General features: G+C 35.7%; 3 protein-coding genes across 3 annotated transcripts; all 3 read right to left on the bottom strand.

Annotated features, from left to right (window-relative positions):
* Positions 1-7,451: 7,451 nt before the first annotated feature.
* LOC145692576 (uncharacterized) lies at positions 7,452-7,961 on the bottom strand. Its single transcript, XM_081767887.1, has one exon. The coding sequence runs from the start codon at positions 7,959-7,961 to the stop codon at positions 7,452-7,454; it is 510 nt and encodes a 169-aa protein (XP_081624013.1).
* Positions 7,962-8,240: 279 nt separating this feature from the next.
* Positions 8,241-9,041, bottom strand: LOC145692575 (protein CFDP2-like). Its single transcript, XM_081767886.1, has one exon. The coding sequence runs from the start codon at positions 9,039-9,041 to the stop codon at positions 8,241-8,243; it is 801 nt and encodes a 266-aa protein (XP_081624012.1).
* Positions 9,042-11,151: 2,110 nt separating this feature from the next.
* Positions 11,152-36,825, bottom strand: kune (claudin). Its single transcript, XM_081769812.1, has 4 exons — positions 36,591-36,825; positions 31,928-32,050; positions 19,555-19,707; positions 11,152-17,063 (listed from the first exon to the last, which is right to left on the bottom strand). Exons 1-4 carry the CDS (start codon positions 36,724-36,726, stop codon positions 16,828-16,830), a joined length of 648 nt encoding a protein of 215 aa, XP_081625938.1. The 5' UTR covers positions 36,727-36,825; the 3' UTR covers positions 11,152-16,827.
* Positions 36,826-55,010: the final 18,185 nt, after the last annotated feature.

The raw sequence follows: 55,010 nt of genomic DNA, 5'->3' as shown, positions 1-55,010 counted from the left end.
TGGTGTGATAACCATAATGTTTCGTCATGGACCCCCCTTCCTATTACGAAATCCTGGCTACGTGCCTGCTGGGAGGACGCCGTACATATTTTTGGAGGTGGGGAGGAAGCGTCCTCTCGCGTTCCCCCTCACTTTTACCCCTGAAAAGATGCACTAAATGAACATTTTTTTAAAACAAATATGACAGCTCTTCTAAATTTTAAAACAGGGTAGACACGTTTTCTTTATGTTTAATTTCTTGGATTTAAAATCAAAATATAGGTATTTTTAGGTATTATAGAATATTATAAGCATTATTATTATTATTATTATTATTATTATTATTATTATTATTATTATTTTATCAGCCCCACAAAGTCAATAACGAGCAGCCTTGCGGCAGTGGTAGCGTTACGGTTCCGCATTCGGGAGGTCCGAGGTTCGATCCTCGAGGCTAGCCATTGTGACAGGTTATTTCACGATTTCCCTTAGGGAAATGCTTGGATGGTACGTTCTTTACGGGCCGTGATTTCCTCTTCTAATTAGCCTACTTCTTCCTTTCCTTCCTCTGTTCCTTTTCCGTGTTGTGTGCACGCCGAGGGACGTCATCCCTTAATCACGTGAAGGGCTCACTTGCTGAAGGGCCCCAAAAAATTAAATCCTATCCCATCCACAAAGTCAATGGTCTAGTTACTAGTTGGCGAACCTTAGCAACGATTTTTCAGGGCACAATTATTTACAGTGTTGAAATTTTGGTTCACGTGATATTTTGTGTTTGGATTCTTTTATATTTGTCTTTGGATTTATATTGCTTTACCAGCACAACAGAAAGCAAAATGAACACTGGTTAAATTCTCGAAAGGAGCACTCAGTTTACACATTAACGATCGTTTGAATCCCCTAAGTACCCTAATCACATAACGTTCACTTAGGCCATGTAGGAGAAAGTGCTGAAACCTGTAAATCAGTCTGACATTAAAATAAAAGAGTTAACTTTGCGTTACTAAATCGTTCGCTGTTTATGTAGGGATGCAAGGAAATACATATGTTACGCATGTGTTCCTTACTTTATTTTTACTTTATTTCTTACTTTATGTCTAACCGAAAAAGAACCCTTCTTGACACATGGTTAACATCATCAACAAAGAAAGTATCGAAAAATACAAGTCTTCGTGGTGTTTATGAAAAACTTCATCAACAACCAGCACCGGCATTGGTGCAGAAAGTTCCCAACAAAATACATCTCAGAATTCTCTGCAATGTGCCTGACTTAAAGTACCAGATTCCACGAGCACCTCCAAGCAGAAAATTGAGCGAAGCATCAGACAAATTGCGACAAATTTCCTCAGCACTCGCGTACAGGACTTGCCTAAAGAACTTGACGAGAGATCTTGTGTAACCGATCAAGGGAAAAAGTTCGAAATTCCTGTTTTAGAAAATAAAACTCAGCCGACTAATGATTTTAATTTTTCACGAACTGCACGCCGATCTGTCGCGAGGAATGGTTTCATTCATTCCCTGATTACATTATGATAGTCAGAAATTATGTTTAGTGTTTTGATTGTATAAGGCATATCATTTGACAGGTAAAAAGGTGATGCAAGGAGCTGAATTGACTTTTCTCGCCATAGGGTTCAAGAACTGGAAAAAGGCCACAGACAAATTCAGAGCACTTTAGGAAAATGGACTCTATTGTCCGAAAAATGTCCGTATGGGCATTTCCAACACAGTTAAAAATATGTATATAAAATGATAAAAATTGTAGTTACAAACAGGCATTTTTGTAAGTAGTACAATTTTTACTATTTTATATGTTTTAACTGTGATTTAAATGGTTGAAAATGTTTGCACCATACCAAAATCTAGCACAAAACTGGCATTGGATTTATTCATCTTAAAGATGTAAACCAAGATGCTTCTCGTAGATGGAAATTTTACCCTCAAGAAACTGTTTATAGCTGCATTATATTATTATTATTATTATTATTATTATTATTATTATTATTATTATTATTATTATTATTATTATTATTATCCACCATGTTACATTACGAACATATATTCGTATTATCTTACCTATGTCACATTCCCGCGTCTATTTTGAAGACTAGTTCAAAATCAGTTTGTCCCCCAGCTGAAAAATACTTCCGACGCCACTGATCGTAACATTTGGGATTACAAATGAAACACTGCGGGAGGAGCTTAAACTGGGTTAGCCTCCAGCCTACCCTATATAGTAGCATCAGTTAACGCACTGAAAATTTCCAAGATGGGAAGATATCAGATTTCAAAATGTGTTACTTATTCCTTCATGTCATTCAAGGAGGAAACCCAAAGACTTGGATCGGGAGTAGAGAAGTTTTACTCTACTTGATAACATTTACATTATTCTCGACACAATGTGCATTAAGGTGCTCTGTGTTATACAGTTAAACATCGTAGAATGAAAAAAAAAATATATATTTCTTTCATATATTGTCAAATGGCGAGAGTTAGCAGCAAAGCCTAGCTACTCAAAATATGCATTCCTCTGAATTACAGTATTATTAGTGTAAATAGTACGAATGCTAGAAGTAACAAGAGCTGTATGATACTAATGTGATAACCGTAGTGAGGTTGGCTATATTGAAGGTAAACTGTAGTTCTTTCTTTCTTGCAGCGGCAACAGTGGAACATGATTAGAAAGAAAAGATTATGGTAGGAACTTGGTAACCTTTAGATCTAGTCCTTCGAGGAAAAAGTTGGTTTTGCTTTCTGGTAATCTATACTTCAAGTTTGAGTATTGAATTCGCGTAGTTTGGAAGTCTATCGTAGATATGCACTATGAAATGAAACTCGCTTATTTAGACATAGTATTCCTCCGACAACAAATTGATGAGTCAAATTTTTATACTGAAAGTAATATCATATGAAACTTTGTACTTAAGTTATAATTGTTCAGAATATCGCAGAATTTGTTATCACGATAAACAATACGTTAGTAAAGAATAGATTGTTGTATTGGCTAATAAGTTACTGTTATATACAGTGCCGGTCCTAGGCAATTTGCCGCCCCTTGCAATGGCATTATTTGCCGTGGCTCTTAAAAGACACGACTTTAAGTATGCTACCCCATCATGAACAACGGAGGGAAAGAGCACTCGCACTCAAAAAGGCCTAAACACTACAAATACAATCTCGTAGTTTTATTTCACAGAGTAAAAGTTATTCAGAATCGGATTTTTGAAACATATGAGGAATTAGAGCTAACTCGTTCTCAAAATGATAGTGTATTTATAGATAGTTATGATGTAGACGCAATCACTTTGAGTATGAAAGAAATATTGAGGCTGGTATCAACACGGATAGGTAGTTTGATTATGATTATGAGTTGATTTTAGTTTAGCGTTCTTTCAGCAGCGAGGTTATATGAGACGTGGATCTACTGATAAACGTGGAATCCGAACCATATGAGCTCCCACCGGGAAGGCAAAATTAACTAAAGAACTTGAAATCTTGAAGGGCAGTTCTATTATGGACGGTACATTTCATTGCATAGTCTCCTGGTTAGCTTATAATAGCAGACCATGACTAATACTGAAAATGTATTGAGGTAGAAAACTATAAATGATGTTAATAAATAAATAAGTAATCTTGAAAGTGAGAAAGAGGATAAAATAGAAATATTAGAAAATCAAACTGAGTTGTTAAAAACTGAAGTAGAAAATATGCAAAAAGAAGCTAATAAGGATGTGATGATTGACAAAGAGAAAGAAGTGGATTAATGAAGTGTAAGCCGTAAATGAATCTGTTCAAAAGGAGATAGAAAGTAAAGATTAAGAAATTTCCATAATAAAAATAAACAATCAAAAATTAAAAAGTAGGGATATCGGGCTTGAACAAGAAAGAATTGGTATCAAAGAAGTATTACAGAGAAAGTTAAAGAAAATGAAATAGAGAAATCGTTGTTGTAATTGAAAGATCAATTTTTTTACAAAAAAAATAAAGAATTAGAATATAAAATTAATGATCAAAAATAGTTAAGGATAAAGATTATAATAGCGTGGCAATGCTGAAAGAAGTAACCTTATCTCTAGATATAAAAAAAATGTAGGAAATGATAATTTATGTGAAGGTGTTTGTAATAATGGTCTAATTTTAATACAACAACTAGAATAGGTTGCGTTTGATGATAGAGATATATTTGAACAGGAAAACTTTACTTTAGAGTCAGATAATTCATTGGGCAAATCAGGCAGGAGCAGGTTAACAATGATTAAGCGAGAGTTAAGCGATAAACTAAAGCAACCTATTACTTTCCAAGAAGTTAGGAAACGAAATGTTAAATCACTAATGACTTACTCATGTAAAACACTCGTATAATTATAGTAGAATCGCAAATTGCAATTTCTGTATTTCAACACAATATTTTACACAAGAATTTCTTAAAAGTATATAGCCCTCTCTGTGTAAGCGTTGCATTTCAATTATTTTTCTAATTTCATTCAGAGACCTCCCACTCTTTACTGCCAGCTATTTCAAACTACATCCTCCAAAAGTTTCTAGAAATAGAACTTTTCCAGTCTTTTTGTTAGTTTTGTCACTACGCAATTTCACTACCACGAAAATACCTGCCCGTAAATCTTCTTCACTTAGTTCAATATCTGAAGGACCGGAACGACAATCAACTTTCATCGCCTGAGTTCTCCTTATAATCTGAGAGGACACTGACAAGGCACAAGAGTAACATTTCTGGCGGGAAAAGTAAAGAAAACAAGAAGTCTTGGTTAACCCTAGCATTACCTAGGTATTTTTTGTAACGCGGACTACAAGGAGGGAAGTATTTTGCGCCCACCTGTTAAGATTAAAAATATCTCGCAAAAGAAACAAATTAGAAATTCTCACAAAAATCTACAGAGACTGAAGTGAACAGTACACAGGATGAGACTAATACCTATTTATTATGCTGCCATCTAGGAGTAACATTTCTAAATGTCAGTCACATCTCCTACCAACAGGGAAGATACTTTGTGCCCACCAACTTAAAATAGCAAATTTATGAGATGCACTAACGTGAAACTCTCAAAATGAACAGTACACGGAATAAGACTAAGCGCCAACTTCAGAAAAGGCGGGATACTACTATTTATTATACTGCCATGTAGAAATGACACTACTAAATGTTAGTCGCATGTGCTACCAACGGGGAGGATGAGTACTTTGAGCTCACCAACTTAAAATAGCAAATTTTATGAGACACGCTAACGTTCAGTTTGAGCCACCGTAAGGTATACGCTTTAGCTAAACATGTTGAGCAATAACATATTTTCTCACAATTTTAAAGAAATGATTAAAAGAGTAATTACAAAAAATATACTGAGGTGGGTACCCCCCGTTGGTAGTCCAAGGGTTAATGTTTAATAGTTCTTCCTACAATAAGGAAGATTTTGTCATTGCTGTAGAACACGTCAAGTGATGCCAAACCTTCTATTGGGTGCAAATTCTAACAGGCTTCGTTTAAGTTTCAACTTGCATGCTTGAATTCTTTCCCTTGCAACCAGACAGCACCAAACATTTTTCATTACTACAGTAGCATATGCTGTAAAAGAATCTGCGTCTTTATACCTTTATAGCATTCCAAATTGACCTATTAGCAGCACTGTCACCTACGTCAACTGATCCTTTGCCGTGAGATGCTGCGAAGAAAGACAAAAGTTTCTGTAATGCCTAGATCTTCTTTCGAAAAATACAAGTTTGATAACGAGTAATGATCTTTCCTTTGGTATCAGAAAATATTCAAAGAGAAACCTACTGAGTTGTATATATTGAGATAACGCATTTTCTTCACATTTCCTTCTCAATAAGGAAATAAATATTGTATCAGGAAACCTTACTTGCACAAGGTACCAGTTTTGAATTTAAAAGTACCTTGTGCAGTCTCTTATGTGTGTACCTCTGCTACTCTTGTGGCAGATTTATTTGTACTGTACGCTGAGATCAAGAAAGCAATTTAATTCACTCATTAAATTCGGTCTTAAAAATATGAACTGCTCGGTCTTCAAGGAAACTGAAGAACTACATACTGAGTTTGTGTAGATATTCCTAATTAAAAGAAGTGAATACTTAAGAAATCGTTTTATATTCTTCAAAAACATTTTAAATGTACTTCGTATAAGTAAGGTCTTCTTGCTAACTGAAAGAATTTAACGTGGTATCTAACCTCCTTTACCTTGCCAACTGGCGCTACAAGCTCTTTGTGAGCCTTGGCCTTCCTAACAATGTGCCTCCATGCTTTTCTATCCTTGGCGATCTCCCACCATCTCTTCACTTTTAATCGTTTTAGGTCTTCCGTTACGTCGTCTATCCACCTTGTTATTGGTTTTCCTTTCCTTTTTACAGACTATATTTTCTCTTTCATTATTTTTCTTTGTATTCTCGATTCTCGCATTCTCTGTACGTGGCCTAGCCATCTTATTCGTTGAGATTTAATAAACTTTACAATATCTTTATTTTTAATATATTGTTTACTTCTTCATTGCTCCTTATTCTCCATATATCGTCTTCTTTCACTGGGCCGTATATCTTGCGTATTATTCTTCTTTCGAATCTTCGTAGAGCTTCTTCTTCTGCCTTGTTCATGACAAATATTTCAGCTCTGTACGTTATGATTGGCCTGATTAGTTTTGTAGATTGTATGTAACCTTGGTTTTCCTGTTTATGAGTTTGCTTCTGATTAGTTGCATATTTGTGTAGTAAACCTTGTTTCCCATGTGTATCCTTTCTCTTATCGTTCCTTCCTTTTCGTTTTGTTTGTTGATTGAAATACCTAAATATTTGAACAAGCTCACTCTTCCGAATTCTTTCCCATGTATAACTATGCTTTTCTTCTTAAATTTCTCTGATTTCCTAGTGACAATCATATATTTTGTTTTGTTGACGTTTATTTCTAATCCAAGTATATTTGCTTCTTCTTCTAATATTTGATATGTTTCCGTCAGATTTTTTTTTCTATTTTAGCCACTATTGCAATATCATCTGCGTATGCGCATATCTGGGCGCTTTTGGTGAAAATTGGGCCTCTTTTGTCTACTTCGTGTACAGCTGCGTGCAGTGCTATAATAAAGAGTGTGGCGGATTGCTTGACTCCTTTGTAATACTGAAATTCTCGACTTACAGCATTTCCTATTCTTACTTTAACGCTTGTTTGGTGCATTATCATTTGTGTTAAATTAATCAGGTTATTGGGAATGTCCATTTGCTGCATCACCTTAATGATTTATTCACACTGTCAAAGGCTCTGCGATAGTCAACAAATAGAATTATAAGGTCGAGTCCGTATTCGTAATGTTTTTCTATAATTTGCTGTAGAACGAATAGCTGATCAGTCTTGCCTCTTCCAGGTCTAAATCCACACTGGTATTCTCCGATTATTGTTTCTGTGTACTTTTTCATTCTTTTGTTAATAATGGTCGTTAATATTTTGTACACCGTGTTCAGTAACATATCGGCCTGTAATTGCTGCATTCTGTGCGGTCTCCTTTCTTGTGTATTGGGCAGATAATTCCTCCTTGCCAATCCTTAGGCATTCGTTCTTCTTCCCAGATGGGCTTAAGGAGTTCATGAATTTCTCTCTTCATTCTAACGCCTGCCATCTTTATTAATTCTATTGTTATCTCATCTTCGCCTGGGGCCTTATTGTTCTTCATTTGGTTTAAGATTGTTTCCACTTCTTCATATGTTGGCTGCTTTAATGTGTCGTCCCTTGTATTCTTCTTTATGTTTGCAGTGGTTGTGAGTTCCAGCTCTTGCGTTTCTTCCTTTCCTAATTGTTCCTGGTAATATTCAGCCCACCTTTCTAGTATGCTGTGTGTATCTCCTAATATTTCTCCATTTTTGTCTTTGTAGCCAATTTCTTTGGGTTGATAGCCTTTATTTATCTTTTCGATGGCTGCGTACATTTTACTTGTCTCGTTCTTTTGTTCGCTCAGATTATTTATCTCCATTATCATCTCCTTTTTCTTTTTCCTACATGTGTTGTTGGCTATTCTTCTCTCTTCTCTTTATAGTTATCAACGTTTCCTCTTGTAGCATTTTAATCCTTGCCTCATTTTTCTCTTTTATCGCTCTCTCGCACTCTTCATCGAACCATCTGATTCTCTTTATAGTCTGTATCTGTTCCCCTATTATTTCTTTAGCCGATTTCTTCAGAGTTTCTTTAATTTTTCACCAATGTGTATGTCTTGTTTCTCTTTCCGTTTCCGTCCATCCTTCTATTTCTTGTTTTATACTTTCTTGATATCGTTCTGTGTTTCCAGTTCTTTTGTGTTCGACTTTGTTCTACCAAGTCTATTTCCCGTATGTGTTCTTCTTATCTTTTCTCGTAGCTTTACTTTCAATAGAAAGTGATCGGAATCATAGTTTGGTCCTCTGGAGCTTTTGGCGTCTATTACTGATGCGTGCCTTTGACAGATCGGTGCATGGTCAATTTGGCTGACTGAGTTCCCACTTGGATTCTTCCAGGTTTCTAGATGTATACGTTTATGTGAAAAGCATGTACTTTTTATTATAAATCTCCGTCTGATTGTCAGCTGCCATAACAAATCACCACTACTGTTACTTTCTTCGTGTATTGTATGTTTTCCACTTACTCCTTTTATGCTATCGTTGTCACCTATCTGGGCATTGAAATCTCCCATGATTATCTGTATGTCGTATTTAGGTGTTCTGTCCAGAGCTTCTTCTAACTTGTCGTAGAATTTTTCCTTTTCATAGTCTTCCTTCTCTTCTGTCGGGGCGTGGACTGCTAAAATAGTTATGTTTCTCCATTTACCTTTTAATCTGAGTGAACTGATTCTTTCGTTGATTGGTTTATATTGTAGGACGCTTCCTCTCACTTCTTTTGAAACGATGAATCCTGTTCCGTATTGGCCAGTTCTTTGCTCCGTTCCACAGTAGAACATTGTGAAGTCTTTCTCCTCCATTTTTCCTGTGCCTTGCCATCTTATTTCTTGCAAGGCCGCTACTTGTATTCCATACTTCAGTACTTCCTGCGCTACTTCATGCATCTTGCCTGGTCCTGACATACTTTTCACATTCCAGGTTGCCAGAATTATGTCCTTATTCCATTTCGCCGATCCATTTCCTATTGTCCCATCCTTCCGAGGCACACTTTCGGGTTTCTGAACGGTTGTTCTTTTCCGGTGTGAGGTTGTTAACCTCACGCCCAACCCCCAACCTGGAGGACCAGGTGATTTTTTGTCAGGGTTGTCTTCCCTTAGCCTTTATGGATCCCTCCACGAACTGAAAGGCAGCAGTGTTGGTTTTGGTCCACCCCGGTTGACTCCGGTGCCTACTATATCTAGTAGACATTCCCCTATCCGCCACCTGGGGAGGCGCCTGGTAGGGGTCCAGCAACCGCTTGCCCATTGGGCCCAGGATCTAACCTCCTTTGTTCTTGGCTAATTCATGTGAAAAACTTAAACTGAGTTCCTAAAAATTGGAGTTTGGGTTTATTGAAACGTTTATGTCACTCAGACTTTCAATTATTTTCATGCCTTACGAATTAGCACGACGAAAACGAATAGAAGCAATACGTTATACTACGAACACTTCTTTCAGAATTAACAATATCTTCATAGAAAAAAATAGATATTGATGTAGGTTTGAGAAGTTATAAAACTCATTCTTACGTAATCTGCTGTAAACGTAATTACTTGTTTTTGTGAACACAAAGCTTAAAAGCAAAATTTTGGAAAGATAGCAATGACCAATTATTTCTCCCAGCGTTGATAAATCAAACAAATTTCTTCAGTAAACTGACCCTGAACTAGTGTCATACAAACTTGACTAAGTTTGGAACTTTGAGGCCAGTTCATCTAACTAGATACTTAAACATTCAGTCCCCTGCTATTTAAATATATTTTTTTTTTGGTCTAATTTGAATTTTCAGTGTGAGAGGTTTACTTTATCCTGGATTGGGCGATATATTTTATTAGTAACAACATTGCCGCATCACTTATGGAGGTGGATTACTTTTTAGTCCTGTATCAAGAGAAAAAAGTGTGCGACATCATTTTCTGGCTTTAGAAAACTCATTTTGATGCCAGTTTAAAGGAAGGGTTATTACAGTGCGCAAAAGATAGTTTGCTCACTCACTTCAAATTCTCATTCCAGATGCATTTAGCTAATTAATATCTGTAAAGAATCTTCAGTTACTAGGTTATCAAATAGTTCCATAACAAAAAATACAAGACATGGTAGGAACACTAGTAAACACTCAGGAACTCAAATAATTCAATCATTATATATATATAATTGAAAAACTTTATACTAAATTGCAAAATTTCATTTCGAAAAAGTGGATGAAAGGATAGAACAGCCAAACACTAATTTTGTTTTAAAATTTACTGTACATGTTCAGATTATTGTTACAAAAAAGAAGTCAAAAATATTGTCTAGTGCATTCTTGCATGAATCACTTACAGTGAAGAAACCAAAAATTTAATTAACAATCGTTCTTAAAATTAATACTGAAGTATTGAAATAAACACACTGAAAATGTAAGTATGTATTTACACCCTGGTTTGAGAAACATAATAAAATAGACTAACCATTGAGTAAAATATAAAATAAAGAATATTGTACAAATACTATATAAAATGTTATATATATATAATAAAAATGGTAAGAACATACATCTTACCCTACCCGTGACAAAAGATGCTATACAATTTTTTTAAAAAAAGTCACAAAAAACAAAAAAAAAAAAACTTGCCGTAATAAGTAACATGTGCGTCCTAAAACATACAAAATAAAATATTTGCTCTCCAGATCATACATCCAATTGTGCCCAGTTGTGCCCTACAGATCATACATCCAAACAAATGATACACTAGAGTCCCGAAAACTAGGCTTAAGGTGGACCGAAGGGTGGCCAAGTTTGTAAAAATGCCAGGTTATCGGGAATGGGGCTAAGAAAGAATAATTGGTTGCTTGAGAATAGAACAGAGAATAAACTGCCCAGAACCCTTAAACAAAGGAAAAATACATACTTTATGAAGGCATAGAGCTTTTAATATACATGAAATTTAAAATTAATGAATACACATTGTACAGTAATATATCTGATAAGACAGACTTTAGAAAAATACCCGGCAATAACCTTCAACGGCCCTGCGCGCGAGGTTTTTTCCGCCTTCCGAGCGTGTGGCCGGGTTATCGAGTGCCGAGTTTTAGAGACTCTACTATAATAAAACAAATGGTGTGATAACTGAATGAAAATCCATTCACACTATAGTACTCAAACTACTATACTCATAATTAATAAAATGCGTTATACACAAGATGTAGTCAAGTCACGGATTCATCAAACGTCAGTAAAGTTATTTTATATACTTTCTCTCTCGCTATATATATATATATATATATATATATATATATATATATATATATATATATATATATATATATATATATATATATATCAGAGTGGCCCAAATGTGGGTATACATCCCTGCATTGATCAAGTATAACATTCTAGTTTATGGGTTTATTTTCTTTTGCTGTTCCGAGCTTATGGTATACGTAAAAAGGCTTTAAGAACAAATAAAAAAAGAAACTGATGGATAACAATACGAAATTATGAAATACAGCGAGCTGATCAGTACGGGAATGTATACCTACTTTTGGACCATCCTGTATATATATATATATATATATATATATATATATATATATATATATATAAACTAAAAACAAACACAATAACACTTTTACTTTACATGATCGACTTCCACAGAAATCTAATACCAAGACTAACAAAATAGTTGTGTTAAGCAGTGAACGTTTATCATGTAGTAGGTACAGTAGTACCTTACAGATATTCAAAATGAATTACACGAAAAACCCTTAAAAATTTTTACTACTTGAGAATAATTTCAAAATATAGTTGAATTGATTTTACTTATTCGTTGTGTTAAGGCAGAAACTAAATAATGAACTGTCTTCTCCTGCAGCGTCAGGTGCTCTTCAACTGAATGAGATTGATAAGGTGGGAAAAGCAAACTTTTATTATTGCTTACTTGTTTTTTATTTAATAGATCTGTAGAAATATTACGAATTTAGACGATAAAAAGAAAATGAGAAATTTCTTGGTGTGAAAATCTTTTTTTTTTTCTAACTAATCAGGTATTTAATCCTAACAAATGTTATAATAATGTACAGTGAAACCTCACTAAACGGACACCTGCATAACACGGATACCTATTATTATCCTGGAAAAAATATATGTATTATCAACATGAACAGGTATTCTTCTACCCCCAACAATTTAGTAACTTCCTCGTAACGGACAGGAATTATTTTACGCTCGTACGTATTTAGCACAGAAAATTCCTTCTGCAATTGAAAGGGAATCTCTGATCCGCTCAACTGACAGCAGGTACAAGCAAACTTTGATCAGAAACTAGTGTCTACAGGTTACATAGCAAACAACTATGCAGACTTTTCCTCAACGTCTTGATTGGTTAGTTCTGTCTACATTTACAATGAAATGAAAATAAAATCTTTTTAAGTTTTACGTTCCACGGTTATGCCGGCTAGGCTAAAGGAGACGGCGATGATGATAAATGAATGAAATGGTGGAATAAAGAAAGTGGAAAGAAACGAGAGAATCAGAGAAAATCCCCACACACGGTATTTGCCCACCACAAAGTTCACTTGGCGCGAGATCGAACTAGGGACCTCATGCACCAGAGGTAACGCTCTACTACTGAGCCACCGCGGCCCATGTCTACATTTACAGTATTTAATAATAATGATGCATCTTCTTAGTAGGTTACTTTTACTTTTAATACGATCTGTAAACGAGTTGAGAGACTTTTATACAGATACGACTTGCACTTGAGAAGAAAGTTATCAGACAAACATTATATTTTGTAGCACACGTCCATACAAACACATCTCCAGCGACACTGTTGTTTCGTTACAGAATGGGTTTTTCTCCTGATTGCCACAGTATTTAAATACTGAGTACAGTATTTGGACATTGGCCCATATTTAAATTTATAACTATTCTAAGAGGCAGCGTTTATGATGTTTGAAGGTGCCGCTACGAGTTGGCTTTAAACGCTGTAATGCGGTGCTGTCAGATCTGTAGTGCGTATGCTTAGCCATACGGTAACATCGCATCACAGCCTCAAGTTTAATTTGCGTAGTCCCCATAGCATCGACTGTGTCCCTCGCTTTAGTATATTTACTGTATACTGCATACAATTAGTATATGAATTGTGATAATCTAAAGTCGTGTAACCTCTTTGTAACGGACAACTCTCGTTAACGACCCACCGGTATCCATTATTTAGAGCTTTCACTGTATTATACACGATTAGAATTATAAATACGACTTTATGATACTCCTAGTTTTATTTGAAACGAAAATTTTTCTTTGGAGTCAAGTTAAACACATTCATCGGTAGACCTTTTTTCTTTTTTAATTTTATTGTAAATTTTACCTCCAGGGCTAAGCTGATATTTAGAACAGTCATAAGCTGAAAAAAATTTCATAGAAATTTTACTTAATAAAAACAAAGTATTCACCTCATGCGAAAAGTACTGCTGCAGCATGTTTCACCCGAGCCCAGACTACAAGTAAATCAGGCTTAATATACGTGTTTGTGTATCAAATCGTCTACCTGTGGCGATAACAAAAACCTTTTATGTGTATCAGAATTGACACAAGGCTGGACGGAATACGTCATGTGTATATTACCTGTGATACACATGACCATGAATGTATTAATAGATCTCACATTATGATTTTTTTTAAAAAAATCTTTCACAAACTGCAAAATAAAAACTTATTTATATCGTTAGATTGATTTAAAAATGATATCGAAAGAAAATTAAACCAACACACATATTATTTTATTGATCTACTATTAATTACGTCTGAAAAAATATATATATCTCGATATGTAGAAATTTTAACTTATTTTTAAAAGCTGAAAATAACAGAATTTTTTTTTTTTTTTTTTTTTTACCTTTTTAAGAAATACCAAACTAAACCAATTCACTCATAATATACTTTTCAAATAAGAATTTAGTATATTCTTCTGTTTTATTGAATTTCCACTCATCAAAAACAGTGCATTTTCTTTTAATTTTAACCCAACTAATGGATATTATGAAAAATCACATTAATCATAGCTTGTCTATTATTTATATAATGCTGTACAATATAGGTGAATAAATACTAATTCTTAATATGCTTCATATAAATAATGTACAGTCAGCGACAAAAGTTCTTTCCATTTGATAAAATTTGTTGTGGGAATAGCGGCGGTATCGTTGGAACGTACAGAAAATTACATTCGTTTTCATTTACTGAAAACTGTAGTCAAATTATCTTTCATTCTGAAGTTATTCCCGAAGCTAATTTCAACAAATGAAAAGAGTTTTTGTCGCTGACTGTACATTTCTTGGGTCTCTTTAAAATGTATTAACATAAGTACCTACACAAAAATGCATAACTCATTACACAACAGAATAACAGGTTATACAAAATTAAGAAATAATGGCTAACTGCAAAGAGATCTGCAGCACACCTTTGTTTACAATGAGTTTTTGACTGTATATGTGTGTTTATTGGTGTCATTCTGTATATCGATGAAGAATCAGGATGCACAAGACAAATGCAGAATTAAGAGAAAAAAAGATATATTGAAATAAGCCGCATAAAGGTCTGTGGCACCATATTCAACATCATTTTCGTTTTTCCAGTGGAAGTTCAAATGGTTAAGATTCCACGTTAAGCTGTACGTCCATGTCTGGTATATCCCCGGTGCTGAAAGGGTTACTAAACCACAATCCAACCAACTAATCATTTTCGTTTTGTTTGCGTCAGAAAGTTATCACGCTAGTTCAGTGTGCTTTTGTCGAATACAAAATAAACCCTTTTGTATTTAACATCCCACGCTAAGACTATGGGAGACGGTGATGATGGTAATGAACTAAATGGTGGAATGAAAAGTAGGAGTACCCCAAGAAATTCTACGCACACGGTGTTGTCCACCACAAAGCCCACCTGGCGAGAGCTGGAATCAAGCCAGGAATTTCACGCACCAGATGTAAGCGCTACGCCACTGAGACACCGCGTTCCTCCAATCTAGTGTCATTATCAACGAAGCGGCAACATTGATATGACCTTCAAACTCGTTTGGCCAACCCCTTTGTAGACTGTATTATATTGCCTGTCTGCTGCAACATTTATTGTGCTTTTTAATCGAAATAATGATTTAAGAAAGCCATCAAGCAAATTAATCCAAAAATTATTACGCTATGTAATACTACTTTATAAGTATCAAACCATCCACTTCTCAAAAATGTCATATTAGTTGTTACTGAGTATTCACAAAAATAAAAAAAAATAATAGCGACCATAGGTAAGAGCCTTCATACACCTAAGCTTCCCTTCTCAAGTGGTCTGCAGTCGTACAAGCAGTTCTGAAGAAAACTATAGATTCTGATGAGCTGACTTTTATATTAGACTAAACGGAAAAAAACTTAATACAAAATATAATAGTGCAAAAATAATGAAGTGAATTTTTCTTCCTTCGGGTGAAAAGTCTAGATCACACCTATAAGCACGATTCTATTAACCTTTGAACTCACTCAATGTTTTTCCAAAAGTATCTGTGTACAAGATGCTTTATTTTTTTTATGTCAATTTTCCTATAAAAATGTTTATACTCACACCTGTGCGTAAAATATTTTGAAACATACTTTGTACGACATAAATATATATATATATATATATATATATATATATATATACTTAATGTAACTCTCAAAGAATAAGGCATAACAATCGTCGGTTCCTTTTAACAATATCATATACAATACTTCGAACTTAGTTTTCATCTAAGAACAATCATACCAATAACTCATGTAGTCAGGTCAAAAGTTCTTTCCTATCTCTCAAAACTTCTTCGAAAATTGGTTCCAAGATCTAACGTAGGATTCTGCATTGCCCCTGGCCCCCTCACCGTTTTATAGAGCAATACATTATCTAATAAAGGAAATAAAAATCACTGGAATTTTACACTTTAACAAGGAGTATTTGTCATTATATAAAAGGACAGCGACACTAGTCTTGTTCCCGTAATACACACACACAGAATAATAATTAAAAAAAAATAAAAAAAATACTCCACGGGTTGATAAGAATTCCTCTTGCTGTAATGAGATCTATCAGACATCCTGATATACAGTGAATTAATCGTTTTCAGAATACGTTGTTTTCTTTCCCCAGTGCTAGATAATACAAGTAACAATTTATGATCGTGTAATCTGCAATTACATTGACGAATACAAAATTAGATATGCTAAGAATTATCACAATTCTTAAATTCTGTTAAAAGATGTTCCAAGATATGAACTTCGTGTTTAATTAGGATCAAAGCTATTCTGTCGACAGGGTAGCCGAGAAAAGCAGATGTGTCCTAGTGTATTGTAGACGTATGTTTTCGTTATCCAGAAAGAACTTTTGATCGCAGGTTACACACACACACATGATAAGTGTCAACAATACCAATATTTCAATACAAAGATACAAAAAACATGTCTACCTTATCAAATATATACACATGAATTATATAATACATTCTTAAGGCACTCTGACCAATAGTTCATTGCGAACGTCATTTTACAGATCTTGAGTATGTAATAATACCTAAAATGGACGGAATATATAGCTACAAATTAACATTTTATAAAATGTTTATAGCACAAGTATAAAACAAACGTTGGAATGGTAATAATAATAATAATTAAAAAAATACTTCAGTTTATTAACAAGGAAACTGTTCTTATTTATGATCTCACTTGTTCCAAATGATATGCAGCCTGTGCAGCTTCAAAATGTTTCTTTTTCTTGTAACGAACTTTGCCTTCCACTACGAAAAGGGTTCCAGAAAAGAAAAGAAATAAAGCACCGAACACTGCTAACGCGTATGACCACGAATGGTTGTTATGCTCCCAATTAGGCATCCAGTCCCTACCATCACCTCTCGCGCCAAAAATAATCACTGCAATTGTTCCCGATAGTGCTGTGGAGAAAGAAAAAATTACGTGTAAGACAATATGTAAACAATATTACATGTAAAACAATGATTCCACGCTTACATTCAAATGTCACAAGGTGATAATGTTTTCTCATTTTTTTTCAGTAAGATGCCCAACCGCTTGACGGTACAGAGTAAACTGCAGTACGCTACGTGACGTAATATTTACTGGTTGCTGTACAAAGGCGACGTACAGTGAAAAGTAGGCATGCACGAGATAATCAAGAACTTTCGTGAAAAACTTACTACCACAGGCTGTAACGACCATAAAAACAATCATCCAATGACATTATGTTGTGAGAAGAATGACATTAGCGCAATTTAATCTAGCAACATCATTATTACCATACTCATTTTTGTTACTTTCTAATTTATTTTTTTTAACATTTTTAATTTTTATTTATTCTTTTTCCTTTTTTTCTACTTGTTTACTCCATTTTACCAGGGTGCAAAATTTCCGGTCGCCAGGTCGCCAATGGCGACTAGAAATTTTAAGCTGGCGAAGAGTGTTCAGTAGGAATGGTTTCTGCTTAAACTCACACCGCTGCGCAGTTTCTGTTTCGTACAAAAATAATTGTCATTGAGTCTGACTTATCTTACTTTGATCTGAAAACTGCAATCGACAACTAGTACTTCAGTGCAGAGAGAGAACGTTACACAAACATGAAGTCTTAGGTAAGATATTTTGTAACATGTATATGAATTGTCCAATTTAGAATTGATTATTCTGAATCTAATTGTCTGGTTTGAAATTTTATGCCCTGATATATATATATTATATATATATATATATATATATATATATATATATATATATTCAAACCAAAAGCCGGGAAAAGGAGAAGATGATCTAATTTGCACGTGAGAGATACTGGCAACCATCATTTCTGGATTGGCGAGTGCGTCTGACTTTGAAATTTTGCACTCTGGTTTTACTATTATTTTACATTAAGTATACATAAAATTTTAGATCTTCATTATTTCTTTCTCTCCTCTGTACTCCTACTGAACAACCTGTCCCATTTGTTTTATATTCCTTTCCACTTTCAACCTGGAAACATTGCTACTTGGCCTTGGATTACTACAAGGCGCCCAATTGGAGCTTTGTAAATGTTTTTCTATTCTTTATAATTTCTTAACCCTTCCCACCTATATGGCAAAGTAGTTAGCGAAGGAGCAGTTTCTTTAATGTTACATGATAAGGGTTTTATTACTCATTTTACTTGTGTGTACTATATTCTTTCGTGATTCGACGTTCCCCTGTTCCAACCAAGGTGGATTGATTTAAATAACCTGATTTTTTAAAATAAAAATCGTTGATTTAAATCAAATTCCGAAATAAATTAATTTAAAGTGAAAATGGGTAAAATTCCATTCTGTTCTGTTATTTCGATTATGGAAGATAATAATCATAATACAACGAGACTCAAATGTATGTACAGCACACTATGAAAACGAGTGTTTCATACAGACGATGATAAGGGAAAATCCAACGGGAAATCCTGCTTTCTTCTCTTTGTAACATAGAATTTTTAAATCGTTAGCTATTCCAACAGAGAAATCATCATCCACATTTAATACGAAAATTCTTTTGTGTGCGCGTCTGTTCGTTTATTCCCAGATAATAAGGACGTATTTAATGGGTTCGATCCCCTCTCCCACACTTTTCTTTTATATATAGATTTTATAACTTTAGGCAAAATTTATGTATTTTATATGTATTTCGTGCCGGAAGCTAGTTCCGACTCTTTAAAAATATGCCCTTGCCAAATATCAGTAACTTTTGTGAAAAAGAGTGTCATGTTCATAAACGTTGCTGTACTTTTTCCTTAATGCTTAAAAAACATTGTTTGGGATTGAAATAGGTTAACGATTGGGGATTAATTCAAAACTGAACCCCAATACTTTCACTTAAATGGCATAATTAACAATCAACACTAATTCCTAATGTCTTTCTTCAGTTCGCGATTTATATTATACAAGGAGAAAGATTTGATTTAAATCAAAAAAATCAAAAATGATTTTTAAAAAAATCACGATTTTTTCCACCCTGGTTCCAACCACTTGCTCTCTTTTTATATAAAACGTTTAGCAAACACACTTGTAAGCTTTTTCACCTTTATGTTATATTTCACCACAATTAATTCATTATATATTCGTTTGTCTATGATGCCATTTCTCAACATTTTTCTGGAAGCTGCGGAATAATCTTTTTGTTTCCGTTGTGAAATAATAAATAAATAAATAAATAAATAAAAACTTCCGCGTTGCTGAAGGTGTCTGTAAATTTATTACTATGTTTAATTCTCGCAAATTTGTTACCATACATGTTTGCAAACCTCTTATATTGATGGAAAAATGGAATCTAGTGTTGATTACATATTATAGGGAAAACAAAATATAGCACCAGCTGTGGGCAAGAGATCTTTACGTATATACTGACTACTTACGAGTCTTTAAAACATATCAAACTTACCTGCCAGAAGATGGTCTGCTCCTGTGATTATTAGTAAAGAAATGAACCAAGGGTGTTCGCTGCTCATGCAGAAATAAATAGCTACCATGAAGATTCCAATTAACAATAAAGTGAAACATAACGTAAAGAAAAACTGAGTTGCTACGAAAAAACCTGAAAAAAAATCATATATTAAAATGGGTCTTCATTTTTTAAGCATTTATAACATAGCTTCTATTATAATGACAATAGTAATCTAATTTATGCACCACGGAAGTGACATATGAATTTGTCAAAATACACTACATACAGTATAACCTCCTTTAACGGACACCTCCATAATATAGACAGGTTTTATGTTCCGGCAAAAATATATGAATCATTACAGCATAGAACCCTTCCTTTCACGGACAGTCTTCTTTCTCCCCAAATATATATATATATATATTTAAATAATGGACAGAAATTATTCTCTGTTCATATGAATTTAACACAGTTAAAGAAGTTCGTACGTAATCCCTATGACAATGAAGCCCTCCAATTGATTCAGCAATTACAAGCAAATTTCGAACGGAAACTAACGTCCGAAGATATCCACACCACATAACCATTGCAAACTTTTCCTCGCGAAATTCATAAACCATCATGATTCGTGGGTTCTAACGTTTTCAGTATTTAATATATAATAATGTTGAACATTCTTGTTACGTTACTTTTAGTACAATCAGTATGCGTATTAAGAAATTACTTGGAGGATAAAATTACAGTATATATATCTATCTATCTATCTATATATATATATAGTATGCAGTATATAATCCATATATTCGTAATACAAGGTACGGTCAATAAATAATGCACAATGCCGCCTAGCAAAAAAGCTAATTAATGTAGCATAATGTATACAGTGCCTCAATAAGTTCCGGACAACCTCGAAATAGAATACTTAACGATGGCAAAAACATTTATTACCATGTTACTTTTCTACATACATCCTTTCCCATGTCACACACTCACAAGAGCAGTCGTACAGGCTCTAGGACGTTCTATAGTGTTTTTCAAATAACAAGCTGCATGACTCTGAGTGGGATTTCTGCTTCTCCAAAAGCAGTTGCCCCATCTTGTCAATTTGCAGCAGGCGATAGTACTCGTATATCCTGACTTCCCGCACTACTGCGAATGTTGTCAATAATAAACGTTGTCTCTAACCTTAAGGGGTTTCGAGAAATGTGTATCTTATTTTAACAACTGCAATTCCCATCCTTTTTTCTTCCTTGAGAAATATCAAAAAACTCTGAAACACGTCCGTAATTATTTTAAATGAAAAGAGTTAATACCAAATTTCATGACTCTAACCTTAAAAGAATTTCCAGATATGGACATCCTATTGTAAAAATTGTAACCTCACCCTTTTATCTTCCCCAGTAGAGGAAATATCAAACAACTGAAACACGTATCTAATTATTGTAAATGGGAAGTCCATATACAAAATTTTATGTCTTTACCTTTCCGAGATTTGGAGATAGGTACATTTTATAATAACAATTGCCACCTCATCTCCTCCTATCCTGCCAAATTTCCAAAAATCCTTCCTTGGTGGTACCTTATGTGACAAATCCTGTTCAAATTTCAAGTTCCTAGTTTATGTGTTTTGGCCTGGGGGTTGGTCAGTCGGTCAGGACGACTACTTTTATATATAAGAGATAAAAACCCATTGCCTATCCAAGCTTTCTCTATCCAGATTTAAACTTAGGTTCTTTGTACCGATGAAAAGATACTCATGCACATTTATTTCAACGTAAGACGACGATCTACGTAAACACTGTTAACCCTTGCAATATTGTGTCCAGATAAATTAAGACGTCTTGGGAGACCTGAAACGGTTAAATTTTTATTTCGTGCGTCTCTAATATATTCTTTAATTTAATTTTGATTTCAATGTTCCTTTTTTTTTTCATTTCAGTGTGATATTGGGAACTCATAATTAGTTTGATCGAACCAGTACAATTAAAAGTATACTAAATATTAAATACAGTAAATAAAAGAGTACATTTAACAAATTATAATATGTATTTGTAAATAAAATTTAAAATTGATCCATATGTCAAAACAAAGTAGAATATATTTATTGAAAATTTTACGCATTAGAACGCTGGGATTTGACTTTTTAATATAAAGCTCTTGTTTTACAATATACTCCATTCTAAATTTACACGTCTGTTCCTTGCTGATGGTAGCTATAGCATACATGTTTAATACTGAAGATACAAATATCTTATCTTGTATCTGATTAGAAGACTTTTCTGAAAGACCTCGTTGTTCTCCGGCAACTTCGTTAGTCATCAACCCGGCTGCTAGGTTAATAACACATGTGTTGCAAACTTCGTTTCTGAGGTGTATTTTTCCCTAAACATCGCATTTTTTTAAAAAAATATGTGATGTTTCACCTTTTCAACGACTGGGTGAAAGCATCCCTATATATGTTAATAGCCTAACAACGTAATTGATTACACTGTAAAAATTTCCACAAAGCAACAAAGGAAAAGTCTTCTTCCCATCGGATACAAAGTTACATGTATTTTGTCTCCAGTACATCTGTTATTTCTTTAATGTTTACGAGGTTACAGTGCGACAATGAAACAACGTTATCGTGGACCCTAATTCGATACCAGTTCGCGCGAAGTGAGCTTTGTGGTGGACAAACACAGGGTGTGTGGAATTCTTCGAGGTTCACCTATTTCTCTCACGTTCTTCACCACATTTTGTATTACCATCATCACCGTCCCCTTTATCATCAGAGGATAAGCGTGGAACATTAAACAAAATAAATTTAATGAATATTTTCTGTCCCAGATATAGGTAGGTGTTCCTTTCCCTAATTCTGCATTTTCTACTCGACTTCCTTGCTTTTCTATCATATCTTACAGTTCTATGTTGATTGCGAAGAGAATGATGCCATCAGAGAAACTAAGATGGGTCAGATGACCCCCTCCCCCTTAAAAAAAAAACTTGAACAGAAGGTTGTTCGCTTTATATTCATTTTTGACGGCTACTCACCTTAAGAGATACCGCGCACCACCATCGATCATATTCTATTAAAACCCCAGCATTGTGGACTGTCCCACAGCATCGCAATTTCCATTGCAGCAAGGTTAGGCGCAGGACAGGTATGGGAATTCTGTCCCACTCCTTCCTCCAAGCTTTCCATAGACTATGCAAAGTGTGCGGGTGGCGATGCTGAAGACGACATTACAACAGTCCAAATACGTAAAAATTCATTGGATTGGTAGCTGGGCTTTACATAGTAATGTCTTCAAACGGAATGACAGGAAATTTCTAATTCCTCTGATATTTCCTGGTAAAAAACATAGTAATGTTCTGCCAGTATAACTCGAAGCCTTATGAATCATCACCTGGTTCGCATCCATTCCATACAATTGTGGAATGTCTCTTCGATAGATAGGTATCAGAATGGATTCTTGGAAGCATATTGCATTCACCTTCACGTTTTTATCCATCTTACGCAGCCCTGGCCACGGCGAGCAGATAGTGGAAACTCTCCTCGTGAACGCTCACGAGCATTCTACGAGCAAATACCGTTGTTCGTGCTTCGTGAATCTTCGGGTTTTGTCCTTAGAGGAACGGAAGTGTTGTCAACCTTGGCGGTAATCACTAGCTTACCAAATAAAAAAAAAAGTATGTATGGTAACTGATTGCCATTTAGTGTATAGTGTTTTTTACAATGTGGTAACCGTTAACTATAGACAACACAAACTGGTAACAGCAATCAAATGATAAACTATGTACGTTCCTTTTCTTCTTTTTACTTTCCTTTTGTTAAAGAAGGATGTGGTGGAACCAAACCATCGCTTACATTTATAAAAATTTGCCAGTTTGCCCAATGGAAAAACAGTTTTCAATATATATATATATATATTATCAAGTTCTTAATCCGAGTGTGGGTATGTTGTTTCGCTTTATAGGAAAAGAGATAATCTGTTGATACGAAAAAAAAATACTGTAGCACTTGTTTGTAATTATCTAAGTATTATCTCCAGAAAATTAGCTTATGCATGTATGTGTGTACGAATAGGCTTAGCAAGGGGTTGGTTGTGGAGATTAGAAGCCACTATTACACTATCAATAGGAAGAATAGTATTTCTTACTCCACTTTTAAAGTGGGGCCGCGGTGGCTCAGTGGTAGAACGTTCATATCTGGTGCTTGGGGTCCCGGGTTCGATCCCAGCCCCCGCCAAGTGAACTTTGCGGTGGACAAACACCGTGTGCGTGGGTTTTCTCGGGGTTCTCCCATTTCCTCCCACTTTCTTCATTCTATCATTTCATTCATTACTCATCATCACCATCTCCTTTAGCCTAACCGGTATAACCGTGGGACGTAAAACCCAAAGATTTCATTTCATTTTTTCCACTTTTAATGTTAATTTGATCGCAAAGAATCAAACAAAATATTAAGAGAGCCGAAGAGATTTTCCATTTTTAAGAGTGACCATTAGTGGGTACCATTAGTTTTTTTTTTTTTTTAATAAGGAAAAATATATTGTCCCTGGCTGGTTGCTTGCCGGTAGCTTGTTAAAAGTGAAAAAGAATGTTAAATCATATCAACGACTGAAGCTACACGCTTGTCTTTCTTCGATAGTTACTGACTGGTTTTGAAAGTCACGATGTTGTAGGCCTACTGTAACAGCGTAAACTTGGAAGGGAACGTTCCAACTGAATGATACGAATAATTATTCCCAATGTCTTGAACATGAAACGTGGATTGCACGGATAACGCTTAAAGTGGGCTGGACTGCACTGGAATTTCCTTCCGGCAAATTAGTGTTTGGTCGGAACTCAGTTCTTCTGTGTAATTGTCTCTTAACAACATTTGAACATTTCTTTTAGATAATATTTGGTCTAGGAATTAATTCGTGCGGGTGGACAAGAGATGGCGCAACGAACGGAGCGTCCCACAGTTCCGTGTATCCACACATGTGTTGCAAACCCCTGTCATCGCGTATCGTTCGTAGTATAGGGCAGTGGATTAAAGCGTCAACAACACCAGTTTGTAGTTAAGTGAACATGGCGCAATTTGTGCCTGATAAAGTGTTTTTGCGGGGTGTCCTGCTGCATTACTTTAACATGCAGAAAAGTGCGACTGAAAGTCATCGTATTTTGGTGGAAGTGTATGGTGACCATGCTCTAGCTGAGCGAACGTGTCAGAAGTGGTTTGCACGGTTTAGAAGTGGTGATTTCGGCTTGGCAGACCAAGAGCGAGCTGGACAGCCAAAAAAATTTCAAGACGAAGAATTGACAGCATTGCTCGAGCAGGATTCGTGTCAAACGCAGGAACAACTTGCAGCAGCATTAGGCGTTAATCAAACAACAGTCTCCAAACGCTTGAAAGCCATGGGAATGATTCAAAAGATGTCACATTGGGTTCCACATGAATTGAAAGACAGAGACGTTGAAAGACGAAAAACCATTTGCGAATTGCTGCTTCAACGACAGAGCAGAAAGGGGTTTCTGCATCGAATTATTACGGGTGATGAGAAGTGGATCCATTACGAGAACCCTAAACGAAAAAAGGCCTGGGTGAAACCAGGTGAACCAGGTCCATCACAACCAAAACGAGATATTCACTGTGCAAAGGTTATGCTGTGCATATGGTGGGATATGAAAGGTGTGGTGTACTATGAGCTGCTGCAACCGGGTGAAACTATGAATGGAGAACGTTATCGACGACAATTAATGCGTTTGAAGCAAGCTCTGGCCAGAACACGACCAGAATGGGAGAACAGACATGATAAACTTATTGTTCAACATGATAACGCTCGCCCACATGTCGCAAAACCGGTCAAAACCTATTTAGAAAATGTCGGATGGGAAGTTTTACCCCACCCGCCGTATTCACCAGACGTTGCTCCTTCGGACTACTACTTGTTCGATTGCATGAACAACGATTTGATTGGACAGCGGTTTACTTCTTCAGAAGATATCGAAACATGGGTCTCTGACTGGATCGCTTCCAAGGATGAGGACTTCTTTCGCCACGGAATCCGTACATTGCCTGACAGATGGGCGAAAGTGGTGGCTAGCGATGGACAATATTTTTCTTAAGGTATTTATGTATTTTGTGTTTGTACTACAGCTTCAATGTGTGCGTACCAACCGCACGAATTAATTCCTAGACCAAATAATATCTAACTAACTCTATGGTCTATGGAACCCGAAGGTTCAATGCGGCGTTTACAACGTATTTCCACTAACTTCTGTCCTTAGCCAACTGGATCCAGTTTCTACTCTGTACTCTTATTTCTGCAAGATCCATCTTAATATTGTCTTCCCATCTACGTCTAGGTCTTCCTAGTGGTCTTCTTCCAATTGGGTTTTCAGTTAAAATTATGAAAGAGTTTCTAATTTCTTCCATTCTGGCTACACGGAATGGCCACCTGAGCCTTCTACACTTAATGACCCTAACAATGTTAAGTGAGCGGTATAAACTATGCAATTCCTCGTTATGAATTTCCTCCAATCCCCATTTTCATCCGTCTTTGGTCCGAATACGAATAATAATAATAATAATAATAATAATAATAATAATAATAATAATAATAATAATAATAATAATAATAATAATAATACGTATTATTATTATTATTATTATTATTATTATTATTATTATTATTATTATTATTATTATTATTATTATTATTATTATTTTCAACCTCCCGTCGTTCTGCTATCAATCTAGCAACGAAAGGCGTTCACAACTTAGCAAACGTGAAGCGAGTGACAAGTTACAGACCGAGTGCTAATGTAATACAATGTCACGAATTGTGTAAGCAAGCTAAAAAAGGCCTGAAACAATTCGTTTCCGATTTTTGCAGTCGTTTTTACGTCTGTAAGCTGACATGTTTAATATTAGTTTCTTTCTTTCTTCTTCATTTGTTAGCTACTTCAACGCTAACTGTAACCTCTATCATGCGTCTTCCTCGATCAAAAAACGTACCAATTTTATTTCCTGCAGTGTTTTCGCGTCACTGCTTTCGAAATGGGGAGGGGGAGAGCACACCTGCACATTTCACGCTTGCGTCTGCTCAATGCTTCAATATCGTGCGAATTTGTGACCAGGCTTGGCCGTAGGCTTTTTACCATCATGTGTGGTTGGCAACACTTATCGGATGCAGTGGAAGGGGCGGAGCTACCAACACCTTTGCTCACCTGTTCTTATCTCCGCTCGTTGTCGCTCACGCTTCGGCTCCGGGAGCCAATTCATGGGCAGGCCTGATCTTACGTATCAGCAACTTACCCTTATATCCGAATCCATAACAACCATAAAGCCACGAGGGAAACTCTCCCTGCACCGACGAACAAAGTTGCTGCTCCCTTGCCATCAATGTCACGGTATGTGATCGCCCGAATGTGATCACCAGCAGTGACATGAACATATGATTAATCCCATTGTGACAACTTTCTTCCATTTGGAACCCGTCAGGTACTTTTAATACAGTTTCCTGCAGCTCGTCATACGTTCGGCAATGTGAAGCAGTAGCAGGTGATGTACGCGGACCTTCCGCACATACCTCAACCTGAGGCGCTTGTGAATTGTTTTGTTCACAGCTGACGGTGCGAGATGGAATCTGGTCCATCTCACCTTGCGTTGGGGGATTTCCTTGGCACGCCAATCGACAGATCCCTTTTAGCACTAAGGGTGTCACTTTGCTTGTAGCCCTTCTCCTGGTGGTTTTCGTGGTTGAATGTTGAGCAAGGGGAGCCTGTTGTGTGTAACGGGCCACAATAGCTTTCGCAGTCGTCAACCCGAGTGTTAACCCATTCTCCCGACACTATTTCACAATGTGTACGTACGAAAACTTAGCATGGAAAAGAGCCATTACATAAACCCTTTCAATACCAATGATTTTCAGCGTCATTTGACAACACTCACGCACCTACAAGGTCAAACACAACACTGCTCCCGCCAGTAAACCCATAGTCCTAACATGATACACCAGGTGGAAGCACCGAATCGAAAATAGTCGGATACACAGCGAACAACCTTCTGTAGAAATCGAAAATTCACTAAGTTTAGAGAGCCGTTAGCCCCATCATCTTATTACTGTGGATATCCCGATCAATACAGCTTTTTACAGATATTATTTTTTATTTTCTTTCACGTTGGCGGATAAAATTGCGAATGTTTATAAAACGAAGAATTTTTGTAATCATTCTTCAAAACCAGGGTTGGCAAAAACCATGTTTTTTATTGAAAAACCAAAAAACCCGGATTTTTGGTTTAAACCCTTTTTTTCTTTGTTTGTTTGAATAATTTGCTCTATGTATTTATATCACATATGGACAGAAAAAGTTTGTTTCGCCGTGGTGTTATTACGCAACAACCGAATTACACTGGAAGGGGTCACATGAGCTTAAGGCGGAATCCAAACCGCTTCTCTGCTTACATCCGAGAGAAACTGTCCTCCATTTCAACTCGAAACCGGGACTAATTGGCCACAAACGCGACACGTCTGTTGACTAACTCACGAAGGACTCCGGATAAAAATACGTTATACTGATCTTTACATACTTCTTAATATAATTGTCGAGAGTCATTTCAGGACAAAAAATAAACATGTTGCACAAATGAAACCATTATACAGAATTACATACTGCAGAGTAGAAAAGAACTAATTTAGTCCAAGTTAGTTCACCACGACTTTTATTTGTCCAAGTTAAAGAAATACGACTTAATTTGAAGTGAATAAAGATACGAATTATCTGAGTCCACTTTAGCTCTGACCCATTTATACATAAATAGATACCAAAGATAGTTTTGATTTTAATAAATGCCTCTTGTGCGGTTTGTATGACCCCCCCAAAAAAGTACGGCATTTCGATGTATTTTACCAATAGTAAACATTATTAAAACGAAACAATATTTAGAACTTTTCTTTGACTGCAATTGCATAACAATAATAGCAAACTATAAAAAATCACAAAAGAAACATTCACAAACTTATTTTTTTTTTAAAAAAAGTTTCTTTAGTAGTATAATCTCTTGGAGTAATGAATGAGGGATTTAGATGTAAATATAATACGAATAATATTCGGGAGTGACACGCGATAACCCACAAATGTATGTTCATGAAGATTTTACGAATACTTATACTTTTACGAACATTTTTCGTCTTTTTTTTTTTTTTTTTTTTTTTTGTGTGTGTGTGTGGTTTAAACCAGCTTTTTTTAAAGCCACCTTGATTTAAATCAGCCAACCCTGTTCAAAACATTATCAATTGAGTTGATTTTGAGTTTAACGTCCCTTTCAGCAGCGAGGCTATATGAGAAGAGACCTACTGATTAACGTGGAATCCGAACTACATGAGCTCCCGCCGAGAATCGAACCTGTATCCCATGCCACAGGAGCATACACTTACCGCTTAGCCACGAAGGAGCTCCGAAACATTATTAATTATCAGCTTCTTATACTACTGTATGTTTAATACAGTTTCAGGCAAAACATACGCCATTAATTATCTTTCGCTGATTTTTTCTGTTTTTAAAATGCTAATGTGAGTTTGAGGTGGCTTATTCTTTTTTTCTCAAGGATCTGTTTTTTCGTTTTATCTTTACGTTGTGAACAAAGACGCTTATGCCTCCTGAGTAAAGTAAAGGTCCCACTCTTTCCCCCCCTGACTTCAGGACAACCCATGATGGCCTAAGAACTGCTAGTTTTGGTTGATTTGGAATTTATCGTCCTATTCAGCAATGAGACAGACCTACAACTTAGTGTGGCATCAGCTTCCATCGAGAAACGAGCCCGGGTCTCCTGCTAACCATATAGTCACGAGGGAGTTCGCTCACGACCTATGTGTGGAAGTAACGGTTCCATATTTTGTAGACTTCGGCACTCAGGGATATGATGTCAGTCAGCATCCTTACTTTCCCAGCTATCAATTTCAAACAGGTTGAGTCGCACTGAAATAACGGTAGAACAAGAAAAAAATTTCCCTCGTCCAGTTGGCTGATAGCTGACCCATGTGACCTCAAATTATTTCACAAATACGGTATTATCAACTGGACAAATCTGCGTTTGAAAAGAACTTACATACGTAGAAGTTGTGTCTGCATGGATTTTATTAAAATTATAATTGTTACAGAATAAATCTGTACGAGAATGGCTAAGCGCATGTCACATTTTGATGATTTTCTGGTCTTTCGCTCTGGTAGTTGGGTCATATTGAAATCTGTAAGTTGACAGAAGTTGATAACGGTTTAAAAATTCCCTGTTCAGCAGCACATATTTCGTTTTCATCACTGAAGTGAAAGTATTTTAAATTTAATTCAAAAGCTTGTAATTTGCACTTCTCTAAAAATATACATATCACGTTGCCATCTTTGTATAGAAATAAGCTCCACATATATATTACCTTAATACCTGCCGATGCAGAGTTGTTGCGGATACCGGTGTGGATGCGATATTTTATATCCGCATAAACATCTTTTTATGACTTTCGGGTAGCCAAAAGGACTCGGACTAAATGCTTACGTAGGAAGATATTTCATAATTACATTCAACGCTGAATTATGAATCCATTTCTAGGAAGTTCAGTTCTAGGAATCCTTTTCATTGACAAAAAATGGATAACATATTTTTAGTTTACTACCAAGCATCATATCGTCGCATGAAAACCAGAGGAACGTAACTCCATTTTCGTAGGTTTACAGGCGAGAGAACAAAAACATTTTGTGAGAAAGATGCTGAGTTCAGTTGATTTTGAACTTAACGTCCCTTTCAGCAGCGAGGCTATATGAGACGGGACCTACTGATTAACGTGGAATTCGAACCACATGAGCTCCCGCCGGGAATCGAATCCGGGTCTCCCCGCCAAAGGCGCGTACGCTAACCGCTTAGCCACGAAGGAGCTCTCTGCGAAACATGTATTTTTAATAAGATGGTAATTGAGCTACATTACAATAGATGATCAACAAGGAGAATATATGGCGTTACGTTCCATTTACACCAAATGGGGCACTCAAAATTGTCCAAACATGAAGAACACGAAACCCGCATTTTTGGAGTTATGTTCCTCTAGTTCCCATGCGTGACGTTTTCGTGACTCTTTCTTTACCAAACATAAAATTTCATCCCATTCAAAAACTAATAACAGTACTTATATTCTTTAGCACTTACCCTTATCTCTACTTTCAAAGCTTGTTCCCTAAAGCCATAAAAGCTTGGGTCTTTTCACAGTTGAATAAACTGGTTAGATGCGTAGATGGTTTCGGCGATGCGATGCCATTTGCATCGCCACTGCTCAGTGATGCCAGCTGAAGAACAACCTCAAGAACGAATTTGGGTATGAATTAGGCCGAATTTTCATGCATGCGATAGAAGCGTGCTTTGCTTCCAACACGGTAGCGTCTCAGGCCGACCATAGACATTTTTGTCGGTGAATTTTGACCTTTTATAAAACAAAATTTTCCAGTCTCTAATTAATTTGCACATATAAAGAAATCGTGACTCAAAAGCTAAATTTCGTGACTTTCATGACCGATAGACACCCTGATCGAATAAGCAGTTCAAGACATAATTCCGAAGTAACAACATGCTCATCAAAGTTGACAGGAATAAAGTCAACGAAATATTGCAGCTTTTTCAAATGTCACAATACACCCCTTTGGCAAACAAAGATTTTTAATATTGTAACTAACTATGAATGAAACCTTTAAACCCATTTGGAACAAGAAATAATGATAATTAGAGATTCCGAATAGACGTTCGCTCGGTCAGACGTAAGGAAATGTATTAACCTCTCCTATGAAAGCTGTCCACCTAACAAGATGGGGAGGAAAGTTCGTTTGTGACAAGTAGGATGACGTACAAGGGGATGTAGAAAAGGGAAAGCTACCAGGATGAAGAACAGTCGATAATGAAATCAAATTCTCATGCTTATCGTGCCAGCGCGCCAACTACTACGTTACACAGTCCACTATCGGACCAATGCCACTTTTAATGTCTCTCACTTAGATCACATAGACTGTACCACAATGCTATTGGGAATGGATAACAGTATTCATGTATCAACGAACACCTGTATCATGTAACACAATAACGAACTAAGCACCAAAATTAGAAAGTCCAAGTAAAAGTGACGGCTGGATCCTGATGCATATTAGAATGTTATGTAAAAACGAAATGCACGGAAAATAATTTTCGTCAAAGAGGTCGTTTCACTTTAACTGTTGGCTATGTTATTACTCAATACCAAAATTTATACTCAGATTGATTAAAATTATGAAAATTGTGCTAGTTAGTTTTTATATACTAAGATAGAGATAAATCAGCTATTAAATACCAAATAGAGAATCAAAAAATATTTTCAAGTTAACACACCTGGTAATAATAAATCGTGAATAATCATGTATTCTTCTTCAAATATCCACATGCATCCTGTGAACACTGTATCATACCACAGCTTAGGGTCCTTAAATTCGTTTAAGCATACTTCCCATAAGCCTGAAATATATTAAAAAACTATGAATTCCAAAGTAAAAAGTAACATATATATCCAAGGATAAATTCAACGTAGAAACAGAACTATATGTGCATTATCATTACTAATAGATGCTATAGCAGGGCGCAAAATTTCGAAGTCAGACGCACTCGTCAATCCAAAAATGATGGTCGCCAGTACCTCTCACCTACAAATTATGAGATGTCCCCCTCCCCTTCCCAACGGCCTGTGGTTTGACAAAGAAAGACTTCACATTCCGTGTTTTCTCTCACTCAGTGACAATTATTTTCGTGCGACACAGAAACTGCGCAGCCCTATGAGTTTATGCACAAACCATTCCTACTGAACATTGGTCGGCAGCTCTAAATTTTTAGTCGCCAATGGCGACCGGAAATTTTGCGCCCTGTACCATAGGGCACATTTTATACAATAATGTTAATATACCATGCATCAAGTGCTTTTTCGTGTCTTTATGTAATCGTTATCCTTCGTGAAAACGTTAAACTCAGTGATTTATACAGCAGCTCTCAACCTCTTCGAGACTAGTGCCCCTTGGGTAAATGCGATTCAATCATCCCATCCTCCACCTTCAATCATCTCATCGAACTATTTAATTCACACACTTTTGGCAGCAGAGATACATATAAAACATACTAAGAAGGTTTTTTTTTTTTTTTTGTGTGTGTGTGTGTGTGTGGCGTAAAATGATCAAAGAAGACTAAAACCATTGGGCGCTCTTCCTAACGTCCTCGCCTAAGATTCTAGGTCGCTTCCTTTCTTCCCCACTTCCCAGGTAGTGTGTTCACCGAGGTATGTCATCCTTCATACGTGACAGGCTTAAAAGGCCATAGATGCCGTTAGTGCCCAGAAATGTAATTCCTAATTTTTGTTTTCTCAGTAAATTACTAAACTCTATAGCTTCCCCCCCCCCCCCCCGCTTACTCTTGGCGATCACACAACTGACACTAAAAACAGGTTTAATAGTGAATGAATATAACTTAGATAAAACTACCCTTAGTGAAGTGGCTTATATGAACATTATATGGTGCCCAATGCTTTTAGTCTTGATCCCAAAGTGAAGAACTGGCACTAAGAGTAAAAGTATTGAACGCTACGCTACCTAAATAAATAGGTACTGAGTGAAGCAGTTGAAGAAGATTAAACGGCGCCCAATGCTTTTAGTTTTAGTCCCATTTCTTCATATTACACTACCAAATATAGTAGGAATGATGGTCGATAACAGAAACGTCACACACCCAATGTTTTTGGTCTTAGTCCCATTTCTTCATAGTTATGAAGGATAATGGTTGATAATAGAAACGTCACTTAAACATTAAATCGCTCCCAATGCTTTTGGTCTTAGGGGCAAATCTTTCCTTTAGGCAATTGACTCATTATTTCGATCCTTTCGATTCAGTTCTTCGATTCTTTTTGTTCAATTTGTTCCGGTATTTTTGAACGAATCAGTTCCAGTCGCTATGTCAGAGTGACTCTTGTGTAGCCAGAGAATAGAGAGATCCCGTGGTGTTTGTTGGTTGCTCACACGTTGCAGTAATCGTTCGTCGGGTGGTGTGTTATGGTAGTAAAATATAGCGCGTGTTTAAATGCTGTTTGAGATTTTTGATGTCTTTAGTGGCGAGTGTTAGGTTTGATCAGTTATTTTCTTAAGAATTTGTCTCTAATTTAAACCTGTTTAATTTGTCAAGTGAAGTTTGCAACACAGTGGAGAATTAATTCAATTTTTGCTTTAGTGTCGGTAAACTCAATTTCAGTAAGAGTTATATTTCATGTGAGAAAGAATATAAGTTATTTTCTACCTTTCGCGGAGAATGACTGAAAATATATATTTGTTATAATAGAAGGTGTTCATCGTATTTGAAGCAAGTTTCTGTGAGAAGCGTGACTTTTTTGAGCAATTTAAGGCTGGAAGTACGACAAATACTGTTGATTCGTTATATGTTTGTTAGTGGTATTACGAAATACGAGAACATTATTAGTGAGTGCTCCTTTACGACGCAGTTACGTTCAAAATCTTGTTTGTGATCGGCTGACCTACTGCAGAGAAGTATGTTTGGAAGCTGTTATATGTCATTCCGTAGGTCTAATTGGGGGACCAGGGTTAACTGTTGAAGTTGATGAAAAACGGTTGTAGAAAATATAATGTTGGACGGTTAAGAAAGAAAAAAAGAAAGAAGAAAAAAGCAATTTGGGTGGTTGGTGGAATTTGCCGAGAAACAGGCGATATTTTTCTTAGAGAGTGTCCGGATAATGAAATTGTTTAGTTGTTATTACCGATTGCTGGAGAGGTTACTCTGGTTTGGATGATAGTAAGTGGACTCATTTAACTGTTAATCATTCGTGTAATTTCGTTGATCCGGATAGTGGAGCATATACGCAAGACTGAAAATTTGTGGTGTCACTTGAAACGAAATTTAAGTTAGACATATGGTTCTGAATGCATGATTTTGCAGTTTGCTTATTATTTATGGAAAAGAAAATCTTGTAGTAATGCCAGCGCTAATGAGAATTATTTAATATTTATGAGGTATAAAGCTAAATTACATTCATCTATATAATTTTTTAGGTATGTTTTTTCTTAATATATTGTTTAATTTTTACATAGAATAGTGGTTGTGTTTACGGAGGTGAAGGAGGCTCGCCCCTCCCCCCCCGACCCCCAAGTGAATAAAAATTCATGTAGCCTATTTTTAGTTGCTTTTGCTATAAAAACAATTCCGACACAATGGTTAGTTTTAAGTTTTTTTTTTCTTCTGTAACTTGCTGAGTTCGCGAATATGGTGGTTCCTTGTGTAGTATTTTTGTTTATTATTTTGAACATTGTATATTTGAAATATCGATTGATTAAAGACTATTCTATGAGTGCAAATTAAGATAGCAATAAATTTTTCGTTATTTCAAAAACAACACTTACAATAATTAGTGAAAAAGAGACAGCAGAAACTAAAATGATTTCTAACCCAACTCCGTTTCGGAGGAACTGGTTCGTCGGAGCATTAAAGAAACTGTTGCGAGGAATTAGTTGGATTGGAATTGGATTCATTGAACGAATCAAAAATGAATGAATTCCCTAAAAGAAAGATTTGCCTCGTGCCCAACGATTTTAGTCTTAGTCCCATTTCTTTATAGTTATGAGGGATAATGGTCGACAATAGAAACGTTGTTTCAACATTAAACAGCGCCCAATTTTGTCCCATTTCTTAACGCATTTAGTCTTAAGATTATGAGGATCTATTGTAAACATGCGGAACATTTAGATCCAACACTAGAAATGCTCAACTGCCCTACCCAGGCACTTTAATAGGATAAATTTTACAATGCCCATTCCAGCTGGTATACTCACTCACAAACGAGAAATTACACTCTTTTAATTTTATGAAAATGGATCAAAACTTTCCTAACGTTAAGCAAGCCCGTTCCTATCCCTACCCTACTTATTCCTATCTTATTCCACTCTACCATACCCTACTCTACTGTATCTTCTAAAGCGGCCCTACTTACCGATGCTCAGATGGAGCGTGTATTGTAAAGTTTACCCTTTTAATATCAGATTGGAGGTTAAGCTTTAAATCTATCCTACTATACCCTACCCTAACAACCCACAATTTTTTCGATTATTGTATAGACCGCTGTGAAACTTACCCTTATTTTTCCTACAGCAATAGAAAACGCGGTACATTATATGAGTTGAGTTCTAAAGTTGGTCGACCGTTTCGAGCAAAATTTTGAAAATTTACCAAGATGAAGTGGATAATTTGCTCGTTTCTGTGCTTGATAGGTAAGGAGAGTGGAAACTGTGTTTATTTTTCTTTGTAAGCGATTAAAAACATGGACTAATTTGGCAAGCGGAGGGAACTACTTCGCGCAAGATTACCGCATGGTTTAATTGTGGAAAATTAATGAGCATTTATATTCTGAACATGGCTGCAGGTGTACAGAAGCGCTCCAGTTGGTATTCTTACGCAAAAAGGAAAAATTACACGGCAAGAATGCACTTTATGCAGAACAAGTTATTTTGTCACGTTTGTTGACATGACGCAAGGTAGGAATAAGTAGGGTAGGGTCGGGTTAGCTTAGAGTTAGGGAAGTTTGGACCTATTTTATTAAAATTAATAGAGTGTAGTTGCTCGTATCGCTAGCTATTGTATCGATTCCTGTGAATGATCTGCATAAACTGCACTCTTACCCTCTACTCTATCCAACGCTGCGGTCCTAAAAGTTGATTTTTTTTTAAATTTTCGCAGCTATTTTTTTTTCGAAAACCTGGTGGACTAACAACTTCGGTATAAATGCCCATTATACCGTCCATACTACAAGCAAATCGTAATATATTAACCATCCCTAGTACAAGGCACTATCCGAATTAGATGACTCTTCGTCGTATACTTACTATAAAACTATTTGAAATTATTCAGTAACAAAACAAAACCAGAAAAATAATTATAATACCTCTGACTTATTCAAAGACAGCGACAAATTCTCTGAATTAGCTTTCTTTACTACTTGCCACACCTCGAAACTTACCTAACCGAATAAATTTCGGTTTCTCCAGTTTTCCATCAGTTTCTAACCAGTATGGCGTTGTAAAAGCAATGATTACGAAAATAAATGCCATTACTGTAAACCCTGTGGCCACTTTCCCGTTTTTTGATTTCGACATTTTGAATATTTCACTGATTTTTTAAAATTAGAAACCTGAAATCCTGAATTAACAGTAAACCATAACTTATTTACACATATAGTTCACGAGTTATCCGTTAGATGGCTCTGTTATTAAAGAAAGTTTATTAATTTTCCTCTCAGAGTGCCGTCTACATCCAAAATCTTAAAATCCACATAAACATATTTCTCAAGCCCCTCTAACTAAAGGATAGATCCTAGAAAATCTCTTACGAGTTGTCCTGAAGTCAAAGTCTCAACGTGTATGGCATAAGATCGCATGTCATTTTCTGTGTTCTGAACGATCCTATGAGATTTCTCTTTCAGTAACAGTTTGTGTCAAAGTAAATAATGGGATTAGCAGTTTTAAAAGGACTAGCTGTGGAGAGTAATGCTCCCGGAAGTAGGAACAGAAAACACACTTGGTTTGGCGTTATCTATGTCTTTCCACGTTGCATTCAAATAGCAGAATTCAGACTTTTGTTGTTGTCGGTCATCGTGGCCGAGTGGGCTATATGCTAGTAGCGAAAATCTCTTTTGGCGTGAGTTCAAACCCAGCCCGAGGAAAGTTTTTTAACCTTTTTTAACATTTTTATAACACTTTTTAAATTAAAATAATACGAAAATAATACTCAAACATGTGATTTACTTACTTTTGTTCAGATAAGTAGTAGTAGTAGTAGGAACGGGTTAGAAGCACCGCAGAGCTCGTTTTGTTGCCCTTTTACTCCATGATATAAGGCTCGTTTTGTTCCCCTTGTACTAAATGATATAGATTTTGTGACCAACTTAAAACAACTGACTAGGATAGCGCGTAAAACAGCTGGCTAGACTAGCGCGCGAAAAAACGTACTTCCGGGAGTATTACTCTCCCGAGCGGGTCGTTTTTTAAATGCTTTCTTTTCTTTTCTTTATTTCTTTCTTTCTTTTCTTTTTTTTTTTTGCGTTACGTTACCGTTGATAAAATTTTTCGAAGACTGGTACGCAATGAACTCTAGGCCGTATTCTTGCTTTCTTGCCCAGCTTTTCTATTTTCTCCTTATTTCGTTCAGCACCCTATTGTTGCTTGACATTTCTGATCTTCGTAAATTTCCATAGCCATATTTCAGCCGCCTCAAGTCTATTATCTTCTAGTTTTTCTTCTATCTTTCACGCCTATATTTTAATAGACCCATACAAAGGTTTGAGACAATTTCTTCCTTATTTCAATGCTAATATAACTGTTAAACATGAAATTTCTATTTATTGAAAAACCTTATTTATTCTTTAACTTACACGAGGCTATTGTTACTTTTCTCAACAATATTTCCTACGTAACAAACTCTTGTACAACCAGAACTATAAGCAGTGATGGTCAGGTCGAGCTAAACACGGTCACACTGGGTCAGTGGCTGACCTGTTGCACTTAATTTGAATTACTACCAATTTTCAAAAAAAAAAAAAAAATAAAAAAAATAAGGGCTGAATTCATCATAGTCGTACACATGGGCGGCGATTAGGGGCAGTTGCCCCCCACTTTTTTTTAGCAATCCATTAATGTATATATCGCAGTTTCGTTTGGAAATATAAAGTTTTTGTATATGTTACTGTTTCATAGAAAAATGGTGCTATACAATATTTGCCGTTGCGTGAATATGTATTGGTTATCTTCCCCTGAAGTTGAGAAAGCTACAGGAATTGCGTTTTAAGTGCGACGGAAACTAATCCAAAAATTCGAGCATATTTTCGATGCAGAGGTATAAAAGCCAAAAATGCTAAATCCATTTTCTGTTTTGACAGGAAACGAAGATGTGATGCCCTTATGTTTCAGAGTTGTTGAACAATTGCTTGTTTAGTGGTCTCTACTTAATACAAATGAGTGAAATCAACCTCCAAACAAAAAAAATGTTGTTTAACAATTCAGAAAACATGAGGGCGTCACTTTTTCTTTGTTCCCAGATAAAATTCAAAAATGGAATTAGCAGGTTTTGCTTCTATATTTCCTTCTTACAAGAGTTCGATATGTTAGTTAGCCGCTTTGAAACTAATTGAAAGAATATTTTGCAAAAAAAAAAAAAAAAAAAAAAAATATTTCACAAGTTATTCTTTAATTGCCCAAAAATTGACAATTCCTTTCTAGGGTAAGGAATATTGATTAAAAAGAGCGTAATAAGAAACAACTTCTACCTTTTCCATTGTTTTGTAATGTAATATACGAGTAAAATGTTGTGTCTTTAGGGGTGTAAGTGTGTATAGGCTACAATTAAATTTAGTGATTCAACATAATTCTAGGTTTTAAGATTATTTTGTATAATTGTGGTGTGGAGTAATTCTAAGTGTTTTGACGTGTTCCAAGAAAGTGAAAACTGCACCTAATGGCAACAAACATGTTTCGGGAAGTTGCAAGAGAAAATATTTCTTTAAATGCCGTAGCATATGTTTGTAGTATTTACTGTCTTTCATTTTCTGAGAGTAATAACATTCAATGCCATGTGTGGTATTAAAAATATAAGTTGTTCATTAATCCTCACTTATATGACTTCTACAAAACAAGGCTCATTATTCATTACTACGATTAATATTATCCTTGCTATTTATTTGTTTTGTAAATTTGTTATTAAATAATCTGATCACACAATTTTCCAGACAGAATTTTAAGATGTTCATGAGCAATAAATCAAATTTCTTCTTACACTTTTGTTATTTAAGAGTACAAAGGTCTAGTACCTACTACCTACTTGCGTTGGTCTTGTCAATTTACTTAATAAAATATGAAATACGATATATATGGTACTTTAACTGAAAAATATAGTGTCCTATTAGTTATACAACCTTAAGTCAAACTAAGTGTTAGAAACAACCAGAGAAACTAAGATTGATATACAAATATTCAAATCATGTCTTGCCCCCTCACTTTTAACGGCCAATCGCCGCCACTGGTCGTACAGCAGGATACTTGAGTGGAAGTCACGTATGTGACACTCGAGAATTTATGCTGCAGGATACAACAAGCCCATAACCTTCCAGTAAGTGGAAGGAATAGTTCTATGCCATTTAACTTTCGAGTGTTTATCGTTATAGTCGCAGCTATAAAGTCATAACAACTTTATCACTAAAACTGTTTTGATATTGAAATTGATTTTAAAATTACAGTACGAGCTGTAAATAAAATGGCCCGGTCATGAGGGCGTATATTCAAATCTAACAAGGAACACTTCCCAACTGTAACACTCCATTTTTAAAAATAAAATTTAGTAGCAGGTATCAGGCACGTGGCCATGATTTAGTGAGGGGAGGTCTGTGTCATGAAATACTGTGGTCATCACACAAGGAGCTCGACCATCCACAACTATTTTACTGGAACATATATTGGTTCGTTTAGCCAGGATTTCGTAACGAGGAGGGGGAGTGACAAGAAATTCTGAAGGCCCAGGAACTCGATCAGTCTAAACTACTTTACTATCAACATATATTGATTTGTTAGGACAATAAAATGAGGATATGTTGGTATTTTAATAACAAACTATGAAGAAATCTCGAGTAAAATAATAAAATAAACTATTGAAAAAGATTTTAACAATAATTACGTTATTTCTCTGTTCATTCAAATATAAATATTTTCCTTTCATTACGACCTCAACTATTATAAAAAGTACATATTCAGCAGTGGCATCTGAAGTATTTTCCAGTAATAATAATAATAATAATAATAATAATAATAATAATAATAATAATAATAATAATAATAATAATAATAATATAATGCAGCTATAAACAGTTCCGTGAGGGTAAAATTTCCATCTCCGAGAAGCATCTTGGTTAACATCTTTAAGATGAATAAATCCAGTTCCAGTTTTGTGCTGGATTTTGGTATGGTGCTAACATTATCAACCATTTAAATCCCAGTTAAAACATATAAAATAGTAAAAATTGTACTAATTACAAAAATGCCTTTTTGTAACTACAATTTTTGTCATTTTATATACATATTTTAAACTGTGTTGGAAATGCATATATGGACATTGTTCGGACATGGAGTCCACTTTCCTAAAGTGCCTGAATTTGTCTGTGGCCTTTTTCCAGTTCTTGAACTCTATGGCGAGAAAAGTCAATCCAGTCCTTGCATCAGCATTTTACCTGTCAAATGATATACCTTATACAATCAAAACACAAAACATAATTTCTGACTTTCATAATGTAATCAGGGAATATATGAAACCATTCCTCGCGACAAGATCGGCGTGCAGTTAGAAAAACATTAAAACCCTTAGGCCAGGCCTTCATTGTTTCCGAATGCGATTGCGAATGCGAATGCGAATTTCCCAGCACGTGTAAATAAATTGGAGTGCCTCGACTAGTTCCGACCTGCGAATTGAGAAAACCGACGAAAAGATGCGAATGCGAACGATCCCAACATGCTGGGATTATTCGTGCGAATGGAGAGTCGTGTGTAGAGGAATTGAGTGCTACGTGAGAAAAGAAAGTTTGTTTTGCATGAAAGTAGACGACGTTGCGAGATGCGGAGATGAAAATAAAAATGGAAATTGATGTTGGTTTTAATAAATTATGTTTTTGATAAAGTTCCATTGTGGATCCAAGCTCATCCAGATTACCACAAACGACACGTCGTGAACAAATTATGGACAGTAAGTAAAGAACTTGGAGTGGAAGGTGTGTATAATTTTCTTTGTTTTCTCTTTAAAATATGAAGATTTAATTAATACACGAACCGCAACTTTTTATTCAAATTATATTTCTTCTTTGTTCCTCAAATAATGATTTTACGAATACATGTAATTATTGACTAATATGTTTGAAATAGCAAAAACGGGTTATTTACTCATGGAGAAAATTTTCTTAGAAAGTTGGTTGATTTTGCAATCTCTAATTTTATTTAGTTAATTTATTTTAAAGTGAAAATAGCCGTTACCACAGAAGCATAATAATAACAGCAGCAACATTCACTCTATTTTGCACACAAAAGAAATTAATAATAATAATAATAATAATAATAATAATAATAATAATAATAATAATAATAATAATAATAATAATAATTATTATTATTATTATTATTATTATTATTATTATTATTATTATTATTATTATTATTATTGCTCTGAAAACTTTAAGATATGAATTTTCAAGCAAAAATATTTCACATTGAAGGTTTGAAAGAGATATTGCAACTTGATTCGCATTCACAAAACTTTGGATGTAGTAGAGACACATGAATTCACCGTTCGCATTGGCATCCGCTTTCGCAGTCGCATTCTGATGCAATGGAGGAGCAGGCTTAGTCGGCTAAGTTTTATTTTCTAAAACAGGAGTTTCGAAGTTTTCCCCTTGATCGGTTACACAAGATCTTCCGTCAAGTTCTTCAGGCAAGATCTGTGTGAGAGTGTTGGGGGAATTTGGCGCCAATTTGCCTGACGCTTTCCACAAATTGCTGCTTGCAGATCCTCGTGGAATCCGGTACTTCAAGTCAAGCACATTGCAAAGAATTCTGAGATGTATTTTGTTGGGAACTTTCTGTACCAATGCCGGTGCTGGTTGTTGATGAAGTTTTTCATAAACACCACGAAGACTTGTATTTTTCGATACTTTCTTTGTTGATGATGTTAACCATGTGTCAAGAAGGGTTCCTTTTCGGTTAGACATAAAGTAAGGAATAAAGTAAGAAATACATGCGTAAGAAATACGTAAAGTAAGGAACACATGCGTAACATATGTATTTCCTTGCATCCCTACATAAACTGCAAACGATTTAGTAACGCAAAGTTAACTCTTTTATTTCAATGTTAGACTGCTTTACAGGTTTCAACACTCTCTCCTACATGGTCAAAGTGTGCGTTAAGTGATTAGGGTAGTTAGGGAATTCAAGCGATCGTTAATGCGTAAACTGAGTGCTCCTTCCGAGAACTTAAGCAGTGTTCATTTTGCTTTATGTTGTGCTGTTAAAGCAATATAAATCCAAAGACAAAGATAAAAGAATCCAAACAAAATATCACGTAAACTAAAATTTCAACTCTGTAAATAATAATTTTGCGCTGAAAAATTCTTGCTAAGGTTCGCCTACCAGTAATTAGACCATTGACTTTGTGAATGGCATTTGATTTGAATTTTTATGCGCCCTTCAGCAAGTGAGCCCTTCACGTGACTAAGGGATGACGTCCCTCGGCGCGCACACAACACAGAAAAGGAACAGATGAAGGAAAGGAAGAAGTAGTCTAATTAGAAGAGGAAATCACGGTCCGTAAAGAACGTTTGTAACCAATGCATAATTATATCAGAGTTAACATGAACTGGTTTCTGATTCATAACAATTTGTGCACCATTGGGCAGATCATGGTCCCATTCAGGTTTTTTATGCTTTCCCTTCGAAATACTTCAATGAGAGAAAATGACTTTCTGAGTTACAACACGCAATCAACTAGCTAGTTTCACCTTTATCCACTGAAGTTACCTTATTTCGACATTTCGAACCCCTTGCAGTAATTACAGTTTCTGGTCTGGAGTTTAACTAGAAGGCCACTTTGTCGCAATTATATATATATACAGGGTGATTCAATAAGAACGTACCAGGCCTATATCGCAGCTAATACTGCACGTAGAGCCTTCAAACAAAAAATTACAGTACCAAATCGTATATGTAGAATCCAATAAAAATAGTAACGAGACCAGTGGCGTCTCATGAATACCTCCAACGGGGGGCAACTTCAAAATTTGAAATGGAAAGTGGTATAACTGTTGGAATCGTTCGAAAGGTCATTAAATGTCATGCAACTTTTAGAGGACAAACTTTGTCTATCCTTTCCCATTTAGCCGCTAGAGGATTTGTTGCAGACTTGTATCTGACTACCCGTAGCAGGCCTTTATCTCAGCTAATAATGCACATAGAGTCGTCAAACAAACAATTGAACTACCAAATCGTATGTGTAGACGTCAATAAAAATAGTAGCTACACCAGTGGCGTATCGTGAATATCTCCAACGGGGTCATCTGCTAAATTTGACATGGAAACATGGGTTGGTTGTGCCTCTATTGAAACAAGCGCACAATGGGAGAAACGTTGAGAGGAAACGCGTTGGCATATTTCTTCCTCCTTGGCAGCAACACGGTCGCATTACTAGATGAAAGATGGTGCAAGAGTGTCCCCAGTCACACCAGGAGGATGCCGGGAGGGTTTGTGCAAACCATGCCCTGGCAAACAACCGCCGACGCCTTTGCAGGATTAACTCTGAGCCTAAGCCAAGGGTACCCCAGACCCACAGTGATGTGGACGCACGATGTATCTGGTGTGCGTACGTACAATATGAAATATCTCCCAAATCCGGGAGCATGTGTTATGGGCTTGTTTGTCGTTGTTTCGAACAGCACACTCATTTATCGTTGCAAGTGATTGTGTGGTGGTACTCTTGTAGATCCAGTAGCTAACATGTATATGACCTTGCTCAAGACATAGTCTATGCAGCCTCGAATAGGCTATTGCTGCTATGTCAGACAGGGAGCAGAAGGAGCGATGTTGTAGCCAAAACAAGTAGCACAAGCGTGTAGAGTCCGAGAGTGATCAATCTCTGCAGTGAGTTAAAGTGGTTCGTGTACTGGACAAGGTGTCGTGCATTGAGTTCTACTACCCCTGTGCATTACAAGCTCGTGACGGGACGAAACTTCCACAAGCAGTGAAACCTCTTTGATTGTGTTGATGTTTGAGTGATTGTAGTAGGAAGCGTCGGTAGTAAATAACATTCATGCGGTATACGAATTTGGAGGCATTCCAAATGCTCATGTTTTATCATGTTCAAGATATGCTTCTCTTAAATCAGAAATATGATAATCATTAAATGTAATCTCCTGATATGTATAGTTAAATTTGTTTATAAGATGTGAAATAATGTTTGCATCTATATATTTCAAATGAATTTTTAGATATTGTTTTAATATTTATTCACGTGTTGATTTCTTAATTAGGAAATTCCACACAATAGTATTTAATTCTTCATCACCTTCACGTACACATTTATGCCCAGTTTCTTTCTCACTACGAATTGCACAACTTTCACAAAGTAATGGTTCAGAAAGTTTATATTTTTCTAGTAACTGTTTTACACAAACTTCACTTACTTCATTAGGAGTACAACCACACTTCACATTATTGAATATCAGAATGTCATTAGAAATTGTATTTTGATCTACTACTACTTCCTCTTCAAAGGGTATTTCATTCGGGTATCTGAAATCTCATCTATACACAGCATCGCGTATGATATCTCGTGTGGGAAAAATAATCTTATATGCTTCAGCTCCTTCTTCAGGAATGTCAGGATTATTTGGATGTACAAGAATAATTTTCTTTTGTTTTTCAAGTTCAAAACGTTTTTCACGTGTTGAAATATATTTAGACTTTACATGTTTACTTTGCGATAAGGAAAGACTGGTTTCAATTTCACCTTTCTTTTTCTTATTATGAATACAAGAATATGTTCTTACTTGTTTAACATTATGCAAGTCTTTATTTATTTCCCTCTTTGCAACCGTTGAAACAGCTTCCTTTTGACTGTACATCTTAACACCGTATCATTCACTTTATTTATGCTAGTACAAGTACACGCATGCGCCGGACTTATAGTGCACGGTTAGGGGATGCGCGAAAGAAATGCACCGAAAATAAGTATGAATATATTAAAAGTTTTTCTCATTGCAATACTCGCTTACGTAATGAATTACATTCCATGTATTTTAAATAACAAAAATATTTAATTCAATACGTCACACTAACTTCACTTTTATTTTGATTTTGATTGAATATAATAATTTAAGATTCACATTAATTATATATATATATATATATGATCATATGAAAATATACTGTGAGAAAGCATGATTTTTTTATTCATACAGATGTAATTGAATGACAATTCAGTATTTGGATGTTACACCGCTATATCCATGAGTAATGTTTCATGATACAATACATATACACAATGTAAAGAAATATACATGTAACAGTAGACATGTACGTATTATGTTGTGGGTGAAAGTAATATTAACAAATGCAGACATTGTGATACCACTTACTGTATGCTAAAGCTTTATCGCATTCGACAACAAACGACATATTAATAAATATATATCACAGTACACTTTTTATCGATAAATAGATACTGAGATCATCATAGCTAACATGTCCTTGAATGCTGATAAGCTCAAACAAAGAAAGAAAAATCTAATTCCTAATAATATTTATAGTAAACTGTGCAAATTATAAAGTTTTCAACATCACCCTCTACCCCTTATCCTTCTTACGTCCGAATATCTATTTCATGAAATTGGAATTTATTTTTTACGGATAAAGTGTAGTATATTTCCTATTTATCTGTTTTCTCAAACATATATGTTGTACAATCAAAGAACAAGTACTTATTCAAATAGCTTTATATGTAATAAGATACACATCTCTGATGTGATGTTTTCTGATTCGATCCCCAACACTCAAATCTTCCTTCATTTTATTCATCCACTTGTCTTAAGAGGAGTTTTTCATACCTGTTAGTAACAAAGATTTCAGGTCAAGCATACTTTCTAACTTCAAGTTATATAATGTTTATTGTATATTAGGTCAAACTTTTTAAGTGCTTACTTATCACTTATTTAGTGTTCAAAACAATTTTAACAAGGAATATACTATGCATACGCACCATAAAAACATAATACGGAAAATTACAGTGAAAACTATCAAATTGTTGACAAATCTATCACCAGGTTAGCCATAGCTCCGTATTGCTTTTCAGGAATTCAATTGAATCTGAAGACCAACATGTTGGGAAGAAATAAAATGATGTGAACTATCGAATTGTTGTAGAGAAAGATAGGAACATATTTCGCAAAACCATGGAGTTTATTGAATATAAACTTTTTGTAGACTGCAATGCCTCAGTGGTAATGTGTACATCTCTCCCTCTCTCTCTCTCTCTGTACATCTCTCTTCTTCTAAAGTGTACATTTTGTTTTGTTTTGATTGTCATTGATTGTCATCATTACCCATTTCTCTTAGCTTACAGAACATAGGGAATAGAACGTTGAACTCAATGATCAAATTTAACTTAAATGATAAGGCAGTCAGAATCATTCCAAACACTATAGCCAAACACTTAGCGAACGTGCTTTTAGCATGATAAACCTAGTTTAGTTCCTGGCAAAAGGTTAGATTTCATGTCTCATATAACCTCACTACTAAAAGTAATAATAATAATTTCTCTCTTTGTTCTTTAATGTCAACCCTGCGTATGAGACGAGACGAGATGAAACAACAGTTGTTATGGTTAAGCAGTTAGGGCAACAGTCTTTGGCATCTAATTTTTATTCGTACAAACATTTTCTAATATCACTATCCAATGTTCGCAGTTATTGAGGATTCGATTCCCAAGCGGGAGCTCATATCCGAGTGGAAGCTTTAAAAGAACTTCAAAGTCTATCAGTTTACTGTCTAAGGACTACAAAAATAGCCTTGATGATGAACAGGACACCAAACTCCAAACAAATTCATACATATCAATGACTATCTTACGTGAAGTTTTCCTTAATCATACCATTCAAATGTAATGTCAAATAGATATCTAGTATGTAGTCTAGTCTAGTGTGTCAAATAAAATAAGATCGTTTTCACCTTACGTGCACACAAATTCAAAAACCAAGCAAGGTTTACACCAATTAAATGTTACAATGAGACTTTACATACAACTTATAGCATACTTTTCTGTCCTCCGTTTCCACGAATACATATTTTCAAACTAATTGTTTAACTAGACTTCACCTTAGATGGTTGGGATCCCGGGTTCAATCCTTGACCAAATAAATTATGATTGACAATATCATGCCTGTAACTTTTCTTGGGCATTTTCCCGCTTACCCCTCACAGTTTTTTCATTTCAAACAACAAGCAGTACAAGCAAACTATCTGTGCTGTGTGTGAGCCAAGCCTAATTCCCAACAAAAATGTTCATATAATTCGATTTTCTCCATTACAATTCTAAAAATCTACAAGAAATATCGCTGCTAAACGTGACGTTAAACTTAAGATCAACTCTAGTGTTCCCGCATAGCGTACTCACTAACGCTTTCTCGACTTCAGTGCGAGCGGCCCAGGGTTCGATTCCCGCTGGGACAATACTGCCACGCCGTAGCGTACTCGCTAACGCTCTCGCGTTCAGTGTGGGTGGTCCCGGTTCGATTACCGCTGGGGAGTACTACCCCACGTAGCGTAGTTGCAACCGCTTTCCCGTTCAGTGCAAACGGTCCTGGGCCCGATTCAGGATAGGTATCGCGATGCTAACTGACTCGGCAGGAGCTGCGGTGCAAACAGTCCCACCAGGTGCTACGGTGCGAGCAGTACCGGGTTCCATTACCGGCGGGGAATTCGATCAAAAAAGTATATTTTTTAAGGATATTTTGAATGATGTTTTTCTCACTCACGCCATGCAATGCCTTGCGTGGTACCTAACTTCCCTCTTTTCCCGAATACTTTGCTCCCGAGGGTCGTCACCCCTCAGAACCTGGCGGGTTAGAAAAAATGTCTAGAGCCCAGAAATATGAAATCAACTCAATCCTTCACCGAAGTATAAAAGATAAATCTAATTTGCTCACAAAAACTCTTGCATTTGTAAAAATCCTATATTTCAATCGTGGTTAAAACTTATATGATTCCCCCAACAACAAACAAGTTTTGATTGTGCTCTCTCATTGTTTCTCCCATTGTGCTCTTGTTTCAATGGAGGCAAAACCAACCCTTGTTTCCATTTCAAATTTTGCAGATTACCCCCGGTGGAGATATTCACGATACGCCACTGGTGTCGCTAGTATTTTTATTGACGTCTACACATACAATTTGGTAGTTCAATTGTTTGTTTGACGACTTTATGTGCATTATTAGCTGAGATAAAGGCCTGTTACGGGTAGTCAGATACAAGTCTAACAACGCCTCTAGCGGCTAAGTGGGAAAGCATATGACAAAGTTTGTCCTCTAAAAGTTGCATGCCATTCAATGTCCTTTCGAACGATTCCAACAGTTATACGACTTTCCATTTCAAATTTTGAAGGTGCCCCCCGTTGGAGATATTCACGAGACGCCACTGGTCTCGCTACTATTTTATTGCATTCTACACATACGATTTGGTACTGTAATTTTTTGTTTGAAGGCTCTACGTGCAGTATTAGCTGCTATATAGGCCTGGTACTTTCTTATTGAAGCACCCTGTATATATATATATATATATATATATATATATATATATATATATATATATATATATATATATATATATATATATATATATATATATATATATATATATATATATATATGTGTGTGTGTGTGTGTGTGTGTGTCTAGCACTTTCTAACAAAATCTTTTGGTAAGAATATTCAACAATTGTCCATGGTATTTCCAAATGTTTTCCCGATTAATAGCTTCTCCTCAGCTTATCGAGAGTCATTGTGTTTTTCACTTTACGTCATTTAAATGTTCGATAAGAAATGCCGTAGAAATTCGTTTCCTGAAACGCAGTCAGTTCTTCTTTGGGAACTTACTATCCAGCCATCTGAAGACTTAATGCACTCCACTGGCCACAATTGGGTACTCTTTCGTAGTTCCGGGTTATTGTGGACTCAAGAACAATCTGTAACAAACACACATAATTATAAAATGGACGTCTGGTCTCCATACATACTTTGGAACTTTAAATGATTTTTTATTTTACTAACAATATATTTTGTTAGCACAGAAAATACGAGCTCCTACGACCACCTATACATGGTGCTGTTACTTTTCCTAGAAAGTTAACATTAATTTTCTTCGGAAAGAACCAGAAAGGCATCTTTCCCCGAAGCAGATCGGTGGTGTCTTTCCCCGGGAAGTTTGTTGCATCTTTCCCAGCAGTCGGGGGAACGTGCCATTACCGTCTACTGAGTAAAGTACACCTTGAAATCAAGGAAGCTTAGCGCAGAAGCAAAATTACCCTTCTATCTTTCATGAATTTACATATTACAACGTCACGTTCCGATATGATATATATCTCGTATTTCTGTGCAAACTTTTAATACCAAATTACATTTTTGAGTTTTTGAAAGATAGTGAATTTTACTTTTAATCGAATAAAAACTTTTTACTTACCAGCAAATGTAACGTCTAACTTTTCTTCCCATGTCACCTCGACACACTCTATTCATCGTGCTGCCACTTGCATTCAAGAACATGTAGTGAGAGCGAAAGATGCGTCTTCCTCCTTATTCCATCTTCCCCCGAAACACTCCGAAGCGAATAATGACAGTAACAAGGTTAGTTAATTAACCACTTGTTAGTAAATCAGAATGTATGTTTTATTTCTTTTTGCTAAGTCCAAGAAGCATACACACAGAGAAAATCGACTCTTAGGGGCTTCCACTGCATTTACAAGGAAGACTATATTCTTAGATTTAAACAATATGGTTCCCGATTTGGAAATGGAAGAATCATCTTGTACTCAAGGCCACAGGTCATGTTTTGCTTTCACAAGAAATTATACCTTTATCGTCTTATGACATTTGTACTAAAAATCAAATGTCTCTATTTTTAGACTAAATACATACATTCTATCCATCGGGATCTTATGGCCTGAAAGCTGTTAAACTTATAATTGAAAATATTATATATATATATATATATATATATATATATATATATATATATATATATATATATATATCGGGTGTTGCAAAATAAGTGTTACAACTCTTGGGAGGTGACTCCTACCACTGAGACAAGAAAAAAAGTTCTCTTGAATTTTCGGCTATCGGACATAGTTTCAGATCTACAAGGTGCCGAAAGCGTGGGAAAATGACTTTCGGACGCCAATAGTTTGGAAACTATCCAACGTAAAGGGGGCGGGTAAAAAATTCACTGAAGAAGTCATACCTGCTCTATTGAATTTTGCATGTTTCACAATCCTACTATGCACGCGCAAGGGATTCCCCAAAGGAACGTAGGGAGTCCCGGATAATCTGTCAAATGAAAATTGGTCTAAATGGATATGAATTGATAGGGTATCTTCCAGGTAACAATAATCCGTTTGTATTAAGTCGATATCTGGAACAAATACATAATGGCGGACACCTTCACGCCTGTTGTGTGTGGTTGCATAATCGCCAGTTACGGATGCTGGCCAACAGTGACGTTCTGAGTGTTGAGAGTACCGAATTTGTACTCAAATGCTTCAGAAAGGCATCTGGAGTGTCGGTAGAGCACAACAGATGAAGCAGGGTGATTTACAAGTGTGGAAACGTAACAAAAAATGCCCAGAAAAAATACACTCATATTAAATAAACGTGAGTTCAAACCGTCGGAAAAGTAAGGAATAGCATCAAGAACATGAAAGCCATTGCCAATTTACCAATAATATTCCATCAATCTAATGCAATATGATGTGCATCGTTGCATACTAATAAGGATGTAACAACTGAGGCTAAGTTGAAATTGTGCAAGGGGACTCACTAAGAAACTGGGTAAACTGAATGTCACTAGTGGGATCGCATGATCGATATTGAAATGTGGCCAATGTGTGTGTTGATATCAACATGTAGCTAATGGACAAATGCCAACATGTCCCACTACTGTTGGGACACCGTCTCACGTACGAAAACAAGGAAACTGAAGTTGTACATTCTGCTATCAAAACTGGTGCACTTTTTGGTAGAACGTAACTAGAACACGATTGTATCAATGTCCCTCTGTTTGGGACACTGTCCCACAGTCGATACATATGAAAATAAATCTTTTAATCCATGGTTCAAATTCAGGTAGAGCGTTAAAATAACAAACTTGTATCATGTCCCACGTCTTTTGGGACAAATGTCGTACTCAAATATAGGAAGATACCTCCAGAAATTCGTATCTTACACACAGTGCACATGACAAGACAAAGACGAAAATGAACCAACACTACAGTTGGAAGACCATACATATGGAAAATAAAACGACATGAGAAATATGAAGAAACGTCTTAAAGCTCTGATTGTTTACAACTGTGCAGTAGGAGTAACAAAATAAAACACACAAGCATATCGGGAGGCTGTACAAGGGCGCTTGCCAAACAAAGTGGATACTCCTCAAAGAAATGAATACAGAGAAAGCGAGACTCCCTCGAGCCTCAGGGCTAGAGCGCGCGCTTTCGCTCGCGTGGTCGCAGTTTCCAATCCTATTGGGACTCCAAGGCCTCAGATTCAAGACCCGAGTAGTTATTTTCCTATTTTTCCAAAGTAGGAGTAACGGTGTCCCAGGAGCAGTAGTGTCAGATGTTGACATTTGTCCATTAGCTACATGTCGATATTAACACACACATTGGCCACATTTCAATATCGATCATGCGATCCCACTAGTGACATTCAGTTAGTTTACCCAGTTTCTTAGTGAGTCCCCTTGCATACTTTCAACTAGGCCTCAGTTGTTGTATCCTTATTGATATGCAACCGTGCACATCATATTGCATCAGATTGATGGAATATTATTGGTGAATTGGCAATGGTTTTCATGTTCTTGACGTTAATCCTTACATTTCCGGCGCTTTGAATTCACGTTTACTGAGCATGAGTGCATCTCTGGGCATTTTTTGTTACGTGTTTAGACACATGTGAATCACCCTGCTTCACCTGTTGTGCTCTACCGACACTGCAGATGTCTTTCTAGAGCATTTGAGTACAAATTCGCTACTCTCAATACTCAGAACGTCACTGTTGGCCAGCATCCGCACCTGGTGATTATGCAACCACACACAACAGGCTTGAAGGTGTCCGCCATTTTGTATTTGTTCCAAATATCAACTTAATACAAACGGATTATTGTTACCTGGTAGAAACCCTATCAATTCATATCCATTTAGACCAATTTTCATTTGGCAGATTATCCGGGACTCCCTACGTTCCTTTGGGGAATCCCTTGCGCGTGCATAGTAGGATTGTGAAACATGCAAAATTCAATAGAGCAGGTATGACTTCTTCAGTGAATTTTTTACCCGCCCTCTTTACGTTGGATAGTTTCCGAACTATTGGCGTCCGAAAGTCATTTTCCCACGCTTTCGGCGCCTTGTAGATCTGAAACTATGTCCGATAGTCGAAAGTTCAAGAGAACTTTTTTTCTTGTCTCAGTGGTAGGAGTCACCTCCCAAGAGTTGTAACACTTATTTTGCAACACCCGATATATATGTAAATGCTACGTCTACAATGTAAACAGAGAAGTATTTTCAGAACACCGAAATTAACATAAGATCTTACCTGTAGACAAATGTCTATATGCGCTTACTTCAGATAATTGTAATTAATTACTCAACAGAAACATAATTTTTATTTTCTATGGCATTATGTTATATAAACAAATTTTTCTCTTTTCTTGGCAAATACACAAACACACACCATATATATATATATATATATATATAGTGGTGAAAATTTTCCGATTCATAAAATAATACTCCACTTATTCCTACATCGTTATTTAACCGTGATGTGAGGTGGAAAATTTTCTTCTATATTTTTCCGCACAATTTTCGGTCCTAAACAATTATCAGTGATCAAGCAACAATTACTCAGTAATCATAAAATTGATTGAATTCATAAACGTTAAAATGTATAAGAACGTTTAAAGAATTTGAAAATTTTCATGGCTCAGACAATTTTCAGTACTATGTAGGAACAAGGGAAACAATTTTTCATGAAACGAAATATTTTTTCTCTTCTATGGAAAAACTGAAGAACTTTTCATGACTCGGAAAACTTTCATCATTTTGAAGCAAAAACTAAAACAACTTTTTGTGAATCGGAAAGTTTTAGTGCTCTGTAGAAACAAGTGAAAGGAATTTTCATGGATCGGAAAATTTTTATAGCGATGTAGAAACAAGTAGAAAAACTTTTCATAAGTAGCCAATTTTGGATATTATGTAGTGATGTTAGGTGCACATTGAACTATAAAATTCAATTCCTGTAGAGGAGAATTAGACAGTAACAAATTTTAATTTGCCAATTAGCTTTCGGGAACCAGAAGATTTTCTAGTATTTCAAGTTGGTAAGTAAAAATTTACACAGTGTTTCTCTCTCCCTCCCTCTCTCTCTCTCTCTCTCTCTCTCTCTCTCTCTCTCTGTGTGTGTGTGTGTGTATAAAGTTCAGGGAACATATAATAATTCGAGTTCGTAGAGAACAAATACTCCATTCCAATATTTAAAAATTTAACAAGAAATCGAAAAGAAAACTGTGAATTTATCAATTATTTCAAAAACAGAAAATTGCACTATTTCATTACATATAGCCACATATAGCCACGTATGTAATGAAATAACTACATAAAAGTTCCTTATGAAGATTCTTTTGTAACAGAAAGTAAGAAGATACGCTTTGATTTTATTGTGTTTAACACTCGTAAATCATAATTTCAATATTGGAATTTTATATAATCAATATCTTAGAGCAGATATTTGTATTGTAGAACTGCCATTATTATGTATAAAAATGTATTAGAAATAATGATGAATTGATAGTAGAACAAGTATATATATATATATATATATATATATATATATATATATATATATATATATATATATATATATATATATATATATATAAGAAATATGTTTTTATTTTGTAAATTAAAATGAAATTACTTGTTGCTTCTAGAATGCAGCGCTAATAGTGCGACTTTTTACGTTTCTTTTATTATTTTATTGGAAGAACAACTACACAAATCAGCTTCCTTATTAGTTATATTTCAATTTCTCTTCTGAATGAATATATGAATAAATAAATGTTTAATTCTAGAAAATGGGCAGTATTTGTTTTCATGAGTTACTTAAACTCGAATTTTGGGTAGTGAAAAATTTGCAGTAGGCACTTTATATTATTTCTAGTTATTTATGAATGTTGCAGTATGTAAATCTAGAAAAGTAGTAAAGCTATGAGAAAACTTCCTCTTAGGCGTATTAAACTGACGAAGTGTAATTTTGTGAGATCAAAGGTGGATTCTGAGGGAAGAACGCGTTGAAGTTTTAGAAACATTTTCGAAGAAATGAAGAATCGTTAGATCTTCATTTCATGAAACTTTTTAAGGCAATATTTATTACCAATAAATTCTACGGCTAAACTATGATGTAGGAATAAGTGGAGCATGATTTTATGAATCGGAAAATATTCATAACTTTTAATAAATTTAAATTTTAAATAATAGAATAGGATATTTGTACTCTACGAACTCAATCTATGTTCTCTGCATTTTACACACACACTCACAA

Source organism: Thermobia domestica, chromosome 8 (genome assembly GCF_964235325.1).
Source record: "Thermobia domestica chromosome 8, izTheDome1.hap1.1, whole genome shotgun sequence".
NCBI classification, from domain to species: Eukaryota; Metazoa; Arthropoda; class Insecta; order Zygentoma; family Lepismatidae; genus Thermobia; species Thermobia domestica.
The sequence above is the reverse complement of the archived record's forward strand: the minus strand, read 5'-3'. Positions and strand labels throughout refer to the sequence as shown.

What these genes read in the sequence shown, in the direction of transcription:
- LOC145692575 (XM_081767886.1), bottom strand. Translation starts at nt 9,041, where the DNA reads ATGTCAGGACCAGGCAAGATGCATGAAGTAGCGCAGGAAGTACTGAAG.
- LOC145692576 (XM_081767887.1), bottom strand. Translation starts at nt 7,961, where the DNA reads ATGGAGATAAATAATCTGAGCGAACAAAAGAACGAGACAAGTAAAATG.
- kune (XM_081769812.1), bottom strand. Translation starts at nt 36,726, where the DNA reads ATGTCGAAATCAAAAAACGGGAAAGTGGCCACAGGGTTTACAGTAATG. An exon ending in ACCGAAATTTATTCGGTTAG is followed by an intron (nt 32,051 to 36,590) that starts GTAAGTTTCGAG and finishes AATATATTTCAG; the next exon opens with GCTTATGGGAAGTATGCTTA. An exon ending in AGCAGACCATCTTCTGGCAG is followed by an intron (nt 17,064 to 19,554) that starts GTAAGTTTGATA and finishes CTTTCTCCACAG; the next exon opens with CACTATCGGGAACAATTGCA.